Source organism: Zonotrichia leucophrys, chromosome 1A (assembly GCF_028769735.1).
Source record: "Zonotrichia leucophrys gambelii isolate GWCS_2022_RI chromosome 1A, RI_Zleu_2.0, whole genome shotgun sequence".
Taxonomy (NCBI): domain Eukaryota; kingdom Metazoa; phylum Chordata; class Aves; order Passeriformes; family Passerellidae; genus Zonotrichia; species Zonotrichia leucophrys.
In genome coordinates this window covers 50,750,143-50,822,231 of record NC_088170.1, presented here as the reverse complement: position 1 = coordinate 50,822,231, position 72,089 = coordinate 50,750,143, and the positions used below count along the sequence as shown (strand labels likewise).

At 40.3% G+C, this 72,089-nt stretch overlaps 1 protein-coding gene and 2 long non-coding RNA genes across 3 annotated transcripts in view; all 3 read right to left on the bottom strand.

Annotated features, from left to right (window-relative positions):
* The window catches only part of LOC135457850 (uncharacterized), a 5,265-nt gene extending 323 nt beyond the window's left edge, over window positions 1–4,942 (bottom strand). The window contains exons 1-3 of the long non-coding RNA XR_010442781.1: window positions 4,850–4,942; window positions 4,251–4,378; window positions 1–1,129 (exon numbers count right to left, since the gene is read on the bottom strand). The exon at window positions 1–1,129 is cut by the window's left edge and continues 323 nt beyond it. This is a non-coding gene — a long non-coding RNA (uncharacterized LOC135457850). The remainder of the gene's footprint in view (window positions 1,130–4,250; window positions 4,379–4,849) is intronic.
* Window positions 4,943–10,158: 5,216 nt separating this feature from the next.
* Window positions 10,159–11,067, bottom strand: LOC135457857 (uncharacterized). The gene is made up of 3 exons (XR_010442783.1): window positions 10,948–11,067; window positions 10,620–10,748; window positions 10,159–10,233 (listed from the first exon to the last, which is right to left on the bottom strand). It is a non-coding gene; the product is annotated as an uncharacterized LOC135457857 (long non-coding RNA).
* Window positions 11,068–51,783: 40,716 nt separating this feature from the next.
* On the bottom strand, window positions 51,784–60,460 carry LOC135458514 (hyaluronidase-1-like). Its single transcript, XM_064733688.1, has 3 exons — window positions 59,507–60,460; window positions 53,353–53,442; window positions 51,784–52,212 (listed from the first exon to the last, which is right to left on the bottom strand). The coding sequence occupies exons 1-3, from the start codon at window positions 60,458–60,460 to the stop codon at window positions 51,784–51,786; spliced, it is 1,473 nt and encodes a 490-aa protein (XP_064589758.1).
* Between the last annotated feature and the right edge of the window lie 11,629 nt (window positions 60,461–72,089).

Here is a 72,089-nt window from a genome sequence, read left to right as displayed (position 1 = left end):
AGATGGAATACACTTCTGAGGAGCAGAGTAAGTATATAATAAATGCTAATGTATTTAAACTTGGAAGAAACCTGAAGGAGAATCCAAAGGATTTTTCTAAAGTTACCGACGATACTGATACAGCCATACACAGTCTCTCTAAATAGGATCAAATCAGCTCACACTGCTGGGAAAGAGCTCTCTGAGGTCAGCACATGTATTTTTTATAGATCAGTGGAAAACAGTCAATGTGTCTGGTATCTGTCCTGCTGTCCTTGGGTGGCCCAGTGGTGCTACTGTGGGAAATGCCCCGTTCCCTTCCATTCTGTTCTGGAGGGATCTTTCTGGATGAAGGGAACGGTATCACTGTTGCAACTTCCAATTAAACCCTGCTGCTCTTTTTTGAGATTTACGTTCTGGCTAGAGGCTGTTTGTTCATTACAAACAGGTATCAGAGTCATGAAACAGACACAGAAGAAAGGGAAGCATAACCTTGTAGTTGTATTGCATTCCCTATTTGTGTCATTTTTGGTATTTCATAAAGAGGCAATGACACTCAGTTAACACAAACACACATGGGTGTTGTGATGATAACATGAACATTTGTGAGGAACAGAAAGCTCCGCAGAAAGCAGGTCCACCTCTGGAAGTATGAACCATCTGTGTAACACTGCTGATGGCAGGTTTAACCTGTGAAGGGTGATATTTGCATAGAGGATGTGGCCTCATTGTTACAAGCACATTAAGCTAGACATCTCTGTAAAGTCATCATTTGGTAAGCACTGATCTTGACAGTGGTTTTAAACTCCACCCTCAATTCAGTAGATTCTTCTCAGCTGGGCTAAGGCAACTGTTAATGAGGCCACGTAATGAATTGCTGAGGTTGAAAATGCCTCAGCTGATATAGAGGAGAGGAAGGGGTTTTCATAATTAGGTACATGAACCAGCAAAACTGGCTGGTTTAGTCAGCATGTCTGATTTAAGAGATGCTTGTCAAACCACCCCAATGCTGTGGCTGTCCTTATCATCAAGAACTGCCAAGTCATCTCTTTCATCATTGGTTACTCCCATAACTGAGTACAGGGCAATGAGTACATGAGGACCTGAAAAAAACCTCCTGAAAATTTCTGCCAGCATTCCTGACTGTTGCCTGTGGAAAAAAAAAAAATCAAAATATTCCCGTGATGTAAAGATCAGGACCTGAGCATCCACATTGTAGACAAGTCTCCTTAAAAATACCTATACAAAAGTAGTCAAACAACTTTTTAATATTTTAAATGAGTTAACTATATGGTTTTAACTTGTTTTATTTAAATTAGTTAAAATATAAATTTTTACTAAACTTACCCAATTATTTTCTTACTCTTATGATGACTGCTGCACTGTTCCAGGATTTCTTTCATGTATTTAGTAAAATCTCTATACTTTTCATTCTCTTTTTTCTCTTGCAAGTTCTAATTTTTAATTTTATAAAAATTCTTAATACCATTATTAAGAATTAATTAATTGATTATTTGTTAATTATCTGTTAATTGATATTATGTTAATTGATATTCTGATTTTTTTTTTAGCAAGTTAGCTAAATAAACTATCTGAACACATTTCCAAGAGTACTTGGAAAAATTTCCTTTGCTGTACTCTGTTTAAATAGGTTTGGCAGAACCCAGATTTTATAATAACAGTTTCCATTGCAGAGGAATCAGGGACAAAATAGTCAGTCATGTGTGACTGTAAAGTATTCTATCTCACTAAGATTACCCTGCAAAACATTCACTGTCTGCTGAATCTCTAGTATTTTGTGGCAAAACAAGCCCAAACATATTCTCCATAGCAAGAAAAATACATTAGCCATCAGTATAGAATTTAAAAATATAATTGTATCTTTACCATTAATATATGGCTAATTGAAGGCAAGAACAGCCTGAAAGCATATTTGAATCATTAATATAGATTATTAATATATAGCTAATTAAAGGCAAGAACAACCTGGAGGCATATTTGGATCACTGTATTACACCAGTGCTATCCCAACTTAGAATACTGGGAAAATCACAGCCCAGTTTTTAAAAGCACCTAGTAGTTTTCTTTGGGTTCTTTTTAGTTAAATACATTTTCACGATACTACGCTGAAACCTTTTCAATAATTTTAATTAGAAGCCTTAAAAAAAAAAGATCACAAAAAAAAAAAGCCCCAAACCCAATTTTCTTTGGGCTTGTATATACAGCCTATTCTTTGTTCTGACTACTTCTCAAAGTAGGAGGTCAAATTTTCATAGCCATAGAAGGGTTTGAGTTAGGAGGGACCTTTAAAGGTCACCTGGTCCAACATCCACTAGGGATATTACTTAAGATGCCCAGTGTCATATTTTGTGCAGCATCATGTGTTCCAGTATAATTCTAAATTCTTGTGGACAGCAACATTTACAAAGGACTCTAGTGCAGATCACTGTGCATCCTGCAGTACAAGAACAGTTTTCCTAAGCACTTCCCTAGATCTTCTCAGGGAGCTCTTCCAAACAAGGCAATGTTATACACCTGTATGTGTATAGACAGTATCAAAGGTGGCCCATAATATGGAGGATTATAATCCACTATTAGTAAGCACTTAATGATCATCATCTCCCTTATGAGTACTATTTTGAAAATCAGAAGTCTGAACTGAACATAAAAATATATATTCTTGCCTTCTAAGCCAACATGCAGCACAGAGATAACTGCAGTACATTTCTTTACAAAGCAGGTATCATTTCACATCTGTGTTTAAAAGTATATTTCCCCTTCAAGAAACTATTATTCTAATCTAGGATTTATGAAAGAAAAAAAATTTACACTGTACAAAGGTTACTGTGCCTTTGGAAAAGGTGAGATTGCTCTGAAGAAGAGACCAGGACAGGCTTTTGCATAATCCTGGGAAGTACTGCAGTATTGAAATTAACACAGCAGTCAATTCTGTATCTGAAACTGTTTGAGTCACAAAATTGTGCTATCCTTTTTAGAAAAAAAAATAGAATCTTCGAGAAAGGTGATAAGTGCGTTCCCTTTCAAGGGAGCAGAAACGCCCCTGGGGTAAATGAAACCTGCATGGATGAAATTGTTCCTCGATATTCAGTAGCCACACTCCATAGAGAGTGTTGCTAGAGCAACAGGAGGTCTGAGTAGCAGGGGGAGGGGTCATCAAAGCAAATTATTCGTGGAAATAAATATGTATTATTAACCTCATACCAGTTTGTACATTAACATATGTCTTCACAGTGTGACATTTCAAGTTCTCTTCTGCAATACCTGAATGCTCTCTCTTTTTAATCTTCCTCTCCTGGGATTGTAATTCATTCCATATTCCTTTCTCTCACGATTGCATATAAATAAGTACAATCTGACAAAAATATGAAACTGCAGTAAAGAAATAAACCTTGCCTCAAGAGTGATTTCTCTTTCGTACTGTGTTCTCTTTCACCTGCTGTTCCTTCACAGCCCTCACATAGCCTTTTGTTATTTTGATAAACCTACTAACACTGAGAAGCCTGTGTAATTGCCACCCATCCCTGGAGATAAGTGGGAGAGATGGGTAAACAGATGTCAAAGTCTCAAAACAAAAGTGAGTACAAAGCTATGCAGAAAACCAGTGATTTATTAAGGAGGCATTAGCATTTATCGAGCATTGTTTTGGGAAACGGATATGCAGAGAATTAACAGTTCAACTGAAAAGAAGAAAGAAGCACAGTTGGGCCTGCCTGAGCAAGAATATTAGCATAACCCTTGGAGAAAGCCTAAGGAAAAGGATTTTCAGTGGCTCTGAGCTGAGGAAATGAGTTTTTTTTGTTTGGGCCTGCCACTGGTTAGGGTGGCAAAGTTCATGATATCTCTATTGATATACTGCTGGGACAGCTGACCCACCATCTCATCCTCTTCTGAGACAAACTGCAAACCCTCACAAACTCTGACTAAACAGCAAAGCTGAGAAACACAATGGAGTCTAATGGTTTTAAGAGACCTTAACATGTTGAGACCACTTGCCGTGGGAACTGGGACTTGGACAGTGTGTGGCAGCCAGGCCTGGCTCTCACTGCCCACACCTCACTCTCTGACTTTCCCTCCTGAGACGCTTTAGTGGATGCCCGTGCCAGCCCTCACCTGTGTGAGATTACCCCGCACGTGCTCCATTGCTTACATGCAACTCTGACTCAAACCTCTTGCCTCATATTTTGTGGGTTGTCTTGCCTGCCTGTGGCTTCATGTAAAAAATAACTATTACACTGCACCATATCATTTACCTGAGTTGAAAGGCTGAAAACATACAGGTGTCTTCTCTTTCACCCCTGATTAGAAGCATTCACTAGGGAGAAGTAACTTCATATTGAGTTTTCCCAGGTGTAAGTCTATACCAATAAACTTTAGATTCCTAAAGAAACAGAAATCCCTATTAGCACACTCACACCTGTAAAGGAAACCTATTCCCACCTCCTGAGAAAAATTGCCTAGACTAAGGACTTAGCCAAAAAAGCTTGAAACAAGACTTCGCTAAAATAAAGTTGTTTTAGCAATTTTGTTTGTCTGGAGACATAGATTTTACTCAATACCTCTGACACCTATATATGTGCAGTTAATAATATTTTTTTGTGCATAATAGTTCAGTGAATCACTGGCATGGAAAAAAGGAAGTTAAAATACACTGAGAGAAAAACAGCTGATAGTGTCAGTTCAGCTGATAGATGCAGTTCAGTGTGTGTAACACAGGTAAGTGGTTGTTCTACCTTACAACTCCTGACAATCTTTCTAGAAAGTCCTATGAAATTTTACCTTCCCTCTGTGAGATTTGAATTTTAAAATAGTAAAAATTTAAACAGCATAAAAATAATCAGTAAATACTCACCTCAGTGAATCCACAGGTCAGGACTTGCTGAAATGAATGAACCAGTGAGTGGACAAAATTATTACCCTTCTCTAGAAAGGCAGGGCTCTGGCCCAGCCAGTTGGGATTTGTCATTTGGTGAAAGCCTTAACATAATTATAGGGTAGTTGATGAAAGTGTCTCCTGACACAGCTGATTGCAGTTGAGTAGTACAAAACACATTACTTGTCAGAAGTCTTGCACCATATTCTGTAGTTAACTGAACAAATTCTTTGAAATAGTTCCTTTTTTCCCAAAATAAGGCAAACTGTATTTGCCTTAATTTTGCTTTTCAGTGTAGCAGGGATTTGTCCAATGGAGGTTAAAAAAAATGGGATGGGGAGAGCAAAACTGTGTTGTGCTTTGCCAGAATCTAGAGTACCCCCAGGTGATGCATTCACACCAAGTGTGAAACGAGGTCAAGAAGAGATCCTGTGCTGGAGAACAGATACCAAGATTGCCCTGCTTGGAGATCACTGAGCTGAATGCATGTGTGACCCTCTGACTGCTCTCACAGGGATTCAGGCAGAACCTTGGAGCTGTACAATTAAACAACAAACCACTCTCTGTCATTAAACTCCCTGCTCTGATTGTGCTCACACAGCACTTGGGGTTGGTGGAGGGTTTCCCACCCCAAAGGGATGGCAGGCAGTGCCACATGTTAGAGTTGTTTTGAACTGTGGACCCACTGCTATACTTTCAATACTGCAATTTACTTTCAATATTGCAATTTTAAAACTATTTTTCTTCTTCCCTGGCATAAAAACAATTTTTTCTTTGGAAACAATTTCAGTTTCATGGCAGTAATTTCTATATTGAAAGGGTTTTGTCATTTTAGATGTCATACATTGTTTTCTTTGTGTAATATTTTTTTACTATATAAGTGTATATAATGATAAATTATCCAAATCAGAAAATAATCAAAATATTCAGCTATCTACTTTTTTTTTTTAAAGTCAACTATAGAACAACAGCTTTAAATAATTATTTAGTAAAAATAATTTTAAAGCATTAATTTATAAAACTATTCTAAAATTATGGGAAAATATATTCTAAAGCAGTTTGCTATGATGAAGAAAGAAGATAGAACTTTTCAAATCACACATTTTAACATTATAATTCTTCAGTAACATGCTAGTATATCCATTACTCTTATTTTGCAGAAGAACTTTAAATCAATATTATTTGGTTAAAATTAAGAAATGAAAATAAAGTTTTGAAATTTTGAAATTTGGTCCTAAAATGTTTTAGTCTGTATTGAACTCTTTCACCTGCTGGTTTGTTTTGTTTTTTTTTTTTTTTTTTTTTTTTATGGAAAATAGTCAGCCATCTTTATGTGTCAGGAAAACAAGGAAAATAAGATAAACAGTAATTAAACTATGTAGGTCAAATTACTGCAGAGACACTCATGGTGGTAGTTGTGCTTCAGCCCAAGCTGTGGACTACAAGGCTTTGCCACTTCACAGGTAGCAGTGGTTTTGTCTCCTGTAACACTGCATCTTTGTGATGCAGGATCCACTCCACAGCATTCTTACAGTCAGAAATCCCACCCAGCATCTTTACCACTCTAGCATTCACTTCCCTAGTCAAATAGGAATTTCCTCACAGAATAAGCTATCTCTTGCTGGGTGCAGTATTAAATAATAAAGGGAAATAATTGCCAACTTTTGAATGAACCATTGAATCATTACTGTACTTGGCAGAAGTGATGGTGCAGAATAGAATAAAGCCAAGGAACCTGAGGAGTTACAAAAATGGGTCTGCAGAGAAATGGGAAACAAAACAAAGAGCTGCAGAGAACAATATTTAAACCACTCTTCACACCTTGTTAAAACCTACCAGTTTGTCTCCAATGTCAAGCAACATCCCCCTGGCTTCTATCATCAAAATATTCAATATATTTCTTTCAAAACAAGACTTAGAGTTGCTGATAGAGAAGGTTCCCATCCCCACAACAAGCCTCACAGAGGGGTGGCCTGCAAATTGTTCACTCCAGTGCTCTTGGGCTTTTCTTTGTAGATACTGCTCGGTGTAAGAACAGCCTCACTGCCCACTCTGTGTCCCTGCTGAGGCTGCCAGCAACAGTGTTAGTTTTTGGTTGGGTTTTGTAAGGGGGACATCTGTCCATGAGCAACTGGAGAAGAGCCACCAGTATCACGCCCCACAGCTGCCCGCCTGTCAGCAGGCATTAACAATTTCCAGTTGCTGCTGAATGAGCTGGATTCAACCCAATAACCTGGTGCTAAATATTTCTGTGCTCCTTCAAATCATAAGAGTATGGCTGTTGGGTGGCTCCTGATTTCACTTTGATATAACACAAAGTGTTCCTGCTGGCTGTGAGGCAGCAGGAAAGATGAAATAATAGAACAGCCACAGCTGGCAGCTGAGAGAAGCTGGTAAAGATCTTCAAATACCACAATACACTATAAATAAAAAGTAGGATGCATAATGTGCAAAGGCAGAGCTGGTGGAAAGCTTCCAAGCAGTGTAAACAAAGGTTGAACTCAGCTGATCCAAGAATGAAACATGGAGGAAGTAATCCCATTATTAATGAGTGTCAAAAATCAACACTGTGATTTTGGCTTCTCTGGATTGCAAGGCTGAGGGTACATGGAGTGGAGTGATAGGAGGCAGGGGAATTATCTGAAGATGTGGGATCTCACTTCCCTTCTCACCACACATCACCTGCTCTTCTGCCAGGATTCCACTGAGATGAATGCCACCTCCTTGGCACCAGGCCCTTCATCTCTCAGCAGAGCAGGCCATCAAGGCACCTGTACCCTGCTTCTCAGCTCCTGTCCCCTGAGCCTCAGTCACACGTCAGGTCCTACCCTGCACTCATCCTGTCTGTCCCCTTTGCCTAAGCCCACCCTTCACTGAGGTACTCTTCTCTTTCCCTATTCCAGCACATCCCCACCTCCAACCCTCACTAACCCAAGGTACCACCCTAACCTCCACAAACCCCAGGCAGAAGGGCTTTCTCTGTATCATGCTCACCCACCACGGCCATGGGACAGAACTCATCCTCCAATTTACACTGCTCTGGGCACTCTTTTCCTTCAGCCCTTCAGAAGATGGGGCTGACTTCCCTGACTTGCTCCCAGGATTCTTGCCACTGGTGAGCTTTGCCCTCCCATGCAGTCAGACCCAGGCAGTGTTGGGTCTCTTGCAGGTAAATCATGGGAGCTCAGGTTGCACTGGTAGTTCTGGTCAGCACCATGTGCATTTGGCATGCCCTGTGCACATCTAGGATTTGCTTTCCTCATTTAGGAATTACTTTGTCCACTGCCTTTGTCTTGATTTTATCACTTATTTCTCTTTAGTCAAGATTTTCTATATATTTTCCACAGTTCTTTGCCAGCTCCATCCTAAAGAATTCAACCTGCTTTTGGAGAGCTATGGCTAAACTCCATCCAGTCCCTCCCATCTGGGGTTCAGCTACCTATAGAGGTGGCACGTTAGAAGCAACTATCACTTGTGTCCTCTTTTGTCTGAGAGAGTCACTTCAGGTGCTAGTGAGGTTGTAAATCTTTTTACTAGGACTGGAGTCTGCAAGAGATCAGACCAAAAAGCACATACTATCCTCAAATCTGCATCAGTGTCAGGGAACTGACCTGAATACATGTTCTCATTCTGGCCTTTGTCTCATTCTGGCCTTTGTCACCAGGTTTCTGTTCTATGGAAACCACAGCACTGGGGAGAGATATGGAAGTCAGTGAGCTCCTCCTGAGGATGTACATTAAGCATACAAGAAAACCAGGAAGCTTGGGAGAATTCTGTTGTTTAACCTGAGAGAGTATTTTCCTTCCAATGTGTGCATAAACTTTCCAGGCAGAAGTATGTCCTGAATGCACCAGCGTCCTGTTCTGTATTACAGCAGTTCAAGCCACTGACAGCTCCTGCTGTCCACTGAGGCATCTGATGCTCTGTGGGTGAGTGTGTATTATGCAATGGAGACCAAATATGTGTTTACCTTCTTTCCAAATAAAGCAGTTTACCTGCAGGGTACAATGAAATACAGAGACACCAGCCTGGATTTTTAAATGGTAAAGTATGAAAAATTGCAGTATATTTGTTCAGTATAGGACATTTTTAGTTTGCCTGGCCTACTTTTGGAACCTGAGATGGTCTCAGTGTGGAATAGTTCTACACTGCACCTTCTAAGCCCTAAAGCTGCCATTGACCAAACTGGCAGGTTTCAGTCCCATACCTCATTTGCAGAGCAGCTCTGCTGTTGCTGTCTCTGCAAACCTTTTAGTTTGGACACAGCATCACATTCCTGCAGTTACAATTATTTTTCCTCTTCTGGCATATTTGCATATGCAAGGATACCTCTGACTTGTGCTTCTCTGTGCAAGCTAAGAAAATACTAAGAGGAGCAGCATAACTCTCCCCTGGGAGGCCTCCTACAATGTGGCTTGCACTCAGTGCTTTCCAGGGCTCACATCTAAGCTTTTAAAGGCAACACAGAAGGCTCTTTTGCCTTTTCTTTTTTTTCCCCTACAATTTTGAATAACTAACTTGTTTTCATTTTGAGAATGACAGATCTAATTTATATTTAAATCTTTCTAATCCCTTGCCAAGCTACCATGACAATAGGCATTGAAAAAATCAGTAAATAACAATTTTCCTAATTACCTGATTGCCATTCATGTTTCGTTGTCTTTTATGTCATCCTATGCCAATGTACTTTAAAGTTATATCTTCCAATGTGAAAGCTAAAATCAATCTGGGTGAAATAGGTTTATGTCAAGAAAGATATATTCCTGTTTATCACATGTACATAATGAAAACAGCAGCTTCAACAAATGAGCAGTGAGAGAGACACCCTTCCTCACAGAGCCCAAGTGAAAAAAGCTTTGGAAATATAAACTGCAGTTTAGACCAACAGCAGTAGCACAGGATGCTTCTGAAGCTTATCTCATCCCAAAGTGTCTCTGGTGAAAACCCAAACAATACAGGTAATTAACTGGTGCACGTCTGCAGATTTATTCCAATGAGCCCACGTTCCTTAGTACAGTGAGTGTTTGGAATCATGCCTCTAAGTAAACTGGCTTATTCATGTGCACTGATGTGGTCATCTGGGAAAGGATCCTTTCCACGTGGACAGGTTCAAAGCACACTTGGGAAGAAGAGAGTGAAGCACACATCCTCACCACAACAGCAGAGAACAGGAACTTAACCAACTTTGCCACTGTAAATACTGGAGAGGACAAGAGGCACTTACCAGCATTCCCTGGACTCCTTAATTCTTCTCATTTAGGACACCAGGAGCACTGGATCTCAGAAAATCTGGCTTCTTGTTCTCAGATGACAGACTACTTTTTTGTACCAGTGTGTGTCTTACAGGCCAGAACATTTATTTTCTGTTAAGGAAATATAATCCACCTGGGTGTTACTCATGTGGTAGACATGCAAAATCCATGTTAATGTTCTCCGCCCACTTTTTTTCTAAAATACTGATGCTTTTATTAGTCATTGCAGGGAATAACACAGGGTAGAGAATATGACAGATGATACTGACTAGCAAAAACTATCTTTGGTTCAAAGTCTTGGCCTTTACCCCAAACACAGAAACAGATCACTGCCCCAAGCAAAGATGCACACAAGGCTCACGGGGGAGGACGCTTTGTTTCCTGGTTATTCCTTCACAACACATTGTGCAAAAGGAGGAAGGAGAGTACCTGGGAATGAACTCTGTCCCCTGTGTCTGGGGTGACTGGAGGAGTTACAGCCCCCTCGCATCTCTCACCTGGCTGATCTCTACAAGTGCAGCAAGACAGGTAGCACAGATGTGGGCAGCCAAAATCACCTTCAGCTGTCGTTTACTGGAGCACAGCAAGCAGGAGCAGGGAGATCAGTGCCTCTTCTATTTCCAGCTCTGAGAAACAGTATTTGACTCATCAATGTGGACTAGAATAATTTCTTAAGGACTGCTATAGTCCCTACTAGTTTCTGATAAGTATTTTTATGTTTTAGAGCAGATTGGTGTTTTCTCTTAAAAAACAGTTTGATCAAACTGCTCCCATCCAGTAGTCCTCCACAGTGTAGTTGATTGACAGGGCTTTTGTCCTCCTCACCTTTGCATGTATCAACTTGATACAGATTGATTTCAAGGATTTTCTTCCAAAACCTTCTTGAAGGAAAATCTGTTCTTTCTCATGAGCATTCAAAACTTGTCTGGTGAGTCTGCTTTCCCCCCACAACCTGCTTGTAAAGGAGAGTTACAACTCCTTACAGCTTTGCTATGACTATTAGTACACTGGAAGTTTTGGGATGTAGATTCTAAAAGGTTATGACCACTCTTTGCCCTGTATTGCAAAAAAAATTCAAGGCTTCCAGAAGCATCTTTTGTTTATTTTCTTTCCCTATTACTGGCTTACATATCACTTCTGAAGAAATCAAGAATAGATCAGTACCAATTTCTTATTAGATCTATCTAGAAGTGGTTTGTCCCTCATGCAAAAACTACTAGAAGATTCTTTTTACTCCTTTCTAGTGGAGTGAGATGTCAGACCCTGATTTGCTTGTGATTTCCATATTGAGAACAATAATACAAGTCATTTTAAGTCCAGTCTGACAAAGCCTTTATGCACTTTATGCATTATTTAAATAAGTATCTCAGTTTAAATGAATGCTTGAAGCAACAAACCCTACTGTCTCTTACTTTTAAAAACTAAGTGTCCAATTTACTAAGCCTGCTGAGAAAAGTGCCCATTAAAGTAGGCCATAAATGTTCTGTGTGAAAATGTCTACCTGAATTTGAATTAAAAATAAAAAACCAAGACTTTTCAGAGGGACCGGAGTAGGAGGTTGCCTACCTGCTAGCTCCCATACCAGTAAGTTTCCACATCTAACACAGCTGGAATGCAGCCTTATAGAAAATCTGCATTATAAACTGCCTTGGAACTGCTTCACCTGCTTGGGGAACTAATTTAAATGACTTCTGAAAGCTACAGAACTAGCAGTTCATTTGGATTGCAAAGCAGTGCAGAAAAGGTAAATGTTTTCCCAGGCTAGCAATCTACATGTTAAAGACATGAAAAGAACTACTTGGAGTCATAAAGGCTAGTGCCAAAATACATTCAGGAAGACCCATGGTAAGTGAAATGGTGATTCTAGGCAGCAGTGACAGCGTTCATGGGTTATTTATCTTGCATTGTCTTAAAATGTTGTTGTGTGCTATAGAAATTGCACTACACTGCAAGACAGCAGTATCCAATACTTTTAGACCCTAAAGGAATAGCTATAGGAAATGGCAATTTCCATGAGAATTTCATGTCTAGACTACATTTGATTTCAAATAGCTTAATTCTTTGCAATATAGAAGCAGAATTTCTGGAGGGTATTTTTTATACTCTTCAACTAGTCATTTGAAAACCATTACAGTTTCTTCTAAGCTTGACTTTACTTGCAAACTGTCTACATAAAGATGATATACCATCTTCTGGAATGCCTCTCTAAAACAGAATGAATTACTTATTTCCAATTTAACTTTTCAAACCATACAGATATTTGAACTTGGTAACAAAAACCACTATAATCAGATCATTATGAAACAAAGAGAACATGAGTGTGAGATAGAGATTAAAAAATTCAAAAGCTTTATGTAGGATTGTTTTAGGTAGTGGGTTTTTGCTATTTCTTGCTTCTGTGTTAAGCAAACCATAGGACAGGTGTTTCTCTGAACATAAAGGAAATTATCACTTTACTGAGGAAAAGGGAAAGATCTTGCAACTGGTGAAGCATGCAAATGTAGGAACCCCATTCTAAATATCATCAGCAAAGAAAAAATGTCAAGAAACACCTTTTTCTCTGCTGTTATATTACTTCTGAATCCACATGTTCCCAGATAAAAGAATAATTTAATAATGGATTAGACAATAGTTAGAGTTTCCTATTTCACAAAGAGGGATTTTTGCATACTAATTTTTTAAGAAAAGCTTATGGAAATAATAATAAACTTTCAAATAAGTAAATCACTTCCAATTACCACAGGATACACAACCATTTTGCAACCATATTTAGCAGACCATCTTTTATAGCCTACAGCTCTGCCAGAGCTCTGGCCTAGGGTGCAAAAAAAAATTAATTCTCACATGTAAGGAATGACCAGAAAAAAGTTGGTTTCTACTGAGTAGAGACAAATGCAAAAATTTATACTGAGGTTGAAGTAATCAGCTAAGTAGCACAACAAAGACACAGCACAAGATGGAAATCAATGGAAGTCTAGGAGAAACAGAGGAAGGAAGGAAGGATACTTTAAAGGAGATTATTAGGGAAATATGGTAATAATTTTTATTGTTATGAAATGGAAAAAATATTAAAAGGGATGAAGGAACATTTACATTCTCCCTGTCCACTAGAGTTTAGACAAGGACTAAGGAAGGCAAGGCATAGTCAGATGATCTGCAGACCCTTTCATATGATCAAGACTTGAGGACATTAAAATCTTCCTTAACCTGTCATGTTTATCCCAGAGTTAAACAATACTGGTCCTTTCCCCATCTCTTCTCTTAATGGGCTCAAAATATCTACAGTTAAATATATTTTTTCCTTTTATCATGGCATCACAATTAAGTTGAAATTTTAGTTCCAATCTATCCAGTTAGTATCTAATCTACCTGCTTCATCACATAAAATTTGTATAGTGAATGTTCAGTGCTCTGGCATAAAATCTGTGGTGCAGCTGGAAGTAATTGAGTTAATGGCAATGAAGACTGTGCTATTTTCCCACTCTTCAGGCAAATTGGAGCCTAATAACTTCAAATGACACTCACATAACATTACAGTGAAGTTTTCATCCTGCTGCCTATTTTATCCTTCTGGGCAAGACGATGACTGTTAAGCTGCCAAATTGATACTTTCCTTTATCGTTTAGGATTGGATTTCTCTCACCCATCTAAAAGTTATGTCTCTGCTCTGAGGTAGTTATTCCAGACACTCTATCACTGACAGAAAAAGACAGAAACCCCTAAAGCATGACCCATCCCATCTTTGTACAACACCTATCTGGTAGATTTGCCTTGCCAGGAGATACTTTCTCCTTCTGATAATGACTGAGTAAATCATGGACACATAACTGGGTCCACTGGCACAAATGGTTGAAGTTGTACAGACTGGATGCCACAGAGCCCCTTCCGGGTAATTTCAGGCATTTAGGTGAGATGCTTGTCTTAGGAATGCAGACTATCTCTGCAGGAACCTCTCAGGTCCTTCTCAAATCCTCAGCAGTGTGTGAGGGAGGAGCAATCACCCTACCGAAGTGCCCTGACTCTCTAAGTTGCCTGCAGATGGTACCTAACGAGATCAGGCCTCTAATTAGCACACAAAAGGTAAGTTGGATGAATTCAAGACCTAAATAGCCAGATATTCACACAGAAAATGAAAAGTAATTTCTCTCCCAAGGAGATGGAAGTGCTTTGTGCGCTGTATTGCTCTACCCAGGATGTGATAAAGGACAGTGTGAATACCATCACACAAAATTGCTCAATTTGAGAGGCAGTGCACAGTCTGAAGATGTGCTGGGGACCCACTGGGGCAGCAACTCTCTGGTGTAGTGGCTCCTCTATTTCTTCTCCAGGATACTGCATAACTGAATATTTCATGTTTAGCCTAATAGTCAATAAACTTACATAGATTCTAATAATCACCTACTTCAAAGAAAAATAAAGGACAAAAAAGTAAAATAAAAACATGTCTATTGATAACTTTTCCAAAGAGCATACTGTGTTAGGCAGTTAAGTCAAAGCATTGCCAGTACCAAGTTAGCTCCAAAAGATGCCCAATATGTAAGCAATTGTTTTAATCCAAAAAAATTCAGGCAATGAAAATGTACACACTAATTATTTAATTTTTCATGTACAGGAACAAGGTGTCAAGTTAACTTCTTCTACTGAAAAGCATTGATTAAATTGAAGGTAATGACATTTCATTCCCTGGATATATTTGTCAGAATCTTCAAAGTGAGATAAATTTTAATAGGTCCCTTCTTTGAAAATGTATGTATATCCCCAAAATTCAATATTCTTTTCAAATACTTGCCACAGAATAAAATAATCTTACAAATTCATTTTACCCTAATAGTCACCAGACCATTCATAATCTTTGACATCATGCAAGATAGTTCCTCCCTTTTCCCTGGTGTCTACAGCAATTTTTATTATAATCTATGATTTTGTCCTTTTACCAGGACAAACACATATTTTTATATATATATATATATATATATATATATAATCTATGTAGTGGTCTCTTTCATTCCTGCTCATGTTCTTTTCCCCTAAATTGCGTATAATGTTTAACATGTTTTTGAGGTAGGGTTCTATTCATATCAGTTGGCAATATTGCAGGTGTAGGGACACTGCATTATGTCCCACTGCTACACCAAATTCCAAATTCAATTGTTTGGGGTTTTTTTGCAGTTAGATGAAGCTACTTGTTTGTTAGCCACTGATATTTGTTATGCTCTTTCAGCATGTCTTTTCTTAGATACAACTCTTTCACTGAGCAAATGTTTTTTGTTATTTTTCTCTATCTCCCTTCCTTGAGGGAGAAAAATCTTCCATTCTCTGATTCTTACCACTAAGCTTCCCCTATACCCAGTGGCCTGTGAAACTTGAACAATTTACTACAACTAATTCCCTGAGAACTGCCACTAACTCAGAAAATGTACTCTGATTCCCAGTGAATACAATTTACTTACTGGCTCTTCTTGTCTCTGAGGGGAAATCAAGCAAACACAGATATTTTCTTGTTTTTACTTGTGAATAAATCTGAATTTGTTCATGCAAGATAAAACTAAAATACTGCAGAATGGAAATACAGGTTGAAAATAATCAGGACTCTCTTATAACACAATTTTTTTGATTACTGGGTGGAAGAAGAACTTGGTCTTGCATAGGAGGGCTAAGGAACAATTCAGAAATAAGACAGGAGGATAAAAAAGGTAACCAGATTCAAAAATATTGCAGGTTGCTAATACAAAGGAACAAAGAAAAGAGAATAAATGTTTATTGTCAGGAAGCAGGGGGGTGGCACAGGTAAATATATTTATTTATTGTGTTTATCAACAGTTTTTAAAAATTGCTTATAAAGTGCCTTGCCTTAGGATCTGACCCTGTGCCATCAAAATCAAAGCACTTTTGTTTTTATTGATCGTGCTATGAGTAGTACCAGGCTCTAGAGATACCCAAAGATTCAGAGTGTGAAGAAATCAATGGAATGTTCCAAAGAGCTGAGAGAGAGGATTATTTTATAAATGGAGCACAGGAACTACTGCTCTGCTGTGGTGGATTTTTATGTTGAAAATTGGACTGAAAATATTTCCAGGAGCCACAGGAAGGCAGTGTGTAGCAACTTCATTGTCGTTTTGAATACATGCCCAATATCTAAGGAAAGTATCATAAATATCAATTTTGCTACCTGAACTCGGCTTAGTTAAATATTTTTCAATGGCACATTAGTTTCAGGCAGAAAACGTTGACTCTTGACCTTTTGCTTAATTCTGATTTTATCATTTAGATTGCTATAATGTAAATGACTGATACAATGTAAATTTGCATGTAAATAACCACAAGATTGTTTGGCATTTACAACATTTCCATCTTCAAAGTGCAGTTGGCCTTCTGTGAATGACCTGAAATGATTGCACAAAAAGTGAGTTTAGGCCAGTAAAAGATGAGATGTGTCAGGCAGCAAAGTGCCTAAAGCCACAAACACTCAAGCATCTTTCCCAGCCCGTGCTGGCCAGCTGGCCCTGGGTGGACAGAAAGATGCTTTCTGAAGTTCCCTTACCACAATGAGGAGGCTTCCCAGGACTCAAAAATCCCAATTTCAGGGACAACTAGTGTAGGCAAGAGGCAAAGAGCCCCTCTTTTGGGAGACAGGTTTTAAAGTCCAGATGCTCAGGTCAGATAACCAGGGTATGTGGTGTGACCCAGCCGCCAATTTCACTCCTTCACCCCTCCAGAGGAACTGGCAGGCAAGGGGGTAAACCCTCACCTCTTCTCATTTCACATACAAAATGGCTGGAGACAAAAATCTCTGTTTTCATGCTCTTCCAAGGTCCAAAAAGTAAGACATTTTGAGGGGAATCCCAAACCTGCTTGAATGCCTCCTTTCTGGTTCCTTGCAAACAATTGCAAGAATCATAGCAACTATTAATGCAGAGGTATGGGTTAATAATCCAGTGTGTGATTTGCATTTCTGGAGGGGAGGCATGGGGCACTGGTGAATAGAATCCCCTGAATACTGGTCCTGAGTGGCTGGTGTGTGTCCTGGTGTGAGGGCTTCATCCAGCTGGCCTGTCCCCAGTGCTCACCCTCTGCTATCCCCGTTTTGGGAATCTGGCTGTACCAGCCTGGCAGCTTGGGCAAACTGAATTCCCTGCAGAGCTGATAACGAAGTCTCTGATGTGTCTGTATGGAAAATAACAGATTAAACATTTCTGGCAAAAAATTCACAATCCTGTTGGATCTTCTGTAAAATTTTCCAATTTGACCTACATTTTTCTTTTAGAGCACCCTATTTTCTAACACAGTAATTTTTCCCCCACCCCAAGCCTGATACTCAGTCTTTTTGGCAATAAAGCAATCATATGAACTCTCTACATACTTTATTATTTTTCAAAGGGAAGAGTATATTTTCTTTCAAAAGTCATTTTTCCAAGTTAATTAGTTTGCATTAATACAGACTTTTCATTATGCAAATCACCTTACAAGCCCATTAGCTATTGTGGCTGTCACTGGTATTCTTGACTGGTTTAATTCTGCAGAACAGTGAGCAGCAGCCCCACACAAAGGGTTCACTACCGAACCAAAACCTTATTATCTCACTCACCCCACAGGGATAAATTTCAGCCAAGCAGAATTTCAGAGCAGCTCTGTTTGCCAATGGGTGAATGTCTGTCACTGAACTTGGCTTTTGATAGAGGATATAGAGAATTCTTGCAGAAAGGAAGCAGAAGATTGAGAGGGAAGAGTTTTGTGGGAGAAATAGAAAGTGTAATAATAGTGGGAGAAAGCAATATGCTGGTGAGTTTTGCATTTTACGTGGGGTGGAAAGGAAGAGCTGGCTTGTGACCCTTAGAGAAGTTTTTTGACACATTTGCTCTTTGCAGTGTGGAAAACTGACAACATTCAAGCCCCAAAGGGAAGAACCTTCAATTTTGCCCAAAGCCAGTAAATTCAGTGTCTTGTTTTGTGACCTTTTTACACGCTAAACTTTCTGTTTTGCCTAAAGTGCTGTTTAAAGTACAGAAGTCTGATTTTATATGCAGAAATATAAACATTGAAACCAAAGTTTTCATCAATAAGAGGAAATTCAGAGACCTGAGTAGTCAGAAGTTTTATTCAGTTTGCAAAAAACTGTCCAACTATAACTCATCTAAGTTTCCTGAACCAGACACATTTCCTAGGTGAGGTTTTTGAATGCAATTTCCAGTAATTTCTCTCCTCTTAATTTTGATAAGACCATCAGAATAGGATATAGGTGGCACTTTTGTGCCATTTGTATTTTTAATTTTAAAAAAATTTTGCAAGAAGCATAGACTGTGGCAGGCTGGAAGAAAAGAGTCCACTTTTTTCCCTGGGAGTTCAAACTTAGTTTGCTTTGGGCAAGGATTGCTGCAAGGTGATTGTACCTGAACCTTCTTCTCTAGCCTTAATTTTTACTCAAATTTGAGTGGTATTTCTTGTTCTATTTTCAGTGCTGTAATCCCTGAATTACCATTCTCACTATACATTAGACCAGAGGGAGTAAGGTTTAGGCCCACAGAGCCACTTAAGTATTTAAAGCTTTTCAAAGCCTGAATTCTATTTAAATCAGTTGGAGCTGGTTGGTAAAATACATTCTTGAACACAGAACATAGAACCTGCAGTGTAATGTTAGAAAAAATATATCCCTATCACCTGTTTATTTACATTCTAAATATCTCAGGCTTTAAAATGTTAAACACTTTCTGCAGGGGTGCAGAAGCAAATGTTTCAAAGAGTATTTTGACTTTAGTATTTAAAGCACAGGAGGTAAAGCTGCAAGAAAAGCTGTTTCACATTAAAATGGGCAGCTTTTTGATTAAATTTATTTCTGATAAAAATGAAATTGTTTCTTTTTTCTCTAACATAAAGCGTCAGTGAAAAGGGGAGAGAAAGTTCCAACAATATCAAAATGTCCTGGGAGGAAAAGTTTGCCTGTTAGATGAAATTACTTTTCATTTTCATTTTGTATTTAGTTAGAAGTTAAAAAGCTGAAGGCAAAATCATTTGCTGAAACTAAACAGCTATAAAAGGATTTTGTCATTTCCTGACTGAGAAAAAAAAGAGTCTTTAAAGCGATAGCCAGAGAAGCATCTGGATTGCATTATCTGTATCCCTTGGAAATAGGAGAACATAACTGCTGGAAAATGCAGTTGAAAATAAAGAAAGATCTCTGATCCAAGTTGTTGTTTCTTTGGGTTTTTCCCCCAAGCCTTGCCTTTTGCCTGCAGGTTTCTTTCAAAAGCCCTGGCACTGCCCTGGCTCTGAGGGTCAAACCTGGCCCAGGCACCAGCACCTCCCCTTCAGGGAAGCAGGAGCATCTCCTGCTCTGGGCTGCTCCTGTGCCCTCTGTGGGTGCCTGGGCTGGGCCCCTGCTCTGCCTGGAGGACATCAATCCAGGGAAAAGGCAACAAATTTCCTAAACCATTGCCCTCATTTCTGCACTACCTGTTTCACTTTTTGCTTTTTGCTGCTCTTTAGGAGGAGGAAAAGGAAGAGGTATATATTGACAGGTGAAACTTCAATAAAAACAAATCCTTTGCATGCTCACTTCTAAAATCTCCCTGTGTTGATTTGGCTTACAGGCTGTTTTATGCTCCTTAGTAGGTGAACTAATGGTAAAAATAAATTTATCATAATGTATGACTCCCTCAATGAGGAGATAAACAGGGATACAGCAGGCCCTGTCTAGGCTGTAGGGTGTTCTCTTGGATAAAAAATGCGTGGTGGAATAGCAGTCCAAAATGTATTCTATTTAGTATACTGCTTATCTGCCTAAAAGCTAATTATAGTACCTTGTTAGAAATAATTCCAAGTGACAGGTCTTTCTTTATTGCCATTACCATGTGCAAACACCATGAGCTGGCAGAGATTAACAAGCTCTACCATTTTGTACTGATGAAGTTTGTCCACCTGCCAGCATCACTTTTTTCCCCAAGTGGGTCTGTCTAAGAGAAGGTGATTTTTGATATCTCACTACCACTACTATTGCCATTCAACTAGTATGAAGACATCTTGAGTATGTGTCAATTCTCAGTTATTTTTTGTACTGTAGCCCTGGGTTCTGCCTGTTAGGAGATATTTTACTTTTTACAGTGCCAGACTGATGGGAATTAATGTACACACTGAAAATCAAAAGCACAGTCTCGTTGTCAACACTAACACTGTTAAGAGCAGCAAGCAATGCTGTAATGTTTATAACAGGTCTGTCTGTGTACGTGCAAATAAATTTGACAGACTGCAATATATTAATGAAATGATGCCCAGTATCATCAAAAAGCAGCTTTTAGTAGATACTACTCACAAAGTTCAGCTATATCTGTGTGGTAGAGCTATTCTTTTGCTATTCTTAGCTTGTTACTAAAAGAGGTTCCCTAATGTCTTAGTTTTCCTTGTATTTCTAGTTCTCCACATTACTGACCTGTCCCTATTAAATTCTAAGGTTAAATGAGACAGACAATGCTTTAAAAAATATGTAAATTCCAGTCAGGAAAAAAAATTGTATTAGGAGTAATTAGTGCTGGGTATTTCCACATCAGATCCCATTAAAATGATGAATTAAAAAGCTTTTTGAAGGTGAAAAACAATCGTAGACCTTCATACAGTCACAAAGTATGTTGAGGACAGAGGGCAGAGCAGTTCTGACAGGTCTTACCTCAGCACTTTGCCCAAAGCCTGCAGAGTTCTCACCTGGCAGGGAGGGATCTGGTCCTGAATGTTTCACTTGTAGGCTTCAGGAGACTCTTCTGCCCTGCCTTTCTCAGGACAAACACCCAGGCAGGGCACCTGCCGATGGTTTAGGGAACTTAAGGCTTCTTGCTGCTCACCTAGGTGTTAGGAGAGGTGCCTGTGTCACAGCATCCAGAGTTTCTCATGGATGTAGCTCCTCTCATGCCTGGAGGTCACATCTTCAATGTGTTCTTGGTGACTGACAAGAGGGGATCAAACACTTCCCTGCTGTGGCCCTGAGGGCATTGATGGCCTTTCTGTCCCTCCCTCTGTCCCAGGAGCCCCAGTCTGATCCAGCCTGGGGCTGTTGGTCCCTGCCCCAGAGATGTTGCAGACCTGCCAGTCTCCAACCCTGTCTCTGTGTGGATGCCTTGACCCATGCTGTCAGCTGAACAAATATTCATGCCCCAGAGTAGCACCCTTATTCCCCTCAACCAGGCTTCAGGGGGTCAGGCTGCAGCACAGGAGAGCAACATTCAGTGAAAATTCTACTGTATAGCTGTCTGGCTGCCTCTGGGAAATCAAAGGTGTAACAAAACACAGGGCATTCCTACCTATCCAGCATATTATTACAGTCAAGGTCCTGAATTCAGACCAAATACTTTCCCAAACTTATTAGACCCTTTATTGGTTTCCCAACCTGAAACTACAGTACTATGCTGTTGAATAAAATGGGATAGATTTGGGGTTTATCAGCATCATCTGGTTCTCCCTCAGATACTCAGAAGATATATTCTAAGGGCACTTAGCAAATCACTCTCTGCTGGTCACATAGTTGAGAATTCCAGGGAAAGGCACCAAATCATAAATGTGAAATAGGTCTCCAGGTAGCCAGATGGCAAGAGAGCCAAGTGGTGATGAGACATTGCTAGGAAAACTGGCTGTGTTGAAGGAATGTAACAGTCCAGAGTGCTAGCAAGTACCTGAGCAGAGGATTTTAGGGCTTTGGTAACATCTACAGGCTAGGTGTAAGAATCTTGGTTCATTGTGGTTCTGCATTTATTAACAAGCACAGAGAAACAAACCATCTTTGTGAATGTTCCCATATATTAGGACACAGACATTTCTTTTATAAACACGAATTTATGCAGACTAAACCCACAAAACCCCAGTGCAAGCGGTTTTGAAAACACTTGGTGATGATCTACTTATACATATACAATGTAAGTATTGTGTTCTGTCCCAGGCATCTCCATAGGGTTGGCAGGTGTGACACAGGGTGCACAGGAGTTCCATGTCCATCTGGGACAGTGGCTGAAGGCCAGGTGAGGTATACCTGAATCCCACCCTTCACTGAGGAATGACCCAGCTCAGACAATAGCAGGCTTAAACCAAAATAAGGAAATTGATACAGAGGTTTTTTACCTGGTTCTGATGAGGTCTGCTGCTTACAAGGCTTTGTAGGAGAGAGCTACCAGAACTGTCTGTTCCCAGGCTACCTTACCTTTATACTGGCTGGCAGACATTCAGTTCTTCCAGTCCTTCCCTAAGTGGCACGGAGTGAAGTTTGTGGCACACCACTTATGCCCACATTCACTTGTTACAGCATGTACTCTTTGGCACAGCAAACAAAGCAATCCCAACCTCCTCCCAGCATTGGAGATCAGGAGGGGTGAGGGCCCTTGGAATGCAGACGGAAGCATTTGGTGCTTTGTAAAAACTGAAGTCCCTGATCATAGATATGAAGAGAATGAGAACCAGCCATTGGAAAATCTGCAAGCTCCTGAAAAGGCACAGGTCAGAAATGTGACAGACAGGTGGAGGCTTGAAGTGAGAGTGTTTGTGCTTGTGACTGACTCCTCTTGGCCTCGTGCTCCCTGGTGGAGCTGGACATAACCCTCTGACAAGCAGTGCTGCACAGCAGTGGCTGGGGCAGCCCCAGAACCTTTATGAGACCTCTGCCCATAGGACAGACCCAAGGAGTCTGAAGGGCAGAGCTGCCAAGGAGCTGTACAAATTCTGCTCCTCATGAGGAGCAAAGCAGGGGGGTGCCCAGCTCTGCCAGGGTACACAGGCTTATTTCTGATTCCCTCTCCCTGTGTGGCCCAGACAGGGCGACACGGAGGAGTTGGGTTTGTTGGCCCTGTTGCTGTGCTGCTTCACCAGCTGCGTGGGCTCTGTCTGGAGCACCATGGCACAGGAAGGGACGCGGAGCTGTTCAGCAAGCAGAGCCTTGGAAGCCAGCATGGACACAGAGTTACCAAGGCAAACTGAGCTGCAAAACATCTGCGGTTTTTTGAGTTGTCCTGAAAGAAGATTTGGACTGCACTGTGTAAAAACAGTCAGTAAAGAAGGTTAGAATAAGAAAAGGCAATGTCACTCTTATATTTCAATCAGCAGACAAATTCACCTTATTTTGGAAATTATCTATTCCTAGGAAATTTGAGATAATATGGATAAGTCATATTTGTTCATTTCTACACCATAAAGTCTTCCACTGAGGAATGAGAAGCTTTAAAAGATTATCATGTTTTTCCAAACAATGAGTTGATCAGTGCTACTAAGTCAATTTGAGAAACCAGGTAATCACATTCCTCTAGGTAGATTTCAGTGGATGTGAAACTCTATTCAAACACTTTTCTGTCTGTTTCCAGTTAATATATTAATGAGCAAGTTTTCTTCAGCAAGCCTCTTGAGGAAACAGCAAACTTTATTTGAAATGAGAAAAAATTTCTGAAAGAATACAGTTTGCATCTTTCTCCATTAACATTTCCCTTGAATATTGATTGAAAGAATTTGACTGATCTGGTCAGAAAGATTGAGTGCCTCAGAAGGCACAATAAATTCGTGGGTAAGTAACCTATTCCTAAAAATGACAGAACATTAAAAAATTACAGATTTTTATGTAAAATTCAGGTGCTGCATTCTATTTGATAAATAGGCAAACCATGTAAGTAAAGGTAGTCTGCTACAACTGAAGCAAATTTTTATTTCATAGGTTTTTTGACAACATGAAGAAATACCTTTTCATGCACTGTAGTTCCATTATGTTGAATTATGTGTATGCAATTGTGGTGGGATAGAATGTAAGAAAATAGTGCAGAAGGTAGTCTCACACCTGAGGAGTTGCAGCTGTTCTAATCACCAAAGATTAGGAACAGGCCTGCCCTTAATAGGCCACAGCACTCCAATAAGAGTGCTACAAAAAAGGGGGTTAGCTGGGTGAGGAGAAAGTTGGAGTTTGGTGGTTGTGCTGTGAGGAGCTGTCCATGAGAAATCACTGAGAAGGTGTGAGACTTTTACAATAAGATGGTAACATGCAATAATGTTTTCAACAAGTAGATGAGGCAATTCTCACAGTGCTCATGTGTCTGTAGGTCTGGTGTTAACACTGTGACCTAAGCAGACACTAACCAGGCCCCACCAGCCAGGGGGTTCATGTCTCTCTGCAGTGCTGTGCTCCACAGGTGTGTGCCCAGGGAGGCTTTGTTCCTACCCTGCAGCATGGGCAGCACCAGAGCCCTGCTGCCCCAGGAACAGCCTGTGACAGTGCCACAGGTCACCAGAGCTGATCACAGACGTTGTAGAGACACTTTTCAGTTGACTTGAGTTCCTCCCTGCTTTCTAGGTCCTGAGCCTGAGGGCAATTCTTTGAGGCTCACATCAGCAGCCTCATGAGTTAGTAACTTAGGAGTTTTTTATTCAGCAGCTGAAACTGGGAGCAGGCTGGTGGGAGAGCTGGGAATGGGGCTGTGAACTAGATAAGCCAGGTGTGAGTTTGGAGTGGGACTGAGTACTTTAAAATCCTTGTGTGGCATTTTCATTCAAAAGTAAAAGGCTTTTACTTGATTTGCTTTAAGTCATTGTAAGAGTATAGGGAGGAAGGGTGAATCAAATCTACTTTTAACAGCTAGCTAGAAAGCATTCAAGAAAGGATATGAAGTAGTTTAGTAATCCAGTTAAGACAGATAAACAGCTTATAGCCTCACTTGGCAACCCTGCTAATTGCAATTCATGGTTTTAGTTCTTTTTATGCAAACCTTTGACACCTTTATTTTGAATGAATGACTGAGAGTGCACAGTAGAGATGGACCATATATCACTTCTGGTACCACTCCCCCCATTTAGCTGCTTTTGCTGAGAACAGTGGGATCAGGAGTACGGTGCCATGACTACTCTTACAAGGACTCTGCCAGTGAACAGGCACTGAAACAAATGGGAAAGAGCCCAGGGGAAACATAGCAGACACCTGAGGTGAAGAACAGACCCTTTGTCCTGTGCTCTTCTTGCTGGTGTCTGCTTTTGCAGAATGTACAGTTGCAGTGGTTTGTGATAAGGCAAAACTCTGTTCATCCTTTGAATTTGGCAATAGCCTGTTCACCTGGGATCTGAGGGCTGTCACCATGTTCATGGCTCAGCCACCAGCAAAACTGTCTCTGGAATACAGTTTGACTATCTGTAAAATGGTTGTTTGGGGCTTTGTGAAACGTTTCAAGATTCATGGCTGGACATGCTATAAAAGAGCAGGTGTTTACTGGGAACATTATGTGAGTGACTTAAAAGCCACCAACAATTACAAACAGTAGGCATTAGGCTCACTTTGATGTTTAGCTTTGAGTTTTCAGTCATTTCTCCACACCACACAGGTCAAACTGTATGCCTTGATCAGTGGTCCAGCACCTTTGGGACGTGTTGGCATCTGGGGAAGAAGTTTCTAGAGATGATCTGCAGAGAAAATCTACTGTGCCTGAGACACACTGGATCTGCTGCATGATGAGAATAGACATGACACTTTTTGAAAACGTCATATTCAATGCTCAGATGTCACTAATCTGATCTCATCTGTAGCTATGAACATAAATGCCAGACTAAACTTTCAATCAGAAAAAATGGGCATGCTTGGAGAAATCCATCTGCAAGCTAATCCCAGCCAAATGTGTTCCTTTGTAAATGAAAATTATTATTTCTTCTGCACTCTATATTTTACCTGACAGCACTGGGGGAAATCCTCCAGGTATTGAAAAGCAATAGTAAGTCTGTAGGAGTTAGCAAAGCTGGTTGCCAATTCACCAGGCAAGGAGCTTACTGATGGCAACCAGCAAGTAGCCCAGCAACTCACCTTCCAGTGACTCTGCAGAGCAGCAGGTGACATCTCCCAGAGGTCACATCTCCCACTCACCCTCCCCATTGCTCCGGGCACTCTGCCTGGGTATGGTTCAGGTGCATGGCACTCCATGCCTCCCCTGCTGGAGCTGCCTGACAGGGAAGGGGCAGCGGGGCAGGCTGGGTGCAGATGGAGCTGCCAGCACACCCTGCCTGCAGGGCTGCACCAGGCCTGGCTCCACAGAGACCCCTCGGCCCTCACGGCCCTGCCCTCACTTCCCACCACCGAGCACAGCCCTGCCACTGCAAAGCTGCCAAGTGAAATTGTTCCTCTCCAACTCTGTTTGCCAAGATTGCACAGGACCAGTCATGCTGATTGTTCATTATAAAGCCTTAATATAAGTTTAATGACACCAATTTTTTTTTGCTGCGCCAGCTGGTATTTTAATAGCCTTAATAATAGCACATATTAGTAGCATTATTACTTGTTTGTGCAACACTGTACCGTCACTGTGCTATGCCAAGAGTAACTAATGAATGTGTTCTAGGAAATTGATCCACCTGAAGCAGATTTCTCTGAGTGGAGCTCTAACTTCGGGGAAATAGGATGTGAGCTTGGTGTGGGAGTGGATATGAGAGAGATTTAAAGCTCTTTTTGGATTTATGGAATAGCTTCCAATTCCTGCTGATGCAGAAATCAGTTTAAAAATAGATAATTCCACCTGGGCCATTTGTGTGTGCCTGCTGCTCCAGACTCAGCCAAGAGCAGCAGACCTGCTGTGTAAGCCAAGCTGACGAGAGGTAGGAATCCAAGATGGGGGGAATGCCAGTGTGACATCTTTCAAACAGTCTTTTCCATCCATCCTCCATATGACCAAAACAATTAATAGTAAGAATAGATTAAATAGACCATATTACTAGACTACACAATCAGGGATATCTGATGAAAGCAGCTTGATCAGCAGCCCCAGACAAGAAGACACTGAAAACAAGAAAACCAAGGCTACAACTATTTTAGGTCTTCTGTTTGGCCTTGAATATTCTGCTTTACTCAAAATACTTGCAGCCCTAGATTAGTGTATGAAGTTGGCAAGATAAAATACTAGGCATATAGACAGCAGAAGCAAGGGGAAGCTAAATTTTACAGCTGAGATCTGGCCCAGCCCCTGGGCCATGCTGTAGCTGTATATGATGGCAATAGCTATAAATGTATTGAAGCTGTTACCCAAAAGATGGTAGTCAGCACCTCCAGAAGGAGTCAGAACTAGGGTGGGTCAGTGGGAGCAGATGTCGGCCAGACTTGTGCTGAGCTCTTGTTCAGGTTGGGTGTTTGACTTTTGCTATTTGTTATATGCTTGGTTCACACCAACGCCTCGATGTCCGACATGGATCATCTTTTACCGGCACTGCCCTTCTCCCTGTGATATTTAGGAATCAGAGAGCTGGTGGTAATTTTAGGCACAGTTATGCTAAGCAGGACTCACAGCAGCTCCCAGGATGATTTGTGTGGGATCTCATTTTTATGCAGTCACCCAGGGCTCTTCCTCTGGATCCACTTTGCTATCCAGCCCTTTGCCTTTTCCTACCTACCTCATAAATCATCCCAGCACACAAGGCCCAAATGGCTCTATTCCCATTTCTCACCCTCTCACCCATTTCTTGGCTCCTTCCTCTACTGCCCTAAAAGAACAAGAGGACATAGCAGCTACTTTGAGGAGAACCTGTAATTGCTGCTTGGGCAGTCACTAAAAAGGTTGAGACAATTTTCTTTGCCAAAATTCCACCAGAAAAATCAAGGAACGAACTGAAGTTCAATGCTATTTTTCACATACCAGATGAAAGGTTTTCTAATTGATTAGCAATTAGCCAGACTCACAACTGGTATAAATCAGAGAAATCCACTGAAGTCTCTGATTCATTTTCTAGATGGTAAAAAATTCAGCAGGACCTTTAAGCTGCCAATGTTATCCATCCAACAGCTGGCTAAAATTCAGAAAGATAGCACATTTTCTGTAATGCTCTTTGACTTTAAGTATTCTTTATGGGGCAGATATAATCAATACAAGAGCTAAAGTGAAAATTCAGAGGTTTTTAAAAAAGCAGAACCAAAGAAAGCATGGATCTGATAAATGTAAGTTTTAGGAATAAAAGTCAAAATGCAAAGTCAGATTTTTACAGATGTGTGTTTGTTATCATAATGAATCAAACCCATGTTTTAACAGTTCTTCTGTCCCTTGGATGGAAGTTTACCACTCCTGTCAATGACTGGAAGGATTTTGCTAGCTTTTGGTGGGGGTGGACTGCATCCCTTGTGAAGCCAAATTCCCCAACAGGTGTGGGCATTGCCTGTGTGCACAGCTCAGTTGTTGCATTTTGTTCCCTTTCTCTTTTCAGTTCTGCTTCTCAAAAAATTCAACTCATGCTGTTCCAGATAAATATTCTAATGAAACTGAAGGCCTGGGAGCTGAACAGCCTTGGGAGCATTAGAGTGGCAAGGAAGATGGGGAAAGATCCAGAATCTGCCTGTTCTCCTGTAACAGACAAAGGCTTTGTCTTACGCGATAAACAAACATTGCCTGAACTTGGTTCATGTATTCTGGGAAGCCTAATAGTGGGTCTGTCTCTAACATGCAGATATATTAGAAAAATTAGAAAACTTTTGTAAACTTGGTAATGCTGAGGGCACTTCTATATTTTCTTCAGCTGCCTTACAAAACAGAACTGGTTTGTGGCTGCTGCTCTTTAGTGTATGCATCTTATTTCTGGACATAAGTTAGGCCATACTGTTTTCTCTGTCTGCTTCACATTGTTGGGGAAGTATGTCACTGCTAGTGAACTCTACAGCATATCAAGATGAGACAATTATATATGTGATACTGAGTGGTGATATTTCATTTTACAGGCCAGCAACTCTAATAATCATTTAGATAAATGCAAGACCAGACTGTAAATTACATATTTTCTTTAATCTTCTATTTATTTAAAATATAACCCAAACCATTTATGACTTTATTAGAATTTTTATATTTACTCTACAATAAATCACAATGCAGAATATAAAGCAATATTAGAAAACATGTATTATTAAAATAAAAACACTATACTCAAGAAGTGGAGAAAAGGATCCTCTCAGGAGTTACTTGTAAATCTTTTGTGGTTATGTTGCCATAAGTGAATGATATTAAAATCTATGTTGTGTTCTAATAAAGAGGGATTTTCTTGGTAGCAGAGGCATGTGTTAGTCTTTATTTCAGAAATGCAGTCATTTAAACTAAGGACTTTTTCCCTAAATGCTCAGCTGCCATCCTTCCTCCCACTCCCTGGGAAAAACTCACCATTGTCCTGTTCATTTAACATAGTTTGTGTAACTCTGACAGAGTGAAAAGCTGAGAAAGCCTTTGCCTTCAGTACTGAGGCCATTTCAATGACCTGTGCCTGAAGATTTGGAGAGAGTCTGGACTTAACTTTTCAAATTCTATGTGCAGCAAGAAACTGCAGAACTGCTTCAACTCTAAACAAATCTACAGGGAATAAATGCTCAAGCCTTCACCAGCCACAGCCAGTGAGGTTTAAAAAAAGAGCCACGATTTTCCACACGTCTAAATACTCAGAAAGTCACATTTAGTTGAGACTTCATTTTTCTGTGGGGAGTTTGTAGTTTTGCAGGGAGACTCTGAAATCTGATCTGAGTAAGCAGCCTCATTGGCTAAGCTAGAAAATCCTGCATTAAATTTGGAGCCTAATAGAAAATTAAGGTACCAATTCAGCAGGTTAGAGTTCAAGATATATTAAGATTTAGATATAATCCTGTAATTTTTAGAATGTGGCATTCTTCAGCCTTCTACATCAGTGGAGCACAAGGTGGAAGTATCTATAAAAAGATACATAATTTGTTCCACTATTCTCAGTACAATGACATTGGTGATTAAATTATACAATTTATGCATAAAATAATCTGTCATGGTTTAGGGTATGAGGACTCAGAGCAGTAGTTACTTTTTAATCCACCCTATATAAAAAGGGCAATAACAGAAACAAACTCCTAACTATTAATCTGAGTCATTAGGTGTACTTAGGAGCCCTATTCCCATCAATTTCAATGTAGAGCACAACTAAAAATGAATGTGAGATGCAATCTGTACAGAGTTTAAAGTGCTCTGTTTATTAGTGTTATTGCTGAGTTTAAGCATCATTTCAGAGAGTTAAGCACCTGAGTTATGCCACGGCAAATCTACTTTGCACTTGACTGTCAAACTGATTTGCAGCAAAGCCCCAGCCTGGGATTAAGATCAACATCCAGACATCTGGAACTGGTTGAGTGATAAAGAAAAATCCTGACTGTAATATCAAGCAGCAGAAATGGGCAAGAAGGTGCAGCATTACCCTTCAGCTGCCTCAAGGCTAATGGGAGTAAAATAATTTAATACTGAATAAGGCAGGATGGTTGGGATGAGGGCTGCCTACACTGCATCAGAATTGCTGATTTAATTTGTAACACTAACTGAACCTTGCTGTCACATGGATCTGTACCTCCTAACTGGCTGAACATACAGATGGGGTTTGCCTGATTGGATCTACATGAAGAAACAAGGCCATGAATTTTACAGCCACTTCATGGTGTAACAGCAACCAGGTGCCAGCATCAAACATCTGTCCTTTTCTGGGCTGAGAGGAAACAGAAGAGAAACAAGAAGATATCTTTGTTGCCAAAAGCTGGTGGGATATGTGGTACACAGTGCCAGAGAATTACTAAATGTGAATATTCCAAATAACCTGAAATTCAGAATTAGTATCAGATTTCCCATTTCAAAGTGACTCATAGAAAAGCCTGGGAGGGTGATCAGCAGGTAATTATGTCAGAGCAGCTTTCCTTCTGTCCTGTTCTCATTCCCATCTACAAAACCATTTCAATAATCTTGGTTACCTCCGCTAAAAGATTCGATGTTCTGAGAACTCTACATACTTTCAATTATTAGTGAGATACTAGCAGATTTGTATTCACTTGTTAATTTTTTATTAGGCCAAGAAACATTTAAGTTTATTCTCATACCTTATACCAAAAAGTATTGTTAAAATCCAAATCACATAGGATATTTTTTTGTTATTTAAATGCTCAGGAGCTTATCAAAATCTTAACCAATTTGGATAACAAGCACTTTCAGATATAGCTGTGTTTAGGCACCTATACATGCTTCTTTAAAACATGTTTTTGCTTGCAATGCATGCTTTCTGATTTGTTTCAGGAATGTTCTAACATGGAAGAGACACCTATCAAGAGCACAAGACCCTGGTGGTGTAACTCCCTGGGAGCACCCCTGCTTGATGCTGGGCCTACTGAAACCAAGGGAGCTTTCCATTGACTTCACATGGCTTTGGATCAGACCATCAAAAGCACTAAGAGGGCCCTGTGCTTGTTATCTGCTCTGTGACTTTTATTTTCATCCATTATTTCCACTTGATATCGCTAAGAATTGTTAAGTCTCACAAACATGAAAGAAAGAATCACAATTTATACTATAATAGGAGAAAGTATGTTTATCATATTTAAAAGCATCCATTCTTGTAGATATACAGAAATTACTTAATTTTATCACTACCACGCAGTAGGACTAATACCACAAATTGAACTTCAATCCACTGCGGGAAAAAAAGTGTACAACTAGAATAATTTTTTCCACTGTCAGTTTCATTGCAACACATTGTATTATGTTTCACATCCACAGTTTTACCATGCAACTGCTGAGAGCTCAGGTGTAGATTTTCAGGCCTGCTTAGGTATCCACCTCCTGTGTTGTCATTGCATTTCAAAAGTTCCCTACCTTCTCAGTGATTTCTCATGGGCAACTCCTTGCAGCACTGACTCCTTCTCAACACAACCAACAAACTCCAACTCTCTCGTCACCCACCTAACCCACTCTTTTGTAGCACTCATGTTCTTATTGGACACAGCTGTGGTGATTAGTACAGCTGAAACTCCTCAGGTGTGAGACTACCTTCTGCACTATTCTCTTACATTCCATCCTTCCACACTCATGCTATAAAATAATTTAGCCACTGTAATGGTAATGTTTGGTATGTCTAAATCTTAGTGATATAGGCACTGAGAGAAGCTCATGGTGTGAAGTTCACAGGATGCTCTGTCATGGTTTCATCCCAGGAAAGAAATGTGCAAATGCCACCACATCAGTTAAAGACAGCAAAATATGGCCAACAGGAAACACAAAGAGAAGAAAATAGACGTCTAAAAAGTTATAATATTAGGAACCAGAAATGCTCTTCACAGGAGAACAGAAGAGAGAGGATTTGATCTTAAAGTGCAGCTGATACAAATGTATGCAAATATCTCTCCCATAGCCTGTGTCCAGCCTCAAAAGGAGAGGGATGCTAGCAGAGGATCAGAAGGACACCTGGGACAGCTTTCCCCATGAGAGCAGACCATGTCGTAGAGTTTGGGAAGGTTCTCTTCACTGTGCCATCCTGCTCATCCACTCACACTGCAGATCCCAGCCTCCTGACCCTCACAAAATCATCTGGCCTGCCAAGACTGTTGAGAAATAAACCAGCTAAAGTCCACTGGGGGTTCCCTCCCAGCTAAAAGGTGCATTCTAGTTTAGCTGCCCCACTTCATTGGGTTTATTCAGTGGCAAAAATCTGGGCCTATGTATCTGGATATCTGGCTAGACATTTATACAGAATGCACCAATGTATTAGAGACAGTTGCAAATTTACCATATTTACAGAAGATTTTATCAAATACTGTTTCACTTCCCTATTGTTCAGTTACTGGGAGTGTGACTGTCTTTCTCTAAGACGTGACCTTAATGGAGACAGCAACAAGAGTCAAACTAACATCTAATTCAATGCCACTCAGAAAATATTGAAACATTTTGTTTCCCACTAACATGTACTTCAGCCCTACAGCACAAGCAAAATGTCAAATGTGGTGGATTTTTCCTTTGAAAAATCCACCACAATCATACTCTGATTTTTAAAAAACTGCATTTCTCTGAGAAAGTCATTCCATTAAAAAAAAAAGCCTCTAATTTTCTTCACTATGAACATATGCTTCAGAAAAATTTTGGTAGATATCCTTCATTTATTTTTTGAAAATAAATAGCCTGAATTAAGTTTAATTATTTTTTCTTTAAAGAAGGATCATTGTAAAGTTGATTAATTTCTTATTGATTAGCTGTGTTTTAATCACAGTCTCTCCTAAACTAAATGGAATCTTAAATATTTCTTTCTACAATGGAATCCTGTTGAAAAAATAATGAAAGTTCTTCTCACTTGCCTCCAAGAGCTCTATTAACATAATGTTTGTTCAATGCACAATTGCTTTTCTAACATATTTATTACAGCAATAACTCTCTGAGGATATATGAGGATAATAACCTGTGTTTAAAGAAGGAAAAGCTGCTAGGAGGTGCAAATTCACAAAGGTCAAAGCCTGATGGGATCTTTAAGGTTCTGAAACAAAAAGAAATAATAGGAGCAGATGGAAGTTGGATTTTATGTTGCAAACGTTTGCTTGAATCAAGTAGAAGAAAAAGCAGGGATCTCAGCACAGGTCTCACTGATCCCTGTTTTTCCTATATCTGTGTATTTTTTTATCCAGTGACACATATTCTAATACAAAGTCATATATAGTGCTCCCATATATGTGTATTATATATTTTAAATATTATATGCTTTATATATATAAATATATAGATATATAATACTCCTGCCTCTAGTAATACTTATTAATTTTATTTTAAATAGTCATGTCTTTAAAAAAATACAGTGAGACAATTTGTTTTGGACTAGAATATATGCATTCTTGTCTCAGTATATATACTAATAATTTTTCTTTCTCAGTTCCTGACTGTTTCATTCCTCCTTATCTTGTGGCTCAAAGCATAAACACCTTTATCATACCGACCATGAAAGAGGAAAACATGAACTTGAATTCACTCAAATGGAAAAGAAACTCGGAATCTCCCTACATGATTCATTTCTGGGAGGATGGTCTATCCAGTATGACCTCCAGATGATATGGGTTGGCTCTTCCTACCTCGTGCTGTTTTATTCAGAAGCAGCAGTTTTCTGCTCTCATGGTGGTACGTGTCAGCTGAGCAGAAACCAGACTTCTTAACTGCTGAACAGCCTAATCTCAGAAAATGGGATTGAGGGCCAGACAAGTTCCCAAGATCTGTGCATTTTTGAGGGCACAGCTGCAGGGTTTGAGTTTTGTCTGGGACAATGACAATGTTCAGCCCCCAGCTGCAGAGCATGTGAAACTTTTCCTTGGATCCACTCTGCCTTTCCTCTTGATTGACTGAAGCCAGCCCTTTGCCTAAGCAGTATTTAGAGAAGGTAACTGCAAATCTGGGGAAGGCAGAGTCTGCAGAGCTGCCTGGATGGTCCTCAACAACTTTCACTTCATCACAGTCAGTTCCTGCATAGCCCTGACACTGTGGCAGACCATGTCTCTGCCATTATTTCCAGATCTTCATTTGATGTTTCTCCTCTCGCAATAAATCCTTGGTTCTCCAAGGCATCTATCTGGAAGGTCTTAAAATTTAAGTGTAGATATGTTGATGTTCTCCAGGTTCTTTGCACAGATGAGATATTGTCCTGACAAAGATGCTTCCTTCACACCTCAGCTGCTGCTGTGATGTTGATAATGTAGGGCTCAAATTCAGAATCAATGAATTTTTTCAATTCTCTTCAGTTGCTCTGTACATGGTAGAAATTCTAGCTAAAGTGAGACTACCCATTTTATTTTTTCCTTTTGCATTCTAAAAAATACGTAATATGTAAGGAGCCTGCATTAATTAATTCATCTGGGATAACAAAAATTTCACTAATTTAAAGGATTATTACAAATTTTTATACTGAAAATACAATTCTATTGAGGAGCAAATGACTTCAGCAACTTGCATTCCCCAGGAAACACCCATGTGTAGATCTTTCAAGAAGCCATGATATATGCTAGAAAAGCAGGTGATGTCAGCGTGGTTGTGTGGCAAGACTGTGGGTGTCTGGAGCTGATGGAGAAGCTCCAGAAGCTTGCCTTTGCCACTTGACTGGGGTAGAAGGAAATTCACCCTCCTATTCATATTGATTCTGACAGAGACCACATCCAAATGTTTAAAAAATTGGCTGAAGTAATTGAATTTGCTGAGGACAACTGAACATTTATTTTCAGCCATTCATTCTCATGCTGGCTGGGTTTTCTATACTATCTGCCAGGAGAAAAACAGCCCAGAACACCCATTTCACATCGTTCTAAAGAAAAAGTCTTTTTTTATGACAAAGTTTGATATGTGTCTTTCTGAAAACTCCAGGACATGGCAGAGCCTCAAAAAGCAATCTTTGATTTTAACATGGCTAGGTCTGATATGTAGTATAAAACCTCTCCATCTGATTGGCCTGCTTTGTTTTTCTTGCCCACACACAAGGACAGCTCTCAAAACCTGACAAATTGCTGAGCACCACTACTAGACCTTGTCTGGTGTGCTAATCATGCTCTAGATAATTTCCTAGCATTTTGCCCAGCTGGGAGAGAATTTGACCAGGATAATGACTACTGAAGAACAGCCTTCCAAAATACCAATGGCTGATACTGGTATTAGCCATTGGCTTCCCACTACTGGTTGCCTCCCAAGAGGCTTGTTAGGCCAGGAAGGGCTGACCACATTCCACATTATCCCGGCTGGAGGACAGCAAGGGCTGGTTAAGCACTCAGCACTGCTGGTGCTGAGTACTCAGGGCTGGTGCTGTCAGATACTCTCTATTAACAGGGTAAAATGAGGATCTTACACAATGCATTTAAGTCAGGCTAAGGTTTACCTCTAAAGAAGTTAAAATTCATACCTCACCAAATAATAACACCTGTAGCTCCTAGGGCATTCCCTCCAATAGTGCTAAAAAGGTTTTGCTACAGTGAGGAGAGTAAAGATATCACTGTCAGGTTAATTCAGCATCTCACAGCCTTTCTAAAGCAATCCAGTAGTATGTTAGGAGGCTGTCTCCCAGACTAGGGCTTCAATCTGGTCCCCATGAACTATATTTTATTGTGGCTAAAGGTTTTCTATCTAAACTACAATGAATATTAAACTGAAGTTTCAAATTTAGGTACTGCCTGAGATGTTGGTAATAAGGAAGTGAATAAATTGGGAGGGAAAAAGGCATCTTAATCCACTTTGATGCAAAAACTTAATCACAGTTATTTGACAACTCATCAATTACTAGAAACAACTTAAATCCTTTCATTAAAGTGGGATTTTTTACACGAGAATTTCCTGAAACATTTCCTCAGTTCTTTTTTTGTTGATAAGGGGAAGGAGAGAGCCATTTTGCTATGCCAATCAGTTGTTTTCCAGTCCCTCTCCAATTTGAGAGCTGTGATTCCAAAGGCATGCATCCTTCTTGCTGCTCTCCCTAGGAGCTCATTCAGATTCTTGTTAAGACCTAGAAAAAGCAACTGTAAATAGGCCCACACTATAGGAGGGAAATACAGCATTGTGCAATCTTAAATGAAAGAGAAAATGCAACGCTTGGCAAATTTTAATTTCAGTTACAATATTCTTTCAAGTTTACAATGTTTCTCATTTTGTTCCAGGGAGATCTTTCACTGTCCTGCTCACAGAGCAGGCTGCAAGGAGAAGGTATTTGGTGCTTGGATATTTATCCTTGATTTGAACCATGACCAAGGATCAGCAACAAATGAATTATTATGCCAAAAGCACAGAATTTGAAAGGCCATTGATAAGCAAGTGACTCCCTAGACAACATCACTGATTTAGGGGAGTTTGAAGGCCACAGTATATCAAGAAATGACTTGATGTGAAAAAGCTTCACAGAGATACAGAGATATGTTGCCTGAGGGGGAAAGGAGGCAGGAACAAGTTATTGAAGTCTGTCTATCCTGTCCTTGCAAAGCTAAGGAGAAGCAAGGTGGGTAAAACACCAAGGCAGGTGTCTCCATCTCCTTTAATGTCTTCAGGACCAAGATAAGTGAGGCCCTTGCTGGGCAGGGTAGTGGGTCAGCAGTGATAAGGGAACAGTGAGACCTGATAGAAAAGGGAGATAATGCTCTTTCTGAGACAGCATGCCAACTTCAGATTCAGTACCTGGCATGAAAATTCAAACATAGCCTTCAAAAGCAAATACAGCTCACTTGCAAAACTCTGAAACAGAGGAACTGGGGTCTGCTGGTAGTGCAGTCACTGTCTGCAGGTGAGAACAGAACCAGGGCAGTGACAGACAAACCATGCTGCTTTTTCACAGGAATTCTACTGCCCTTATCCAGGTTCTGGAGAATATCCAGAATCACATTTAAAAAGGCCTAGGGTAATAGACTTATCTCAAAAATACTGTTATGTGTATGTTTGTATGTGTTCAGCTGATGTGAGCAGTACTCCTCTGTTCTGGAGCCTGGACCAACACAGGTATTACAGGACTAAATTATATGGCTTTGAGGTGGAGGCGTGCAGAAAGACTGTTGGTTCCAATTTTCCATTCTTATGTACACAGAAAAAGTTGCTAACATTTCTGCTCCAATTTCCCTTCTAGAAAAAGGGTAGGTATCTGAGGATTAGTACAGAAGTACCTGAGGGAGGATTAATGTATTAACAGCCTCCTATGTACTACACCAAATTTCTGAACTCCTTTTAATCCATTCAAATAATTGAGTACAGCCTTGCTTGAGTACAGCCTAGTTAGGAATTAAAGCAGAAAAAAAGGAAAAAAAATATTCAGGGTTGTGTTTTTTCTTCAGAACATTGCGCTCTTTGAAGCATGTGGATGATTAGCATGAACCATCAGAGCTGGCCCAAGTAGGAGGCTTTCCATCCTGATGCACCATCTGCAAGAATGGTTAAAGGATAAATGCAGCCTACATTGTTCCAGGAAAAACTTCCAAGGGACAGAAATAATAAAGGCTTCTCTCAACAGCCTAGTCAGGTATACACAAATACAGGCAAAGCATAATCTTGGGGTCCAATGGAGGAAATCCCTATGGATTCATTCAACCTAAACTAAGAAAAGGAAAAAATATTTTTGACTGTGTCCAAGAGGTTTCTAAATGTCAGTGGAAAGATATGGGCTTCAAAGCTATTCCAGAGACAGAAAAATTCATCATTCCTCAAAACTTCACTCTTTGGGCAGAAACCAGTGTAGTTCTAATCATGGAAACTGTAATTATAACTGTCAGGGTATAAGTAGCATTCCCACAGGCCCTTTGGCTTGCTTTCCATTCCTAAAGCAATTTTTTCCTTCATAAAACTTTTTGCACTTTCTTTGAAGGGAATTGATAACATCCAACATCATTTGCTGAAATGTTCCCTTCCATTTCAGTCATGAGTTTCATGGACTTTCTGTAGATATCATTTGCACCACACACGGTTGCAGGCCCACAGAGCTCTCCAGTGTGAGCAACCTGTGACAGTCACCCCAGTGAAGACCTCAGCTGGGATCTAATAGTTAATGCAATGCCTTTGTTTTCTGGATGGGTTTGAAAACTGAAGTTTTAGGGTATGCCACCATTAACATGTATTTCCTGTGATGTGCCTGCCCTTTTGCCTTAGCTGGGGGGCTTCAAACCATATAGAACATTTTCAGGCTCAGTACACAGTACCTCAGGAAGCACAGTTCTGTCAGGCATTCCAAGAGCCTTGAAAGGCTTTCTCTCCCATGCTGGTGTTCAGGCTGATTTCAAAGCAAGAGAAGTCCAGATGAGTGGCACGTGCAGCCATACCAGGGGCTGAAAGGTGAACAATGCATAACTGTGTTCCATTTCCAGGAAGTACTTTCTCAACTTAAGAGATGGCATTGGGCAGATCTCCCAGTCTGTCTGTAAAACATAACAGAAAAGCTACTAGTGTTTATTCCATATATAAATATATGAATTGGTATCAGTAAATTCTAAGGCTAATCTACCATGCTAACACCTAAGAAACAAGGTGAGCACAATCTAATCCAAACAAAGGGGGAAATTCCCAGCCAAAGTAAATTGCTGTGAGTCTGGAAGACATCCTACTGCAGTTACTTTTCTCATCAATTCACTGAGGGTCTTGGCATCATTTCAGTGGGCTCCCGGATATCTTAGTGGCTGTGGCTGTTGCAGTGAAAAGCCTGATGAAGACATGGTTTCCTTTTCATTCAAGCTTTCTAAATAACCACCAGAGTAACTCTGAAATCAAACCTTGGCTTTTATCACCATCTTCACAATTTCATGAGCATCCCTGGCCTGTCTGTGCAATGCCAGCCAGAGATACTCCAAACAGCTCTAAACAAGCACGCATATTTATTGTCATTGTACAGTACCATAAAGGGATCCAAGTTCAAACCCTTGACAGCAATAAAGCAGATACATGAACACTTGTCCTGAGCTATTTATTAGCCTGCCTCCACTATCACATGCAGCTAGTGCCTTCCAGAGCCTGTGCTGATATCTGCACTTTGGACCTAAGGCCTGTGCCACTACTATAGGCAGCATCATTAATCAGATTCATACTTTAATTTGTAGCATTTTGAGGAGGGGTCCCTACAGAAAAATCTATATATTTACATGTAAGAGAGATAGAGTTGTATCATTTTCCAGCTCCAAGATCTCCCCTGCATTCAAAACCCTGGGAAAATCCCATACATCTATACAATCAGCCGTCATGGGTTTGTATTTGAGTTCTGTTGTTCTTCTTTCTCAGTCCTAGCCTACTTTTTTATCTCTCCTTGGATTGTGACCTGCTGGAGGTGAGGACCATGGTGGGATATGGGCAGGCAGGCTGTTACATATGCACTGCAGGGAATACTGTAGCTGTGTTTTCCTTCCCTTCTCTCAAAAGAGAAAAAACAGTGAGCACCTGAAGTTCTTTTATCGGATTCCCTAGTCACCTATTTTTTTGCAATTTTAGTGTAAGCCTAGCATAACTTAATTTCATCAAAACCACCAACATCCAAGGTAACCAAACTAGGTATTTTTAATAAGCCTTTGATGGTTTTAGGATATAATTTTTTGACAGTCTGAGGCACCAGATTGTTTTACAGCACACAAGGTGTGCCTGCTGCTCCTGCTGAAGGCAGCCCGTGCACAGGAGCAGTGCAGGAAGGGCAGAGGCTGCAGAACTCAAGGTTTTGTCAGAGAGCCTCACCCCATGAGACTCCTGGTACACAGCAAACCCGGGTTTTCAACTCAGTACCCACATACCCACAGGTGTCATAATAGCATTGCTGAGCCTTTTAGAAAATGGTGTTAAAGAAAATTAGTCTGATTATCTCACAGAAAACATATACTAGAACTCAAACCTGGCAAAGCCACTCAGGGCTTGTCAGCATTAGAGGGAGGCCAAACTGAATTTCTCACCTAAAGGCTGCACAGCCAGAACTGGAAGATGATGAGTTTGCTTTTTTGAGGGGACAATCAACAAAAGGACTTTTAGAGATTTAGGCTGCCCCATAGCTGCAGAGAGATGGAGAAAAGGGACAGGGACCTGCTGCCAGCCCAGCAGCCCAGCTCCTTACACCAGCCCGTGCCTGGGATCACCATGCACTCCTGGCTTTCCAGGAGGGTTCCATGGAGGCTGCAGCACTGCTGGTCAGCAGCTTTGGCAAAAAAAAAACCCAGATGGAAAATGCAGACCTTGCTGTGCTGGGGCACTATTGCTGAGCACTGCTCTTGCAGTTCTCAGAAAATCTGAGCTGTAAAAAAATCCTGCCAGAGGGCAGCAAATCCCTACAATTGCTTGTTTTTCACTGTGATTCCAAACTGCAGCGAGTTTCCCTGTGCTGCCACCCTCTGCTTTCCTGTTTGTAACAGCCTGGCCCGGGGAGTTTCACCCTGCGCTGAGCACACCCTCAGTGGGTTCTGTCTGATTCCAGGGCGCACTTCCCAGGCAGGACCCCTGCACTGGCAGGCAGCCGTGCCCTGGGCCACCTCTTGGCATCTCCCCAAAACCCACGGGGCTCTCCACGGGCTGCACCTCCTGGGATCTGCCTGCCAGTGGGAACTGGGGAGGCTCAGCTCTCCCACACTGTGGGTCCACACATCTCCCCTCAGGCAGGACTGGGGTGCAGTTAGCCCTGGGCTTTACTTCATGCTGAATGCACTGATTTGCTGCTCCGAAGTCCTCTGAGCTGGCACACGGCAAAGTATCAGCAAGCTGAAGAAAATAATAATAACAAAAATAACAGCAGCAGCAGCAACAGCATAACAACCACAATATCATCACAGGTCCCTGAAGACTGCAAAGTGTCAGACCACCTTGACCCCTGAGAGAAACCCTTCCTGGGTAACTTAGCACAGAAGGATATTTGTAGGAACTCTATTTTTAAGGAGGAAATGGTTGGTCTTTTTTATTCAGTGTCATGGCAAATCATTGCCTTCTGGCTTCTATTTTATTCCATTTGATACATTTAGCCCCAACACACTCACATGCTGCATCTGAGAATGGTCTCTTGTTTGCAACATTCAGAAAGGATGTGCCCAAACTCTGCTACAATATTTTTCCCTTTCCCCAGACTTTTTAAAGTTGCTTCCAGTTGTGCAGGACTGCTAAAAAGTTACCCTCCTCTTTTTGCTTGGTACTTCTTTCACTTGTATCTATCATAGTGGGCATACCCTTTCTGCTAACTAGATTTTCCTTTGGCAAGGGGAACACAGAGGCAGCCCATCTTGGCATGCAGCTGACAGTGAAAATGCAGAATGAACAGCAATTTCCAACGCAGAGAAAGTAGAAACTGTGTGTCTTTACTAGGCAACAAACAGTTCCAGCTAAGACTAAGCAAAATCAGCTGATTTAAAAGCTTTTAAAAGGCAGTTCTGCAATGAAGATACATAGAGAGAAGTACTTGAAACAAAACAAAAGATAATGCTAAAAAAATTAGCTGACAGAATGATAAGAAAATGACAACACATTCCTCAGTTTATATAAACTCTATGTCTCTCCCCAAATTAATCTAGAACACAGGAATTCATTCTCAAGCTTTGTCATCTATCTTGTAACAGAAAACCTACTCCAGTGATGTTACACTATTCATATCAAGAGATTACAAAAATTAAGAATAAGCACAATGCTATTTTCTCCTTTCTACAACAATATGGCATTGAAGCAGCACAGCCTTGGTGGACTTAAACCAGGCTGTCTCAACAGACAAGCCAGTTGCCAAATGCTCTTATCAAGGACAAGAATGTTTTCTGAAAGAAGAATTTTCACACCCACAGAGATCCAACAAAATCCCTGGATTTTTACAGAATAATCCTTTTGTTGACTTTTTATCAGCAAAGCTGAAGTTGATACACTCAGAAGTCTGAGCATGGAATGAGTTTTTTTCCAGTGGAAGTCATGCTGTCAGCAAAGAATTTTGCTGTCTGTGCTGGACCCAGATTTGGTGGCAATGTGCTTGGGGGCTGGTGGCAAAGGAAATGACCTTGAGAGCCACAGAGCCTGCAGCAGCCTCAGGGGGGCATGGCAGGATGCACTGCTGCTCTCTCTGCCCTTCCTCATGCATGGGGGCTTACCAGATCAAGGCAACCTGGAGGGATTTGCCTCACTGATATTCTGCAGAGTATCTCTGTTATTTTAGTAAATGCAGGGGGTGGGATATGCAGCATAATGGATAATAAAAATGGAGATAATAATAATAATAATAATAATAATGAATAAAGGATAATAAAAATAGATCTCATAGCACAATTGTCTGCCTGACCCAGTAACACTAATGGCTGATTATAGCCAAAATTCAAACTCTTTTAGTACAGTCCTTCACTGATCCTGGTGAAGGTGCTAGAAAACCTGAGCAGCATTAACTGCTGAGGGACATTTCAAAATTAGGGCAAGGCCTCCTCAAAATGCTACAAATTAAAGTATGAATCTGATACAATAGAGCTATTTCCCTAGCACTGTAATAAATTAGTTGAAAAATTTATCAAATGTTAAAATGCTGAATTACTGGAAGGCAATTTTGTAGAGAGATCACTTTTTAGCAGACAAGCTACAGCTGTGTGTCTTGCTCATCAGGACAATCATTTGGCCTCTATCATCTCAGCTCCTTCTGCTACTGTAGTGATTTTTTCCTACTATCTACATGAGAATAAATGCATTCTGGTGGCCTACTAGATAACTGGACTTTTGAATCTAAAATGTCCCCCATTTCCTGCTGCATAAATGTCTCTCATCTGCAGACAATTGCACCTGACAGTGGTCCAGCCTGGGAGATTAGACTCATGCTTAGTCCTGGCAAAAGGCAGAGGGTTTGATGGATGGATTTAATGAAACATCCATAGAAGCAGTCCTTCTGCTTAGCTTGCACTTTCCTCATGCTCTTGGTGCCAGTGACTGGGTCATTTTCTGCATACACTGAAATAATCACAAAGCCTCTTTGGCCTCTGTCCAGTCTTACAAGATTCTCAGTGGTCAATAGCACAATTTTGCACCCGTTTTAAGCCAAGAGGTTTTCCAGGACCTGCCTTTTCCAAAGATAGTAACCTTTACACTAGGGGCGATATTTTGCATGCTTACACTATAGAGTCAGCACAGTGGCCTGAGTTCTAAGGCAGCCTGAGTGGGCTGCATTGCTGCTCAGTTGTCTTCAGGGGCTACAGCATATCAAAAATTGTATGGATTACAGCAAGTGCACAGCAAGAAGTTTCACATTCTTTGAGGGTATATCAGCCTCAAGAGAAAAGCTGTGTTCAGGAGTGGACTCCAGCTGGCTGCTAGCATGCCCAGGTCTCCTGTTCATTTACCTACAGCTCAAAATACCCACACTGCACAGAGAGGGAGATGGGCCATGTGCTCAGAGGACAACAATCCAACATAGTCAGCCACCTGACTTCAGGCTGCCTTAGGAAAATGTCCATTTAAAAGCATCAGAACTGCTTGGATTCCCCCTCAGCCACTCTTACAGTTCATAGCATTTTAAATTGTGCTGAATTATTTCTTTTGAGAAGCAGCTTTCCCCTCTGCCCACTTTCCTGATGCAATTGTAAGGTAAATCCTAAATGAAAATTAAACCAGCGATTCTTAATGTTCCAAACATGTTCTTCACATAGAAATTAAACAGAAGGTTAGCCCTGTGCTAAAGGAGCTGACTTTCCTCCCACCACCCTTCCTGGAGTCCAGCAGAGTTGCTGTGTATTTGAAGTAGGGTAAGATCAGCCCCCAAACTGAGCAGAACAAGCACCCACACACTCAGCAGAGTGATTACAGCTTGCACCCAGCCAGCAGATAGGGGTGACATTCCTCTCTTTCTACTCCTACAGAATAGCTGTAACACAATAACAACAAAAAGGTTGATTTTTTCATCCCCAGCAGCTGAGCATTAGATTAGAGCTAAATGTTAGTGTTTCAGAAAATGCAACAATTCAGTGTTGTCAGCCTAAGGGATTATTGCAAATATTTTAAGCCAGGGTTCATGTAAACCTGGGTAAACCTCATGTATGGATGGAGACTTTGAACAAACCTAATGAGCCTCTCTCAGGGGCCATGCCCCTGCAGTGCCTTTTCACCCAGCCCTCATCAGCTGTCACAGGACCTGCTGGCTCACTGCATGGAGCACAGAGGGGATATTCCAAGGAACTGCTGCTGACAGTCCTTATAGCAGCTGGTGGGTGCTGGGAACTAATGGGCTAACACCTGTCTAAAAGGGAAATTCCAAGGTGAACAAAGCAAACTTGAATATTTCATGCCTGCTTTTCAGCTACTCCAAGTCTATGATGATAAACTGTCTTACAGCAGATGAGGTTGTGCCCCTTTAAGAGTGGAGAAAGCAAAACAAAATTAGGAGATTTTTTTCTGGAGAGGTTAATGTGAAAAGTGAAGTAGCTCTACCATTCAAATTAGCATCTGCAGTGAAATCAGGTTGGCTTATTATTGGTTTTTAATCCAAGTTTGCTCTGACCTGTGAATGGCTGCTGAGATAAATACAACAATGGTGCTTACACATCATTACCCCTTCTAAATTAAGGTGTATCAGTACCTGAATTCCTATGGAGGCCCAGGGAGAATTTGTCTCATTCCTCCCTACTTCTAGATTTAGAAAAATTGCCCTAATTCCACACCATGAAGTTTGATGCTGACACTTAAGAAAAGAATACTTGTCCAAGGAGCAATCCAAAGCTTCCAGAGGACTTCAGTTCATGCTTGTATTAATTAATCCCATGCAAAGAGCATCATTGTCCATTGTAGGTACTCGAGGTCTCTATGGAATCTTTGAGCCTGACTCAGTTTTATGAAGCTCAAGGAAGCACCTTTGACAGAGCAGTGAGTGGCCTGCACTGGCCCTGCCTCTATCCTGTCCCTCCCAAAGCCACCTTGCATCTTGCCTGGGAGAAGAGTTCCTCCATCCCTGGGTCCCACTGGAGGAAGATCAGAATCATCAGCAGGGCCTTTGGTCTCCCATGTAGGGAAATCCTGTATCAAAGTGCCCTGCCAGTGCTTTGGGTGTCTTAGCTCAGTGCCACAGAGCTCAGACAGCCCAGCAAGGGGAGGCAATACCTGGCATGAGCCTTTTAAACACTCCCACTGGGAGCCATGTGCAGAAATGGAGAGGCAGATTCCCAGGGCACTAAAATGCTCAGGGCATTAAAATGCAATTCCCTGGGCATTAAAATGCTCACTCCTTCTCATGATGGACAGGCAAGCACAGCCACACCTGGAGGGCAAGGGTAGCAACACAAGGTGAATGCAAGTGTGAGCTGAGGAACCCAGCTGTGCTCTGTGTACGTGAGCCACTGACCATGCTGCCGTCCAGGAAGGAGGTGTCAGCCCTCAGGGTTTCCATAGCACACAGGGATGTGGGACAGAAAACCAAGGCAAGGAGCACCTTCAGCAGAGGGGAAAACTAAATGCTTTTAGTTCTACCAAGCAAACTCAGTGTTGGAAGGAGCAACACAATAAATGCTTTTAATAATCTGCTGTCTAATTGACTGAGAAGGTTATTACTACCATAAAAACAAACATAATTTTTCCAAAAATTGCCCACAAATATGAGACTTCTTGACTGTCTGAGGAAAAAAAGCAGGACTGATGCACTAGGCTGCTTTGTTTTCATAGACATTGGAGAGCACCTTAAATAAAAGCTAGGGAAGTTTTTCCTATAATGGGAAAATGACAAAGGAGCTCTGACTTTCTCTGAGAAAACAGGCTGCCAGTGTGTTAAAATATCACTGTAGTCAAAAAATCAATAAAATTTTTGAAGAGGCCAGATTTAATGTTGAAACAAAAGCAGCCACATAAGTGAAGTTTAAAATACCGTTGTTTGAAATTATAGAAGTCTGCTTTTTTTTAGCTTGTTAGATGCTGTTAGCTTCCTGTGTAAAAGGGTTACATAATAGACATAATCTGTGCAGCAGCACAGGCCATGCATGCCAGGCTATAAGGTTATGCAACTACTCCAAACTTGCTCCAGTCAGGCAGAAAACTAAGTCTCACACTCCTCAGAACTGTTCTACTGCTGCTGAGTGGAGCTCACAGACACATGAAGTACACTATGAACATGCACAGTCTCATTTACATGTGCATGCGGATATCTACGGATATCAACACATATTCACACATCCCCTTGTTTTCTTATTACAGCTAAAACAAAGTATTCCCTGAATCAGAAAAATGCTGCCATTGAATTACTGTGTTGACATTCAACAAGGGATAATCTGATCTGTTGTAAGTGTTAAAAGCAGCGAAGTTAACTCTCAAAGTTTAAACAAGATTAATTTGGGAAGCCTCTGGAGGAATTCTCCCCTTTTTCCTAATGGGACCTCTAGCTGCTCCTTACTGCCTCGTGCTATGGAAGGCGCACAGTGCCATGGCTGAGTGAGAACAACTCAGAACAACTTAAATCCATTAAGCAATGTGTCACAGCATTGTTTTTCCTCAGGCTTTTAGAAGAATAGAACTTTTGTATCTGAGAAGCTGCACTGTTCCCAGTCAGTATGGTTCTTCAAAGTGTACAGAACTATCATTTCCAACTTGTTTTTAGAGTAACCTTTATTTGCAAACACCTGTGTTTGCAAAAACTCCCACCCTCTGAGTCTAGCACAGATTGACAGGAAATTAGTTTTCCTGAAAGATAAAGAAAAGAGAAATTGTGTCTGCCACAGTGTCTTAAGCATCAAATTTTCTTTGGCAAAAAACTTTCATATGTACCCTTATTGTGCATGATGTGCAAATTTAATTCATTGTCTGCAACAAATGGTTTCAGTGCAAAACTGATATAATTTTTAATTTAAGCAACATCTTTTTAATCTTAGCAAGGAGTTTTAAAAGAAGATTTGTATACAAAAATGTATTTATGTGCAGCATTACAAGTTCCAACTGGTCTGAGATTTCATTCTGTTGGTTTCATTGGTGAAAGCTGTTAACTCCTTTCTGAACAATCCTATCATTCCCATTTTTACAAAGCCACTGATCCTAGCTGAGAGCACTGCATTTGGAAAAAGCTGATGAAACACAAAGAAGCTACATGATTATGTTCAGCCAGGAAGCCTTTTCATCTTTTTTCAACCTTAAGACTCAGTGGCAAAAGGCTACTTCAGAAAACACATTAAATATCCATGTTCCTGAGCTGGGCCATGCCAGGAGAGTTTTACTTCACCTGACTTTGGCATCTTGTGAGGCAGCAAGGCCTGGGCTGATCACTGCAAGGAGCCCTCAGTTTGGGGGAGCCCAGCAGTGCCCTGCCATGGCAGTGTCCCCATCCCTGGGAGGATGTGCTGCCCACTGTCACCCATGGGGCAGGGAGGAGGGCAGGGGGTGCCAGGCACTGCCACACACACACACAGCCACCACTGAGCTGGTGAGCTGTGACAGATGCTGCCAACTGCACACCAAGGCTGCTCACTCACAGTTCATTGTCTTGGGTGACAATACTCGGCTTATGGCTTTGTTACCACTTCCTTGTGGGTTTTGTCCACTTCCTTAGCCCTGGCTCAACATTATGGGCAGAACCATGTGAGTCAGATAGAGGAATTTGTGTGAGCTTCAGAAAAAAAAAGCATTGTGGGAAGGCACCTGTATTTTAACAAGGGAACATTTGACCTGGTGGGTTTCCCAGTCCAGATTTGGTCAAGGGTCCCTGAGCAGCTGTGCCATCACAAGCAGGGAACAGCACACAATGATGGATGGGTGGGAGTGAGAGGAAAGTTTGGGAGTGGAAAGAAGATGCCAGTGGCACCTAAAGCTGGTCAAGTTGGAACCACAATCCCACACATTTACCAGTCAGACTGAAGTGGAACAAAATGAGTCTCAGGCATTCTATGAGCTGCCCAAATTATAACTTTTATTAAGCGCAGCACCTAGCAGTGGTGAGAGAGAAATAGGAAATGAGCACAATGCTTCCCCAAATTTCAAAGTTTTTGAGTGCTAAATCAGAAAACTTCATAAAAGCTGAAAGCCTGTCAGTGTGTTGGTATTGCTTATCCTCAGCTAATTAGAGGAGTCTACAGCTCAGCATTTGGGAAGAACTGGGGTCTGGGTCCATGATTATCTTGAAGCAGAAGTGGTTCAGATAAAATAAAACAAACTCCTATTTCTGTTATCTCTAGAAATCAATATCTATTTCTCAGGATCAACTGTGGTTTATGAACTGGTTCCAGCTAAGAACATCATGGTAAGTGTTCTCTGCTGCCTCAAACTCTCCCTTCTCCAATAGCTGTACTACAGATACAAGCTGGATTGTCTCTCCAAAGATTGAACCATACAACCTGTATTAAGTAAACCAATTACTTCATCATTTGTAAGAGTAGTATTAATTTAAGGGTAAATGAAGGAAAAAAAATTGCTTGTTACCAAGGTTTTCACTATATTTCATGGTTCTCCATGTGGTGCATGCTCTGTGGTCCTGCCTAGCATCAGTTTCCAGCCAACCTGCCGTGATCCCACCCTGGATTCTCCTTGGTAAAGGACACTAATGCAGCACCACACAGTGACCTTGTACTGTAAGGTGATCCACTTGTGGAGCTAAGGAATCAAATACATCCTAACTTTGATACTGGCTGGTGTAGTTGGTGGTCCACATGGGAGCACTCAGGACATGAGATACCTTACATTCATATGTGCAGCTCTACCTGTCCTCAGTCAGCAGCAGAGCTACCTCCAGCTCCACCTCTTCCAGGGATAATGTTGTATGTTGCTTTCTTCACAAAAGAAAGGGCTCTAACTTGGTGAAATGGAAAATAAATTGTAAAATTACATTCACTTAGATACTTGATTCCTTTAATAATTATTAAGCCTAGACCAAATTCTGATTTTGGTCATCTACCTAAGACAACCTGGTGATGCAGATGCAGAACTGGGCTTGCAGCTTTTCACAGAAATACATGACCTAAATTCAAAAGCCTTTGTGTCCAGACAGATGTACTACCACAGACACTCACACACTCTTCTGTGTGAAATTGTGCCCTAGGCTAAAGAAGAACCACTGGACAAATTTCTGACATAAACTGACAGAGCCTTATGTACTTATCTCTACCAGCATTTCCTCATACAGGATATATAGCACAGACTGAATCATGAACATCGACATTTCACCCATAGCATTTGCTCATTTTGCATAAATTTCCCACAAATTGCCAGAACTTTAACTGATGAAGACCTTATGTTTGTTTAATTGAATTTATGCTACCCAAGTAAATCATCTATTTAAGTCTCAACATCATTTATTCTTATAAGCATACAGAAATATTGAAAACACATTATGAAGTGACAGAGAACATTTTATAAACACATTTCACTGACACAGTGCATAAGCATTACAACATTTTCACTTCAGCTCTATGGGACAGCATTACACAAACCAGGAGAATCCAGTCTAAATACAGACTGACATTGGTGACAGGTATTTAGCAAAACTGGCTAACAGCTTCTATGCTCTCAAGATACTAAAGTAGGTGTAAATTCCCTGGAAGTTTAACAAAATCTGAACTGAATAAAGAAGTTAAAGTAGAATATATCTATAGGTATAGATACAAATGTTTTATAAGGTAAACAAAATAACTTCAATTTAAAGACTTAGCTCTTAATAGCTGTTAGTTTTCCTAAACTTCAATTTTAATCCTTCCTCTCCCCCACCAAAATAAGGAAGTTTTTTACCTTTACTTTTTCTGCCATTCATTGCTGTTACACATTACAAAGCAAAAGGTCAGTGGCAAAGCTCTCCTGGAGCTTCTCAGCACATGACTTTACAATGACTCACTATAGGCCCCAAGTCACTCAGTCTCAACTGAAGTCTGCTCAATTTCAGTGTCCAGGTGTAAAGACAGGCTTAACATCCACTGCAGGTCTGTAATGAGCTGGATCTTTGGTTCAAGAGAATCTGAGCATCACCTTTCACACCAGCTTTGAATCAGCTCTGGGCAAAGCAAAGACATTTTTTGTTAAGTGGGGTTACCATGAAGAAATGTTCAGACATAGAGAGATTACAGAGAATACAGCAGATTATAGTTCATAGAGACATGATTCAGACCTCCTTACACAGCTGAGTATCTTCTCCATACAGCCCTGCTGATGTTAACCAAACTGCTACAGGAATAGGGTACTGTGTGATATGATCAATGTAGTCAGGCCCCAGATGATCAATACAGACACTTTTAAGGGCAAAAAAGAAGCCTTAGACCCACATGTGGGTTTGTGTCCATGATCTGGAACAATACTCAGTCCAACACATCATACAAAAATCTCAAATAAAATTATTTTATTAAGTCAGAGTGGTATAGGAAATTTCTTGGGCTTGTCTTCAATTCAGTGAAGGCATCCATTGTTTGTTACATTGAAAGGCCACGTGGAAGACAGATAGGTCTTTGGTGGAATACATTTGTTCACACATGAACGTGAATCAATGAATAACTGCAAATGGACACGGCACAGCCTGACAGAACAGTGTGTTATGGATGCTAAATTAACCAGTAATGAGTAGTTCATTAAGCTATACCACCTTCAGAGAGGTCCCCATCTGAAGCCAAAGGCTGCAAGCCAAAATATTTCAATGAGTAGAGTTCTTCATTTTCTCCTGATCTGCTGAGGGAAATGCACACTGACAGTAGGGTCTGTCAGCCTGTTCTCATTTCCCACCCACTGACCAGCCAGCAGAAGGCAAAGACCTGCAGCACCTCCAAAGGCAGCACGGATGGCTCCTTCCAAGGGGTGGCGGTGAGAAAAGAAATGCCTCCCTACTTCCTGCCCAGGCAGAAGCACTGCTGGGTGCCAGCGGCCAGCGCTGCTCTCAGAGCTCAGAACCCCTCACCTAAAAGTAATTGCAGAGATGTTCAGTCAGACAGAATCTTTGAAACTGATAGCAGAACAATAGGTATGGAAATACCAATACCTCTGGAAGTAACACAAATCAAATTAGGCCTCAGAATACTGAAATATAAATTTTTTAAAGTGTGTGCTGATGTATAACTTTATACTCTTCACATTGCTCATGCAGAAGCAGTAGGATCAATGAATGGGGCTCAGGGCACAATGCAGCTGCTCACACAATGTACCACTTGATTTCAGCAAGAGCTGCAGAGAACAGTTCCCAATCCTGGGTCCACAAGACTCTCCTCATCACCGTCTTAAATCACTCACCCCCAAAACAAAGAGGTTCTGTGTTCATCTTTTTAAACTTCTACATGGTTGAATCATTGTACAAGTTCATTCAACTTTTTTCCTCAGGTAAAATTACCACTGCAACAACAGAATCTTTATCTGTCAAACACATGAGTGAAACACAAGGTAGGAGTAAAGGAGCAGACAAAAAATTGTTTTCAAAGGTTTTATCATCTAAAAAATTTCCAGGAGTTGAAAATTACTAAACCAGAATAAAATCATTTAGTCAAGAATACCTTTTCCCTTTACAATAATTTGTTTTAAGAAACAGAACTCTTAGAGGCACCATTTTTATTCCCTTGCACTGCCTTAGAAGACCTTAATGCGTAGAACAAAGCAGAAGAATCTGCATGGCTCCTAAGAGGAAGGTAAAAAGGCTTTGTTTTCTTGATCTACTAAACACTACATGAACCCAGTGTTCCAATAGACTTTGGTCAGGCAATTCACAAAATATTCCTGTCCAGCCCTGGTAACACTGACAAATAAACCTCTGCTTCATGGCTTCAATGCTCTCCAGGCTGGGTTTGCCAGTCACCTGGAACCTGGGGCCCCTCTCCGACTGACGGATGTGGATCTTGAAATCCCTGGGTGACAAATGGAGGTAGGCAGAGGAATCACTGTTCCTGCGGATGCATCTGCCATTCTTCTTGCACAGCACTTTGCTGCAGAGCTTGGCTGCTGAGGTCACATTGATGACATAGTGCCCCAAAGGTCCGTCGATGTACCGCTTCACCGTTAAGCAGCTCTCCTGGGAAAAATAAACAACCACAACACATATCTCAGTATCTAGCATTATGTCCAAGTTCATTGTGCCTAAAATGAGGCTATTACTAAACTGTTCTTGTCCAAATTAATTCATTGAGATAAATCTTGTTGGACTTAGATACTGGAGGGATCTTTTTGGTTTAAATTAGTTTATTTCCAAGATTAGAAAAGTATTGACCTCTACTATAGTTACTATTTGAATGCTGTGTAGGAACATACAGTGTGAGACTAGGGAGGAGTCCCAGGAGGCAGAAAGAGAGTTCATATGGTTCACATCTGAGACTAACTCATCCCTTAAGCAGAGATTTCTGGTAGCTGCTGACTAGGAGAAGTGCATGGGACTTACAGGTTTTAAAGCACAAATTAAGTCACCACTCTGGCCCTGATCACTCCAATACCTTCAGTTTACCAGGAGCCACATAATATTCATAAACCAGCCCAGAAGTTGCTGCAATTGCAACTAGAAAGTTCCAGTTCAGATTTCCTGGTTCCTCTGACCAAGGCAGTGGTACTTTGCCAGAGACTTCAGGAGCAGGGCAGCAGACTGCATGAAAAGCAGAGAGGGCACCAAAGCCCAGGTTTAGGAATGGGGGCTATCCTGCCATGCCTTCTGGGAAAATCCAGTCCTGCCTCCCATCTCCTCAAAAAGGTTTATTTATGAAAGTCTGAAGAACCTGGGAGGAGCAACTGGGGCTTGTCTTGTGACATTGTTTTCCATGTAATATTTCAACATTAGCAACTGGAGAAAATACCTCACCTCCAGGCTCCATTCCTTCCCAGTCGATCTGGACAATTGTCATAGTTACAAAGTAGAACACTGTAAAACAAGCTGTGCTTATATTTGTATGGCATTGTTTTGAAACATGTCTTTCTCCTCACCTGGACGCATTATTCCACTGAGCTACAAATGACCTGCCCAAAGCAATGTGCTCTGGAGCAACAGGATTTTTCAGCCTCACAGAATTAATGAGACCTGAAAGTAGTGCTGAGCCACCCTCCTCCCATGTTAGCTGATGGCACTGATAAAGGTAGGTATGGAGGGTGTGGTGCCAGACAAGAGGTGATTCCTAAGATTGAGGTTATTGAGGTGATTCCTGAGAACTGGGAAAGTGATCCGACTGACCTTTGAGCTGGCGTACTGCATGCTGCCCCAGAGAACAACTCCAGCTGCTCCCAAAGCCGCGCTTTCCCCGATGGTGCTGACCAGATCCCTCTGAAAAAGGACAAATCCACACATGAGAAAAACAAATATACAAAAGCAAAATTAAAAAAAAAACACTGGGATATAGGCATAGCTTCTTTTTATTTCCTCCAGAGGGAACACTTGTCCGGTGGTATATTCTTCTCAATAAAATCACTGTTTAGTTTAGAAAGTTCTTCAGTGTCTCTACAAAGGTTTGCATAGGTGGCATTCATCAGTGGGCCTCTTAAATAATGAAATCTTTGTCATTTATTCACAAGGGTTCCTCCAACCAAGCCGGGGGAGTAAGGATTTAGTGATCTATTTTATGTACTAATCTTTGAATGGTTACCAAATACCTAGGTAACATTTTTGGCAGGTGGTGGTGAGTCTGATCACACATCGTGGGTCAGTCTGATCACACATCATGGATCACCCTTACAGTGTCTGGCTGCGGCTGATGGGTCTAACTCGTGCTGCTTTAGCCATGGTACAGGCAGGGCTGCTGCTTCTACCAGCATGAGGGCCATTAGTCCAAGAAACATATCTTTGAAAAATTAATCTCTCTCCCTGATAAAAGTGCCAAGTGAGGGGAAAAAAACCAAATGCACATACCTGCATATTTAGCCATGTCCACTTTTAGAATTGAACCAATAAGGAGCTGAGTTACAGCAATAACAATAATACAACTCCACCACAGCAGCCTGAGTGTTGAATAGGAGTCACCAGTGCCTTGCCAATCACATGCCAATGTATCTTTAATGTGTCTTAAAGACATTCTCTGAGATTATGAATACTGGGTCTAGAAAAATGCAATTAAATTTTCAAAAGTATGTAGAACTTCTCCCACAAATTTCAAGGCATACTCAATTACATCTAAAACCATTTCTGTCTACAATAATTGATTAAAAAGTAATTCCTGATCAGTATTTGTAATGGCAGACATTACAATATTTCTCAATTTGACAAAGAGAAAATTCCTTTAAAAGATACTTAAGGTTTTTTATACAGTCTTTTCAACTCTTTCACTAGAGAACAATCAAAAATACCAACCAAATTATCTCAGTATGGTGGTGGCAAATTTAGAAAAGCAAAATTACAGAGTGGAAGAACCGTGTTATTATTAATTACTACTAAATAATATATTCCTCTGTGTAAGCGGGCCTGCATTGATTTATCAATCCATAGTTATGGAATTTCCATTCCTGAAACATTTGTGGCCTGAGGGATACAAAAAAACCCCAAATAAATATCATGGTAAAGGGAGAAACCACTGAAGAGTTGAAGACAATTACAGGGAATTCAGAGTGAGCAGTGACTTTGACCCTCAACTAAAGGTTGGACAAAAAAGTACAGGAGAACCTGCAAAAGTCTGGAAGAGTTCAGAGTGATTTAAGGTGTAACTGGTCTTGCCTGAAGCTCCTGTTGCTGCTGATCACCCAAAGAGTCTTTTAGAGATTGTCATTACTCTTAAAAGCATACAGACCAGAAGTACTTTTTAAAGGATAGTGGTGTATCCTAACACCTGTGGACTGCAGATGTTATTTTCAATGGGGTTAAGGAGGATGGGTATTTCCTATGGGGATTAGTTAATTCATCAGGTTTTTTAAAAAATGGAGTATGTTAATTAAAGATCAAAATATCAAATGTTAAAAGAATGTGGAATTCAGTCTGTTGTGTTGGTAATGAGGGTTCCAAGGCCTTTGTCATCTGCAAAAAAATTTTATGACGTTTACCCAGGTGCAAAGACTGGACTGTGATTTTACATTACTCGCATGACAGTCGAGTGATTTTGCACTAACACATTTCAGATCTCATTAAAAAAATGAATTAAAACTTATGAGACATCCAGAATAAATAATCAATAAATATTTAGGATTGCTGGATGAACTAGGACCTGAGAAAACCCTGAAATAAATTTTTTGTAAGTCATATGCTCTGGGAATTAGAGTGCTTGACAAGAAATCAGTAAATCTAAATTTTTATAAGCCCATATCTCACATCTTTCTTTTGTTAGTTTTATCAGATCACAAAAATATTACAGCACTTCATGTCCAATTCATATGGATATAAAACTGACAGAATTTATGCTTAAAGTTCATCCAGGCCTCTAGATGTGTGAAGTCCAGTGGCACTGATAATTTCAGACTTAAGTCCCTGAGGCACCTACTCCTTTATTTTCCTGCAATCTAGAATTACTACCTTGACAACACTGAAAAATTCAACACTTATCTTTGGCTAAGGCCAAAAATTGGCATTTTATTGGAAGGTATGTTTTCCTAGGGATTCTTAAAGGACTCTTTCAGCCCTCACACAGGTGCTAGATGCTGGTGAAAACAGCAGTTCACCACAAAAATATTGTATAGGACTTCATTTAATCACTTTCCTTACACCTTACATCTCCTCTTTTTGTATTCTTTGGAAAAAAGGTCAAGTGCTACGAGTCCTTCCCAGAAAGAGAGAAATAGAAAGAGCTGGTCTGACACATAATCTCCAGATAACCCTGTGGAGAGGGTAACTTTCATCCTGAAGTTTCAGGTGACATGTCTGTCTGATACCATTTCACTTTGCGCCAACTCAATGAATGCTCAAAGGAGAGAAGGAGAAACAAGTGGGAACCCAACTACAGCTTACAATAAATTTGTGTTGATAATGAAGAGCTGAGTGAGGCCCATGAACTCCACCAGCTGCCTCAGACACAGCAGTCCTGGTTTGGGAGTGAACATGTTCCCCTTCTATACAGCACAGCTGGGCCTTGGTGGGGGCTCACTGGAATGGCTCTTCTTTGAGAGTGTAATAAAAGCCTCATATGGAAGAAAACATACAATGAAAAAAATCTATATTTTAGATATTAAGATCTTAGCATTTTTCTGGCTGGGGAATCCTAATTTGTTTCTTGTATCAGACTTTGGTGACTGGTATTTGTCCAAATGATTAACAAGTCAACAAGCCTCTTCCCTTGTGATGCTCATTTTTGTTCAAGCTTTTGGGGGCAGTGTGCAACTACCTAAGGTCCTCAAGACTAGGCTGGGCTATCCCCAAATGGACACCTGGCATACTGCATTTGGCAGGGAGGAGGAGGAGGCTCTACTCTCTGTCAACGTTTCTTTGTATTTAGATCACCCAAGTCACTGCACTGGACCTTAAAAGAGTAGGAGGTGACCTAAACCTTTAGTTTTGGAGCTTCAGATGAGTGTGAAACAAGACAGTCAGTTCTAGTTACATGTTGAGGAAAGAAAAATATCTGTAATCTTGAAGAGCCTTGGTTACAGATAGGAGTTTTCTGTATTCAGCACTAGTAGTTCAAGCCTGGCATGGTTGCAGGGGTTGGTCTCTACACACATGCACACCTGGTTATCAAAGACTATCTGTAGGGGAACAACAGGATTGCTATCCATTATTAATCATCTGCCAGTGGTCATCCTGCTTTATTAATGATTTCAGCCATCTAGTCAGGAAGCACAGATGCTACTGTGTGACTTCCCTCCCCCACAAGCTTAGCAGTGAATTGACTAAGCAGAAAGTTTCTAAATACCCTACAGATGGCAAACTGCTTGTACACATTTCTAGCAAATACAAAAACCTTGCATAAAGATTTGGATCCCAATTCCAAATTTATAAATTGTTTCCAAGAGAAAAAGTAGGATTAATTTCTCAGACACTTTATGCACAACTCACCTGATTTCCAGATGCAGTCAGGGTGAAAGGTACAGCACACACAGCTACAGCATCTGTCTGGGACCTGGGCCTTTCATCTTTCTGAAGGTTTGATAGACCTGTGTCCCTCCCTCAGTGACTCTGACTCACAACCACTTTTTCTGATTTCACTGTGCAATTTCACATGAGCCCTTTGTACAGAAGGGCTTGCACACAAGTCTTGAATGTCAGTAGTGTTTCTGTTGGGATAGAAAGCACAGCTCTTGCACAGCTCAATGGAGCAAAGCTGTGGTTGTCCTGGCCCAGTCCCTGCCAGAAATCAGGTAACTATCCCTTCTGCCCACTGTTCCAATTTTTCTGTGGCCATTTAGCCTGCATGTCATTGTCCTGGGACCTTTCCTTGTCACCTTCATGCACATTGTGTCTGGAGCTCAGAGGTTTCATGCTCTGCTTGTAACTTTGTGAGCATCACTTACAGGCTTGGCATGGGTTAAACGAGAAGCTCCAACCTAGTCTAAAACCTGAACATACAAAACCACATTTAAACTATTCCAGTGGCTTCAGGGCTATGAAAGAATACAAGAATATTATATTTTGGATCATTTCTATGTTTTTAAATACAACCCAGCAAGTTCCTGTCAGAACCCAAGCTGTGCTCACAGATGATGTGTATAGTCTGGCCACGTTAAGCCCTGCCCCATGCTGAGTACCTGCCCATGCTGTCCTTTTTAGAAAATATGTAGTGGAGCATAATCCAAATATGTTTCTCTGGCTATGTAAAGATCTTTTTAAAGTTGTAAAGCAATCTTTCAAACATCCAAAAGTAAATGGCTACATGCAACCAGAAAGCAGGCTGGTGAGTTAAAGAATGTAACCTGAGAGAAGTATCACTTCAAATTGCTACTGTACTGTTCAGAAAATAGCTTAAGGTAAAACAGTACCTATCTACTACCACAGATTTTGAACTCACACATAACTGGTAACAGCATAGTAGTTTTCATAGCTTGCATGGTATTTTTATATTGATCAAGGGACTAATTAATTTTCTAAAAATGTATTATTACAGACTACATTTGTAAAATTCTTATGTACTTCCTAGCCTGAGTTCTTCTTCTTCTGGGTGGCATTCTGCCTGTACTGGCCCCAGTGATTCCTTGCCTTCAGGACTAGGCTGGCCTATCAGCCCATCATTTCTGAGTCAGCTAGCACCTGTGATTTCCACAGAGAAAACAGCTCCAGAGAGTTTCTGGTTGCTGAAAATGAACCAGACCAAATTCCTAATTTACTTCTGTGTACAGTGCGCTTTTCAGGGGCAGCCTGAAAGTAAAATTTGCTTCCTGGGGTCAGCTTGAAGCATTTCTCAGGCTCTCAGGGATCATGCTGCACCTCCTCAGCTCCAGCTCCCAGCTGAAGCTCCACACATCCTGTGGTTTACTGACTGAACTTTGCCTTTTCTCTTGCCATTTGTCTCCCTTCTTCTGGTTTGTTCTGGTTTGAGTCAGGAACTTGTCTCTGGCAGCATTAGAAGGAATCTCCCACCGGCTCTCCATAAAATAAAAGGAGGGAGCACCCTCAGATGACCTTTGTCATCAAGAGGTTATTTCCATGAGTTCCCTGTCCCAGATTTTCTCCTTTCTCATGGAATGAAAGAAACCAAAGAAAAGCTTTTGGCACTTGAAGCAACTATTAGAGAAATGAATAAGTGTCTGTGCATCTCTATTATGTGCATAAACAAAGAGCAACAATCATCACTACATATCCAGAAAGTCTGAGATTTGCACATATATAATTTACCATCAGTGTTGTGGCCAGTACATATTTATTGCACTTGAACACTGGTTGATGGGACATTGCATGACTCAAAAACTGGGTTTCTTTGATAAAAAGACTCCACAGTTCAGCACCAAATGTTGGACATGAAAATGTTGTACTTCTGACAAGTGAGATAGATGGCCAATGCTCATCATGCAGGAGTTAGGAACTCCAGGACAGATTATTTTACTTGAACTAGTTTATTTCTATATTGAATGAATTTACATTTGCATAAAGAAACAAAAAAAACCCCTGAGGATCCTTTCTCATGAAAGTTTACCTTTCCATTGCACTAAATAATTTTAAACAATATCTGTCAAGCTCATTTTACAAGCTGCCCTGAAAAATAAAAATCTCAAAATGAATTACTACCTTAAGAAATATATTTCTTTGTACTTTCTTTCTAAACCACCTTCATTAAAAATATACAATGTTATCTCACAGAGGTAGACCAAACCACTGCAATATTAACTCTTGAAAGGCATAGAGTTTTGTTCTGTGACTACAGTACTTCCTCTCAGGGGGCTACCTTAAATATGAAAAACAAATGTGTGAGCGCTTTTAGAACATACTTTTTCCAAGAGGCTATTTCTAATTTCTACATTTTGAAAGAAGTCTGTCTGCTTACCTCTGTTAAAACATGAAAAGTATAGGCATAAAATGGTCTGGAGTAAACAAATACTGGCAAAACATAGTCTGTTCTAGCAATTGAGGCAACACGTATTGCCTCTTTAACCCGATAGTGAACAAATTTTAGTGCGTTTGGACTTGACTTCAGTACATAATCCAGGTATATAGAAGGGTAGAGAGCAGTGCTTTCCCTCCACAGCCAGAGCAGGAGGTCATTGCGGAAGGACTCAATGGCTGGGCATTTCCCTGTGTATGTCTGGGGGTGTTCTTTGTAATCGTAATTGTAGCAGTCTGGGTAAAGGTAGTAACCCCACAAACCGTTTGGTCTCATATGCTCAGCCAGAAGGATGGTGTTATTCATAAAACTCCTGCCAGCATTTTCAAATTCCTCTTTAGCCACTTTCCTAATTTTGTCCTCTGACCACCGAGGATGCCGTCTCCTAACAATCTCGAGAGATTTATTTCTATAAATGCTTTTATTGCCCCAGTTCCTATCCCACTGGGGCCTCCAGTTTTCCCAGTCAATGACTGCAAGTCCCTGAAATTTCTTCATGGGTATGCAATAGTCAATGTCAGACTTTGCTTTGCTGAGGTGTTTGATAAGACTTTCGTTCTGGGGCACCCCTCCATTAACGGGATCCCCATTATCTGAGTAGTAGGGGTAGTGTCCCAGATGGGTGTGGTAGAAGATTGTCACGTTGGATCCACTCAGAGTCTCGTTGATGTTGGATGCGATGTCAAAAACACCGAGGTCCAGGTCCACCTTGTACCGCAGCCGGCACTGCTCGGTGGGCGCATTCCACACCACCAGGAAAGGCTTGTGCAGAACCGGGGGCGCCCGCACCGGCTTGGGCAGCGCTGCCTCGGCCACAGCCAGCAGGGCCAGCGCTGTCACCACTGCCACCACTGCCACCACTGCCAGCGCTGCCGGCGCTCCGACCCGTGCAGCCATGGCCTGGGGTCCTCCCGCAAAATGGCAGTGGTGTGCCCTGGAAGACAAAACCAAGATAAGATGTTAGAAGGGCAGCATGAATGATAACAGAATGTCTTTTGGTTTGATTTGCTTTTGATAACGTTTTGATAACATTGATTTGCTTTTGATAACATGAAACAGCACAAAGAGAGAAAAGTGCAAAACCGATCTTGTAAAAGTTAACACTAATTTCAAATGCCTTGAAAAATATTTTTGTGGACTACAGGCTGGAAACTTCACTTTCTTTTCACCCAGACTCCTCACACAGTTGTTTCAGACATTTCCATAACATTTATTTGCTCCCTCATGTCTACAAAACTACATAATAAAGTAATAACCTAAAATGGCAGTGCGAAAAAAGAATGTGCTCTCATTCAAAATTTTAGCTTCCAAACCAGCTCTGCTATGGTCAGTATGACTTGCCTAGAAATCATCACAGCAGGGCTACAGCCTTTACTATCTGTATATTTAAATGGTCACAATAGGAAAGGTAATTTAAACAAAAGGTAGACGCTTCTACCTTACACAGATTAATGAAGACAACGCAGAAACTCTGCAATTTTCAGGATATGAAAGTATTGTTATCTACCCCTGAATTTTATTTTCATTTTCTAAATGAATAGATGCAAGAGTGATAACCAATCTGCAGGTTAGGAGAGGGATACCACTAATGACTTAGTGGCCTAAGCTACTTATTCCAAAGACAAATTAAATATCTGTATGTTAAAGAAGATAAATTAGATTAAACAGATCTGAACTAGCTGAAAGAACATGCTGTATCTTTGAAAAAGGGGCTAGTTTTTAGAAATGAGGGATATTCATATTAATTTTTCTTTTCAGGGTCTGATGTTTTCCCTGATAGTCACACTGGCTTGGGGCTGCAGCTCTCTGGGAGCTGCCAGAGCTGCAAGGCTGCTGGTACCCCAGACACATCCCTGCTTTGTACCCCATGTCCACAAGTGGCTGCTCCAGAATTTGCCTCTGCTCCAAAATCTGTCTCTGCTCCAGAGCGCAGCTCAGCTCTGTCCTGGGTTTGCTATTCAGATTTCTTTGCTGATCTTTTTATGCTACAGAGATGATTAAAAGGGTTTCTCTATGAATATACATAGTTTATCATCTCAGTTGTTATTTCTATCACTCACCATTTTAGGCACATGTTAAATTACTGCAATCATTGTGTGTGTTGCAGGTTCAATTCATGCATCAGATATGTGAATTTTAAATGTCCTGAAACTGGATGTTTCCCTATTTTTACATCCATTTTAGTGATTTCTTTCCCTGCTTGTAAAGTCTAGCTTTAATTGTCCCTGGTATTTCCTCAGTTAACATCAGTTAATCACTGACTAGAAGAGCTTCCCTCTGGTTGAAAATATGTTTGCTCTAATAAATTATATAATACAGGATTTCTTCCTCTTTCATTTGTCCTTCCATGCCATTCTTCCATCCTCTGGGTTTGATGGATTTTTTCCTGTCTGACACTGCTCTCCTACTTTTCTGCTTTTCCCTTAAACTCTGCTTTTTCTTTATGTCTCCTGCAGAACAGCCCTTCTCTGTCCTCAGCTTTGTGGTTTTCCATCCTCACTCCCATAAAAGCATTGGGTTCCCTCACCTGTGCTCTGATAAGAGAGCAGCTTCCCAAGAAGAGAAGGAAGCAATTTGCAGGAACTGTGGCTGGGGTAGGGTGTGAAAGGCTGGACTGCAAGAAGCCAAGACACGGGATTTCCCAGGAGCCAGCCCTCACCACCAAGCTAGAGAGTCATGCTCTGTTGTTTCCTCACCCAGTCTCTGAATGCTTGTTCTGTAGACCTAAATACAGATTTAGCTCCCAAGTTTTAACATGTTGTTCATAATCCTCTAGATCCTATTGAGGACAACATCCTTGAGTGAAATGGGCCATTGCCACCAAGCCAACACTACTTAAAAGCCTGCCTGTTCAAAAAGGATGGAAGGTTATTTTCACTGCACTGATCTGTTGGAAGGAAGTTTTATGCTTTTAACTGGAATATTTTTCTTCATTTTTCTGCAGTCTTGCATAATCACCTAAGTAATGCCATGGCTTGAGAAAAACAAGCAAACAAACAAAAAAGCTGCAAAAACTGCCTTTCACTTCCTGTTTTATACAAACTGAAGAACACACCACAGTACTCTGCATTTTTTCTTTGATACAGCAAATTATCTTACTACATCAGGAAGTGATTTTTCATTATTTAGACTGGATTGCTTTGCAATACATGTGAACAAATCTATAAGATAAACATCAATTTTCTCAAAAAGGGTAGCTCAGATGAAATGGAAAGAGCATCAGGAAAAGGGAAAAGATCTTTAGTGAATTTCTGAGTAAGAAAATATCTGGGAAAAGATCCCAGCTTCCTGTTCCCACAATCCAAATGCTGGATTGTTCGGCCTTGTGTTGTTATGTACATATAATTAGATCAGTTTTTTAGTATTAATGACTAACACAGTACAGTTCATGTCTAGATCTGAGAACCCTAGACATTAGAATATTGCAGATAATAAATCATAACAGAGTTAGCTCATGAGATAATACTGCAGGGTAATTTTAAGTTATATATTTTTAGTTCTTGGGCTATTCTTATTGCCTGACAAGATTCTAAAGCCCCTGACAAGACTTTAAATAACAGAGTGGTTGAAGCTGGAAGGAACCTCTGGAGGTCCCTGGCTCACCCCCAGAGCTGTTCACTCAGGACAAAACATCACAAGTGACAAAATGAAAACATTTATCTCAGGAAATGTCAAATAATTCTCAATGTTTGGATTGACCAAATCTTTGAAATTGTGAAGAAGGCTTGACATGTTGCTCAACTCTAGACATGCAGATTTCTGCACCCTGCAAGATGAATCCCACAAAAAAAAAAAAAAAAAAAAAAAAAAAAAAAAAAAAAAAAAAAAAAGTGGAAATCTGTGTAATCCTGCTCAAGCTGTTTAGAAGTTAGGATCTGATCAAGGGCAGTTATTCACAATCCTCTAGTGAATACTTGATACCTCCAAAAGTTGCTGCAAATTCCTTATTTAAAGCTACATGGAATTAGCTACCCAGCTAATCTCTATTAATTTAAACAAGATGATGAGTGCATAGATACCATGCCCACCTTTTAGATGGCTAAAACATCTCACTGCAATTAAAGCACTGCATTTCATTGCAAAGCATCTCACTTTTCATGCTACTTTTTATTCCACACAGGACACATTACCATATACAAAGTTCCTTAAACGGGAGCTAATTAGAATAAAAAGATCATAATTTTAAAAAAATCCAATATAGTTTCATTAATCTGCAATTAATTCTGATGTTATTTGTAGATGGGAATTTAATTACAGATACTTTTTCTTTAAAAAGTCTTCTGAAGGCAAGGGAAACAAGTTTGCAAAGAAGCAGACAAGCCTATAGTTCTGAATGATGAGAAAATAAATTATCTGTTGTTTCACAAATGCATGAAGGAACCTCTAAACAAGAACAAAACATCTTTTAATACAATTTCCACTGCTCTGTCTTTGGACTTCATCCTTTTTACTCTCATGCATGGGCACTAATTGGAGTGCTTTAATCCCTGCTTTTAATGAGCACAGACACTAAGGATTCTTCCCTGGAGCTCATTATCAACTTTGGTTCAAATTCTGCCTTTTTTTCCCTTTTTTGATTCAATGACACATTATCATGCTCGGTTTAACTTCTCAAACATGCAGATAGCTTTCTGTGATGCTACAGTGTTTTCAGAGCAGAATATGCTCTCAGAGTTTCTGCTCTATATTCTAAAAACAAAAATGAGTTCTTCACAAGGGAATGAAATGGGGTCTGATCTCCCAAATCTCACAAAGCTGATGAGGGTTTTCTATTTATTCAGGAAATTCTGAATCATGTTTTCACTGCACAAAATGACACGTAGTTTTCTATTTGCCTCAGTTTCTGTTATGTAGTCTAGGATGAAGCAGGTTGTGGATGGACTTCAATATATCCTTTAGTAAGTTTGAATTTTGCCATTTCTTGAATTTCTTGAAACATCAGTTCATTTCTGCATATTCTCCTCATAATTTTTGTAAAAATTGCAAACATTTACTTTTCCCAAGTAAATGTTTACTTTTTACAGGCTTAGTCCAGCCTGTACTCAACTGTGTTTATTAGTCGGAATTCCACTCTATTTTGATTTCCAAATAGTTGAAAACAACTGAACTAGACATCTTAATTGCACCCTTTGATTACAAAATACACTACTTAAAATTCATAAAAATATAGACTGTCATGCTAAAGAAACCTATTTGCACACCATGTGTTCCAATACAGATCAATGGTGTTCTCTAGATGGACAATTCTTCTCTAATGGCTTTTATTGATTATCCCAGCATTTTTTGCACTGCAACAGATGACATTGCAGCTGCTGCTTATTATGATTTTTATGTTGGTCATATAACCAGACAACACAACTTCATAACAGCCAGCAAAGTCATCCTCTCATTTTATACTCATTTATGTGCTGACTTGAAGTATACTCCATACAATTACCCATAACTTTATTGGTTTAATCTGTGAAGTATGTATTATACTGCACATCTGTCATTGAAGTCAATAGTTACTTCAAAATTCAAAAATAAACTTTTTTAAAAAATCTGTAGTTCCTATGGTAACATCCACTCATGATTCCCTCATAAGCAGTACCTGATTAACATAATTTAAAATCCAGAATAGGAAAGAGTACAGTTAACTCACAGAGGAAAGGTTATTTTTCCAACAAAAGGGTCCTGTTTTGTGATGTAAACCAGATTTACAACATTTCTCCAGGTTTGTTTTCAGCCTTTTATATGTGCTATTGACTCTTATCTTGCATCTGCTGAGCCCACTTCACACTTTGTTTCATGGCAAACATATTCATTTTAACTGGTATTTCTCATATTCGTAGGAAATTATTTTTCTAGAAAATTAAATAAAATCTGATAACAAAAAGGGAGAAAATGAAACTGAATTATTTGAATTCCACTGAAGAATGTATAAAATTGGCAGCTAGAAGTGTCCTTTTTTGAAGGTAGGCTGACCTCATTTTGTGTAGAAGTTATTGTTATGGCTAAGAAATACAGACATTTCCACTGTATTTAAGGGGGGGGGGGGGTGTGCTTTTCCACACAATCACATTTCAAAGTTGCTTGCAAATTATTTAAAAAATCTCGTGCATGGATTCATTATTCCCTATGAGGTATAGTTTATATGCATATCATATGTATTTACAATGTGTTTATCTACACGTTTGTATATTTCTTTGTCTTCTTCGGAAACACAGGAATGACCAAATCTGTCAATTTCGAATCTGTCTTGGTCTGACCCTGTTGTTATTTTACTGTTTGAAAACTATGCAAAAACTCTTGTTTTTTCCTGTTTTTATTCAATAGTGCTTTCATGAGTAAGCTGGAAAATTGGACAGAGAATACCATCTTAACAGAAGTACTCTGTCTTGAAACCTCCTGTGGTGCAAAATGTAAAACTTCATTAGAGACAGATTAAGCATCCACTGTATCCTCACAACTACCAGTTTTCAGTCTCTTGACTCGCATATCTTTATCATTCTCCAGTTGTACTTCTCAGATTATATCCCAAGTTAAAAATGGACAGAAGGCCAAGAACATCCTGAGGAGAAGGACTTGGGGTGCTGCTTGATGAGAAGCTCAGCATGACCCAGCATCCTGCGCTTGCAGGCCAGCAAGCCAGCCACAGCCAGGGCTGCATGAGGAGAATAATGACCAGCAGTCCAGGGGAGCTGACCCTGCCTCCCTGCTCGGCCCCCAGGAGAACCCTCCTGGAATGCTGCACCCAGCTCCAGGACCCCCAGTATGAGAAGGACATGGATTTGTTCCAGTGTGTCCAGAAGGGCATGTGATGAAGATGCTCAGGTGCTCAGAGTGCCTCTCCTATAAAGACAAGCTGAGGGAGCTGGGGTTGCTCAGCCTGGAGAACAGGAGGCTCTGGGGAGACCTGAGAGCAGCCTTCTGGTACCTAATGGGGGTCCAAAGGAGAGATGGAGAAGGGCTTTTTACAAGGGCATGTAGTGAAAGGACAAGGGGGAATGGCTTCAAACTGAAAGACCCTGGGTTTAGATTAGATTCAGGGAACAAATTCTTCACTGTGAGGGTGGTGAGCCTCTGGCACGGGTTAGCCAGAGAAGTTGTGGTTGCCCCACTCCTGGAAATGTTCAAGGCCAGGTTGGATGTGGCTTTGAGCAACCTGATCTGGTGAGCGGCATCTCTGCTCACGACAGGGGGGTTGGAACTGGATGATATTTAAGGTATTTTCCCACCCAAACCATTCTAAAATTCTGATTCTATATTTGTAATCTCTCTTAAAGATCAAAGTTCAGAAATGAATATATGATTGACATATTACAGTTCACTTCCAATAGGTGAACATAAATACCAGGTTGCAAAGCATGGAGTAGCATCTCTTTATTTTTGTGCAAAATATATGAAAAGAAATTCAAAGACCAAGGAAATGGGGATTCAGGCATATGCTGCTATCATTGCTGATGCTGTTGTGCACTGTGGATTATTCATTAAAAGCAAATGGAAAATGCCAGAGGACATTCTTTGGTGCATATCAAGGATTTACAGTAAATAATTTTTGGGGCAGAGTTTTGCTTAGGCAATTCCTGTTTAGTTTTACTCTTTCTGTTACGTGCAGCTTGTGTCATGGCTTAAACTAGAGAAAAGACTGTAAGGAAGCATGGAAAGGAAAGGGAAAAAAACAGGTATGACAAGATATTTTTCCCATGGATCCTGAGATGATTCTATTGAAAATAACCATTGTAGTCCTTCCTGTGTCCTGGCCTATCCTCCTGTACCTGTAATGCATCTGTCTCTAGCTATTGGGGGCCAGAGGGCTGCATGTTCACACATATTGTTTCTTGTGCAAGTCCTTTCACTGGCACCAGCAAGATTGAGAGCTACTCAGCACAATGACAGAGGGAAAATAAAGATACAGATCATGAGTCCCAGCATTACAGTAGATAAAAGATTGTGCTGTCATTTTAAATCACTGCAGATTATTGATGACACTTTGAATACCAGGGGAAGATAAAGTAATATGGTTTAAATCTGTCTGTACAGTAGAGGGAGATGGAATACATATGAACCACAAACAATTTTTCAATTACTGAAGGACTGAGTAAAAGAAGTATTTTGTGTGTGGAAGAAATATCTGGAGTATTATACCATTTTATACATCAAATACATGAATTTAGCTTGCATCTAATACATTAATCACTGATCTAATTTTTTAATGCAAAAGCCTGATGCATTGTTAGTTTCAATGCCAGTGCATTTGCTTCTATTGCATTATAAACTGAAGACAAAGGTATTCTAGGAAAAAATATTCCAATATTTAAAGTTGTAAAATTTATGTCAAAAGTTCAAACTTTTATATGCAATTTAATATCTATTTCTTCTCCACATGCAAAGAATAAAGGAGAAAAAGAAATGGGTGGGCTATATCTGTTGGAGAAGACATATTGATTATCAGAGCTGTTAAAGCCTTAATTCCCTGAATAATTAAGACTAATATCCTCAGCATTGTTCAGTACCCTCTTCTGGCTCTGACCTTGAATGGGTAAAAATTAAAGTGTCAACCACAAGCATTCTGTAAAGTTCTCACTTTTTTATAGATTTTCCTCCTAATTTTATCACTAAATATTCTTAACTGAAGACCATGAACAATAATTGACTCTAATAGAATACATCCTACCTTCTGGCATGGAATTTTAATAGCTTCTAAGAATGTATGAATTGGTAATACTGTATAATAAATAATACATGAGTTTACATTGTTGCAAAGCATTTAAAATAGTTTAGCTTCTTTCACACCATCTGCTAAATTCACACATTCATTTTCTGAAAGGTTTATTGTTATTAGAGGCACTTATAAGAGAAAAAAATTAAGTCAAATTGATAACAGAGAGAATGCCTACAATCAGGCCTTGGTTTATTCTTGAGAAAATGCTCTAAGCTAAATTAACTTTAGCTCACACAAAGATGAATTATGCTTTCAGATAGTGTAATTCAAGAAAATTCAATTGAAATTAATTGAGGGGTATAAATCTGGAAATAATCCAATTGAATTCATGGAGGTATTAAGCATTTATAATCTTGTGAGAGGAAAAATGTATCCTTTAGTCAGCTAAAAATTCCTAATATGTTGGCAAACTCTTAAAACATTTGTGCATTTCCACTGTAAATCTCTGCTTGCAGTAAATAATTACTATTCTTTGGATGGTACAAAAGGGAATATTACACTTTGGTGACAGAAACTCAAAACAAATTGGAAAATACATGTAAAGCATTTGAGGTGAAATTAATTTTACACTTTATTTGCATACCAATACACAGCTTAGTTTGTTGTCTACATTGTTTCAAATAAATGAATTTAAAATACCTTTAGCTCTACAAAAACCCAGCACAGTACATTGACACCAATCATTAATGAATAGAACTCATTTTCTAACAACAAACTGCATCTTCTTTTAGACTCCTCTTGGGATTATTTTAAAATGCACTGTTTGTAGGTGTGACTGCCATTTGGAAAAAATTCCCCTGAATATCTTGCTTCTAATGAAAGAAGTATTTTTTATTATTCATATGGGAATAAATACCCAAACAGCATGTGATTAGCTGCCCTCTGGGTGAGCAGCGTTGCATGCAGAGCCCAGTGCTTTTAAGTACTAAATTGATAAATCAAATTCTGAAAAATCCTTTAAGCCAAAACATTACTCTCTTTTTTTTGAAATGTGAGTCTTATTCACAAACAGCATCAGTATCAGTTTTCTAAACTAAAATTGCTGTGACACGTTGGAATGTTAAGCACCAAAAAGCTCTTTGACAGATAAAAATACAAACCAAGAAATAAAATATAGTCCAGAATTGACATGATACAGAAAATAACAGAGAAATCCTTCCTAACTGGTAGACTACAAACAGAAGTGAAAACTTTGTCTTTAATGATTGTTAACTGAGTAAATAACATGGCACTTACCTCTATAAAATCAATGAACAGCAGAAAACTTTGCTGGAACAATTTACAGTAGCTGATGTGTTTGTCCCAGGAATGTGCTCCTCCTAATGAGTGGGCTTTTAACTAATGAGAAACTGAGGGCATTTGAAGATGAGAGCAGAATTTTACCTAAACCCTCATCATGTAATCGTAAAATAAGTAAATAAATTCATTTAAAAGGTGGATGTACTACTTGTAAGCATCTGAGCTCTTTCTGTACTAGTTTTGTATCGCCTGCTTTTATGACCTGATATGGGATGGACCAGAGGGGTGTTTGAGGGGAATTGTGTTTTGAGAGTTGCACACTCTGCACTCAGCAGCGACAGGCATTAGCAGAAGGGACATCTAGGTCATTGCAGCATGGGGACAAGCAGGGATGCTGGCAAAACCAAGCAAACAAAGTAGTTCAGGAAGAGTTATGTTAAAAACTGGCTGGGTGGCTGAGTCCAAAGATTTAGTGGTGAATGGACTCAAATCCAGTTGGCAGTGGTGACTGACTCAAATCCAGTGACTAGTGGTGCTCCCCAGGGATGATCTTTTCCAGACTCATTCCATGATTGTATCACTTGTTCATAATCCTCCCTAAAACTAAATATGAAGTGCTCAGTCTTTGCTATGCCTTGAACATGACCTGTGGAAGTGGAGCCCAAGGACCACTGTTCCTGGCCCAGTGTCTGCATGCCATGGGATGGTGTGAGTGACCACAGAAGGACAGAAGGGACCAGCAATATCACAGCTCCATAAAGAGGCTTTTAAAGTCTGCATGACAACAGCTACAACAGCTCCATGCCACCTCCATGACCAGTCAGATCCCCATCACACATACAGGAATGGATAGAAACAGTCCCTGTGTGCAGAGCTATGATGGTCAAAGGCATTTGTGTATCCTAACAATGCAGACTAAAAGGTCAAAAATATCCATATCCCCATGTGGGAATTGTGAAGTGTAAAAAAAGGAAACCTTAGGTTTCCTCATCTTGTCAAGCATGGCAGTTGCCATTTAAGTATTAAATTTGAAACAAATACAGGAAACAAGTACAAAGAATTATTGGAACAACTACAGACATTTTTGTTATTGTTCTTGCCACATTTGTCTCCGATTTTGCAAAGCTATTTGGATTAAATAGGAAACAGGTAGCTCCCTGAGCCTTGGAAATAATGAAGGCAAGTTTCCTATGGGCCTGTGTCTCATCCTTGACTGAAATACAAATTAAGGTTTCCCAAGGCTGAGGCATGTACAGAAGATCTCTCCAGCACTGGTTCTCTAGCTTGCAGGATGACTCCCTTTTTTCTTGTCTTTTACTCAGCAGGTTTTTCCCACCAATGAGTTGGTTTCTGAGATGGTGTCTGATGCTTGAACCACTCTCAGTCTGGCTAATATTTGCTGTTGGGGAGGGACGTGCTTGCATGGACAAACAGACAGGGTTTTGCTTGTATCTGTATGGTCAGTGAGGGCCTGAAGATCACTCCTACAATGGGAAATGCTGACATAACTTCTGATTACTGACTATTATACCATCAGTAGGTGCCCCTCAGCTCCCAGCTGCAGCCCAGCAGCGCTCAGGGTCCCACGCAGACACAAACAGCAGCACAGCCAGCAGGCACTGCTCTTCCTGAGCACCTGCCACATCTCAGCAACACCTCTTTCAAAACAAAGGGCCATCTAGTTGCCTAGAATAGATTATAGGACAAAGGGTAAAATTAAACAGACAGCTTCTCATGTTTGGCCTTACATCCATTTCTTTTTTAAGCCAAATTATCTCAGTCTGTAGCCTCGGCAGTGGAGACCAATCTGACACATGTTTGAAATGCCTCTTTCTCCATGTGTTTCTAAAAAAATTTTTCCTTTGGAGGGTGACTGCTGTTGCAGGAATTGCCCACCTTCTGCTTAATACATTCTTACCCTTTTTGCAAGGGTTAGCATCCCCTTGGACCCTCAGGTCTGTGCAGCTCAGCCTTGACAGATCCGCACTTATAGACCCTCTCTTTTACTTTCATTCTTCTAGGTCTCATTTCACTTCACTTAAACATTTTCTTTTTTCTTATCTACACTCAGAATATGAAGCAAACAGGAGGAATTTTTGTAAAGAATTTTTGTGAGGAATATTTTCCCATTAATGTCTTTGTGAGGAATGTTTTCCCATTAATGTCTTTGTTCAAAAATACCATGCAAAGAGTAACTTTCCAATTAAATATTAATAAAATATCAGTATGCAAGACTAAAATATGCACACACTGTTCACATGTATTTGGGTTATATACGTTTGTAGGTAAAATCTTTGCTATAGTCAAAAAATAGAGCTGAACACATTTAAAATAGAGGGGAAGAGTGGAAGAAAAAAATTAGATAAACCATTAGAAAATACTGCATTTTCCCAACTAAAGTGGTAAAGAACAACAAATTTGAAATATTGCTTGTTTTAATTGATATGGTTTTTCCACTTGATATTTAGGAAATGGAGATCATGGGAGAGATGCAACAATTGTCATGAGTCAGCAGCTATTGATTCCCACCATCTGACAAAGGATGCCTGTGTGTGTATATATAATTCTGACGGAGAGGAGAAT

Excerpts from the sequence above, each read along its gene's own strand:
- LOC135458514 (XM_064733688.1), bottom strand. The coding sequence starts at position 60,460 with ATGGCTGCACGGGTCGGAGCGCCGGCAGCGCTGGCAGTGGTGGCAGTG. Across the intron at positions 53,443-59,506 it reads CTTTTCATGTTTTAACAGAG|AGGGATCTGGTCAGCACCAT; the intron begins GTAAGCAGACAG and ends GTCCTTTTTCAG. Across the intron at positions 52,213-53,352 it reads TGCAGTACGCCAGCTCAAAG|GAGAGCTGCTTAACGGTGAA; the intron begins GTCAGTCGGATC and ends TATTTTTCCCAG.